Source organism: Dipodomys merriami, unplaced genomic scaffold (genome assembly GCF_024711535.1).
Source record: "Dipodomys merriami isolate MVZ:Mamm:240054 unplaced genomic scaffold, mDipMer1.0.p SCAF_1106, whole genome shotgun sequence".
Lineage (NCBI taxonomy): Eukaryota > Metazoa > Chordata > Mammalia > Rodentia > Heteromyidae > Dipodomys > Dipodomys merriami.
Window position 1 is genome coordinate 180,661 of NW_027202390.1, and position 72,089 is coordinate 252,749.

General features: G+C 43.2%; 1 protein-coding gene across 2 annotated transcripts; it reads right to left on the reverse strand.

Moving 5' to 3' along the window:
* Positions 1 to 29,460: 29,460 nt before the first annotated feature.
* On the reverse strand, positions 29,461 to 42,749 carry LOC138822497 (endogenous retrovirus group K member 6 Env polyprotein-like). Of its 2 annotated transcripts, XM_070015291.1 has the most exons (4): positions 42,668 to 42,749; positions 42,029 to 42,158; positions 35,515 to 35,580; positions 29,461 to 31,123 (listed from the first exon to the last, which is right to left on the reverse strand). In XM_070015291.1, the coding sequence occupies exons 2-4, from the start codon at positions 42,070 to 42,072 to the stop codon at positions 29,989 to 29,991; spliced, it is 1,245 nt and encodes a 414-aa protein (XP_069871392.1). In that variant the 5' UTR covers positions 42,073 to 42,158; positions 42,668 to 42,749; the 3' UTR covers positions 29,461 to 29,988. The 2 variants fall into 2 exon arrangements, with proteins under 2 accessions (XP_069871392.1, XP_069871393.1); XM_070015292.1 differs by lacking the exons at positions 35,515 to 35,580; positions 42,029 to 42,158; positions 42,668 to 42,749 and adding an exon at positions 34,500 to 34,601.
* Positions 42,750 to 72,089: the final 29,340 nt, after the last annotated feature.

The window sequence follows — 72,089 nt, forward strand, 5'->3', positions numbered from 1 at the left end:
TGTTTACTTTCAGCAGCTATTAAAATATCGTCCATATAATGAATAATATAAGCATTAGAAAACTCTTCCCTAGTTTTTTGTAAAGCTTTATCCACAAATTTTTGACACAATGTAGGAGAATTTTTCATGCCTTGTGGCAAGACCTTCCACTGATATCTCTGCTAGGGCCTTTTCAAATTACATGAGGGCACATGAAATGCAAATCTTTGAAAATCATTAGGATCCAATTTAATTGTTTAAAAAATCCTGACAATAAATGATTATTATATAATGTCCTTTAGGAACAGCCACAGGAAATGGAAGTCTTGGCTGAAGAGCCCCCATGTCATACATGGTGTTATTAATGGCTCTGAGGTCTTGTAACAACCTCCATTACCCAGATTTCTTTTTAATTACAGAAATTGGAGTATTCCAAGGGCTATTGGATTCCTCTAAATATCCTTTCTGTATTTGCTCATTTACAAATTATCCTACAGCCTGTATCTTCTCTTGAGTTAGGGACCACTGATCAACCCACACAGGCTGATCATTTTTCCATGATATTGCATCAGCAAACTCTCATCAGCGGCCCCTATGAAAAATTTTGTAGAGTAAAGGAATCTGCAGTAACGAATTTTAGTTCAATGTTTTGCAAAATGTCTCTGCCCCATAATGTAAGGGCAAAGAAGATATAATATAAGGTTGAAAGTTTCCAAATCTATTTTCACACTCCCACTTTAAAATTTTTGAACTTGAGCAACATTGTTAGCCATACCGAATCCCATTAATGTAGATTCTGTCTTCATAATTGGCCAGGATGAGGGCCAGTCTTTTCCTGAAATACATGTTGGGTCTGCCCCTGTGTCCAAGAGATCTTTAATAGGCTTTCTATCCACTTTTATAGTTTTCATGGGTCAATCCTTAGAAATAGATTGTACCCAGGCAACAGTTTCTGTGGAACTGAAACCTCCTGTACCTCGATCTTGTTTTAGGATTTGATTTGGAAGATGGACATAATTTAAAATTAAGATTTGAGCTAATCTTTGATCCATAGGTATTTGCATATTTTTTAAAGACCTTACCCTTACGTTAATTTTCCCTTGGTAATCTGCATAAACTACTCCGGATAATACCTCAAAGTTTTGTTATAATTTGAGCTTCTACCAATTATCAAGCCCACAGTTCCTTCAATTACAGAACCATGAACTTGAGTTTCTATTAGCTGAACAGCATGCATGATAGAGATGATGTAATCTCTTTTTGCTGCCAGATCAAACCCTGCACTTCCTGGAGTAGCTCTTGGTAAATCCCATACTGTAAATGGAGGAGACAAGGGATTTAATGGAACTGATCCCTTAGGGGATTTTTGTGTAATAGTAGGTGTTTCCCCTCTTTCGTTTAAGGGGCAGAGGGAGCACCCCTCTTCTTGTTTTATGTCTCCTTTTCTTCTGCTGTTAGGAGAATTCTATCCTTATAATATTTTGATCTACACTCATTTTTCCAATGATTGCCTTTCTTTCATCGTGGACAAAGTCCAGGAGCTTTACCCTTTTTATTTTTACTAGGTTTATTTTGCTTTTGTTGAAAATCTTTACTCATGTGTTCTGACTGGCCACATGAGAAACAGACCCCATTTCTGGCCTGAGGTCGTGTCTTATGATTTTTGTTCATAAGCACTGAATGATTCTCCTTTCATTGCTGCAGCATATGCCATTCCTTGAGTGACTGCTGGTGAGGAATCTATGCATGCTTTAACATTATCTTGCAATGATCCCGTCAGTAATTGAAAAGTACTTAATACATAACTTTTCATACTTGTTACCTCCTCCCTCATTTTTCTCACAGTTTTCCTTCTCCTCAATACCTCTCACAAGTTGATATGTACATTTCCCATATATTGTCTTGTGAGCATTGCTATTCCATTGGTTTGCCCTTTGTCTTTTTTCTCAGCATTTTGTTTTTCCTCTTTCATTCCCTAATTATTAAATGTATACACAAAATACAGGGTACCAAAATCAGGATGATAAACCATAGGGAGAAAACCCAAAACAAAATAGAAATCATATACTACCTTAAAAACAGCAACCGCAAAAAGAAAAAAAGCCTCTGTTTTCATATCTTGGAGTTCATTTTGCTCTGCTTCAGCTTATATTGTAATATATATGCATAACAAAGCCACTGAAAAAGAATCGTTGCATGGACACTATATCATGAAAACAACGTTAACTGTTTCTGATGGTAAAGGTGGAATTAGGATTGGTGAATTCACGATTCTGATAAAGGAATTTCAAAACAGTTTTACAATTATGACAGGTAAATTTTAATTCTTCAGGATTTTTAACAACTTAGCCTATTAAGAAAATTTAAAATTGCCTAGGAAAAGAGGCTTTCATGCAAAGAAATCCATGGAGACTTAGTGGAGAGAGATCAATGTGGGTGAAGTTGGCTCATTAAACAAACAAACAAACAAACCAATAAACCTCAGAAAACTTGCTGGAAATCCTGTAGGTTCCCTTGAAAATGTCCTTACCCAGGAAATATATTTTCAGTTTGTGAAACAAGGTTGTAGTGGAATTTAAATCCAAAGTTCTTTAAAAAAAAAAAAAGACATCAAAATTTGTGAATTGACCTTTACCAAACTGTAATTCTCTGAAAAATATATTTTGAGTCAAAATATTTAGAGAGAAAGTGTCATGAACAATGAAAGAATGTATTGGGTTTACATTTTTCTGTTTGTAATTCTTTCCACAATGTCTTTGCACATGAAGCACTGAAACACAGAAAAAAAATCTGATAGGATAATTCAAACCAATGATTTCACATTTCTATGTGGCTCACAAAAAATAACATCCTTATTAAGATGAGATAGTGAACACTTCTCTTATTACATAAGCCAAAAAATTTTGGGATCAGAAAAGAATTGAGGAAATGAAAAATGTAAGAAAACTCTTTTTAGAACCCGAGCTAAGCATATTGGCTTCAACAGTGGAGAGAGGCCAAAACTTTTTGATATAGATTCCCTTAATATTTTAGCTACCTAAAGTGATTTTACAGAGCCTATTTGCCTCACTACGATGAAGAACAGATTGAATGAAGACATGAAAATAAATTACACATCCGAATGAGGCAACTTAAAAGAATTTAAATGAGAAACAATGAAGATGGAGCAATGGGGGAGGCCGTATAGTCCTTCAGATTCACTAAACATGAAGTCAAGAAGCTGTGATTCATTGGAAATCAGGAAAGAGCTAAGAGGAGGACATAGAAGTAGGACATAGAAGCATTGTCCTTTGTAACAGACACTGTCATCCAAGGTATGGATGATTTAACTCTATTCTCCTGGATATATCTTGTTGAACAAATGCAAGACCAAGAGAAAAATAATCAATTGAAATAATTTTGCAAAGAATAACTTCACTTTTCCTGATATTATATCTAAGGAGAGACTTAAGAGAAAAGATAACAAGTGGAGTATACTTTGGTTTCCTCTAAGAATCTTGTTCCCAAAATATATCTTTGAGGTTAGAAACGATTGAACCCAAAAGTAGTGGAATACTTATTTTTGTTGGCAATTGAGACACAAAAAGACTTTCAAGGTTAAAAAAAAGAAAAAAAGTATAGTCAAATATTTGTGATCACAGCTTCTTGGACTGGTTTTTGGAGACAAAGACATTAGAGTTTGTCCTCATTAACATAGAAGTTGGGTATTCATGACAACCAAATTCAAGAGGGAAGTTTAATGGACTCGCTAGGAAAGTAAAAAGAAAACCATTAGAAAACCCAAAAGTGGTGCTGTAGCTCAAGAGGTAGAGTGCTTTCCTTGAGCTGAAGAGCACAGGGACAGCACACAGGCCCAGAGTTCCAGCCCCATGACCAACAAAAACAAAAACAAAAAAATAAATCAAATTAGTAACAGAAACTGAGAAAACCTTGATCGTTCATCTTATATAATGGGTGGGAGAAGAAGGGTAACAAGAAATCTAAAGGGTTCTACATCTATGGGAGGCAAATGTGTTAGTCATGTTCTTGGTGATAAGGATTCCAGGTGAAAATGATCGATTTAGGGGAAAAAACTCTCTGATAGTTCTAACGTTTATATTAAACAGATGCAAAGATTGATCTGTTTAGATATCATCAAAATAACCATGACCATGAATATGAAAAAGAATGATAAAATTGGGGGCATTATTAAAGAGAAGAAGAAAAGAAAAGTTATGACATAAGTGTAGCAATGTGAGCACCAGTGTGGACAAGATTAGAAGAAAGAGATAAGGAAACAAAAAAGTAAACGAAACAGATTTACAGAAGAAAAGAAAAGAAAGAATTTGCAGGAAGAAAAGGTCAAAACTGTTACAGAGACATTGAAGGAAATATGCTATTTGGATTTGAAAACTAAAAGGACATAGACAAGCTCAATAAGAACAGTGTTTGGTGAACTGCTAGAGATGTAATTCATATTGATGAAATTTTGAGATATGAATGAGAAGCCATAAAATTCTAGATCCATTAATTCAACAGATCCTTTTTATTTTAAATGTTGGGAACAAATGCTTTTATTCTGATCTTAGAAGAACTAATGAGCTCCAAGAAAATGTCTCTAAGAAGCCTTTCAATTCAAATATCACTGTTTGTCTCAAAATGCCTTAAATTCTACATCTTATAATGTTGGCATAGAGGTAAACTGTGGAACTTTTATCCGCAGAGAGTGAGTACTACCCTATTGGTTAACATGGACAAAGTACCTTCATAAATAGACTGGGTGTTTGGAAACAAGAAGTGGTAGCTGAACAATGTTCTTAGCAGTTTGTACAGATGAAATGGAAATAGAGCAATCAAAAGGAACATGCAAATAAACAAAGGCACAAAATAGAATGTGCCAAGGAAATGCTGATGTACAATTTCAAATAATGTGCTCAGGTGTGAGGGTGTGTTCAAAGTACAGCATCAGAAAATATACTTGTATACCTTGAGAAAAAACTGCATTAAACTATTCTGGGATTATCATACAAGTAGAAACCTGTTACACTGACTCTCTAATCAGTCACAACATCATCAATTTAGGGAGTATTTTCCAAGAGCATACTGAGAAAAAGAGGGCTCATCACAATTAGTGTTCAGGTTGAAGTAACGACAATCACATAACGTTTCATATAAGTTTTCAATTATTTTGGAGCATTAAAGTGGGAAAAAGCAAAGTAAATATTTTGCATGTATCTGAATTAAGTGGGATGAATTATATTGGTCTCTCTTTAACTTGGAAGTTATAGGTTATGTTTTTTTTATACTCTACGTTGGGACAATGATCTGCTTTCAGTTATTTTTTTCTCTTCCCCTTCTTTTGCCCTTCCACTTAAAGAGACATACTTGAGCTTGCATTTCTAAATCCTTCAAAATTATCCATACTTCTGTCAGCCTCCTATATCTTTCTCAAGGGTATATCTTCTTACTACCATTTTTTTATCCCATATGATATTGGATATCTTCCTGCCTAATTCAGTGAAAGATACACATTAGACTCATCCATATATCACAACACTTGTACCACCATAAAATTCTATCCTACTTAGAAATCATGATTTTAGTATGTCTGGGGAGGTGACATCTGTCATTTTTGAATGACCATAATTGATACTTACATGCAAGCATGTTTTAAACCAATATGCCTCTCAGTAGATGAATGAATTGGCATGTCCATTGCGGTGCTGTGGGCTGTGGCGGGGACGAGGAAGAAAAATGGTTGGCTACCCTCAGTTATTAATCCTGGGTCCCAGGGCTGGCCAGATGGAGAGTTTCCCTGCATAGGGTAAGCATTTTTATAGGAATTCTTTATTGTTTATTTTTTATCTATACACTCTTGCCCAGTGCTTTCCTTTTTATATTTAGGGCAAATTCCTGGTCCTCTCTTGTTAACATCAGTAGCCTTTTTACAGTTCTTCTTTATATGTCCCATTTGACCACATCCAAAACATTTTAGATTAGATGGTTTGTAAAGCATTCCAGGTAGTGGGCATAGTTTCAGCAAACAACTGCAAACGCCGGGATTCGGATGTAATGTCTTTACACGCCCTTAAATATGTATTTACAGCCCCAGATTCTTTAATAGGCAATAGGGCTCTTTGACAGTCCTCATTAGCATTCTCATAAGCCAACATGCCTAGTAGTTGTTGCAGTGCAGCCTCTCCCACAACAATATGTTCCAAGGTCAGTGTCAATCGTGATAAAAATTCAACATAGTGTTTATTAGGTTTTTGAATTACTTTAGTCCAGGAGCCATAATGCTCTCCTACCAGCCGAATCCTCCCCCCATGCCTCAATACCTATGTCTCATAACTGCTCATGGATCTCTTCAGGAGAGTTCACTTGCATATGAGCATCTGCATATGGTTCTGTTCCACTCAACATAGGACAGGTTATGATCTGCAGGCGTGGATTATTGCTCTGTGCATTTTGTCTAGTCCTTTCTGTATATAAGTCAGTAAACTACCTTTGCCATTGCAGGTATTCTGGTTCCTTAAGCAAGGCTCTACAAAGCATCTTCCAATCCTTGGGAGCAAAATTATCGGGCAAGCCCATTAAGTAATTCCTTAACATAATGAGACTGAGGACCATAAGTCACTGATTGTTAAGTTTACCAATATCATCGACAGCAACCCCCTCATATCTGGTTGGTTGAGCTATACCATTCATAGGAGGTGGTCAAATTACAGGATAAGAAAAAATAGGCATTTCTTCATCAAACTCACTGAGCCTTCTCTTTTGAGAAGGAGTGATGCGGTAAAAATTGCTTCCGCAAGCTGAGGAGAGGAAGGCTGTTTTACTTTCACCTTCTCAGATTATCCTTTCACTCTGCTAATTTCTAACTCCATATGTAGTAATCTTGATAAAATCAATTCCATTTGCTCAGACATTCTATTTACGCTTTCAGTTTGTTCATTTTCAGCTTTCTTTAACTCTTGTTTTTTCTCCTAATTGTGATGCAGCCTTATCTATTGCATCCTTAACCTCCGAGTCCAATAGTAAACCTACAATAGAAGGCACTGCCTCTTTTTTTAAGTCCGCTATTAATCTTTTCTCATTTAAAGCTTTAAAAAGGGTATGTAAAATAGCCTAAATGGACCAAAATCTAACAGAAATCCTTTCCCCTTCTCGAACATCTCTTTCTACAATACTTTACTCATTTCCAATTATCAACATCTAATTCCCCATCAACGGGGAACCAAGGATTCCATTCCCTAACTACATTAATACACATTTCTATGTCAAAAGAAGAAATAGTTACACCATAAGCAGCAAGTAAATATTTTAGCATATGTAAGTACGGAGTAGACTTAACTTGTTCCATCACCCTGTAATTAAAAGTACTTACCTGAATATCCCTTCCTGTGTTCAACACTGCAGGGTCCCTGTTTGTGTGCCAGTTGTCAACGTCTCAGGCATTGGGGTCCCTGGGTAAGGGTCGCAAAATCACCAGGACACAGGGGTTGCAGAGTGCAAACAGCAATTGCCACTGCATGCTGTGCTTTATTGTTAGTGGGTATTTAAAGACAAGCAAGTATTATCTTTGCCAATATTTATTCAGGAGACATTCACACAAAGAATTTCAACAGATACAATTTTGCTTAAACTATGAGATAAATCTTTGTATATTTTTATCTAAACTATTTTAGAGCAAGCTCAAACCATTTCCCCGTACTCTGGAAAATGCTTGACTAGCTGTTTGTCTATGCGTAAGTAAGCAGAAGAGCTACTTCCTCAGCTTTGAGACATGATAGCTTTGAGATAGGGAGAGAGAACATGTTCCCTCTCTAGGCTGGTATGCCAAGAGCTTTCCACATACACAAACACAGTCCTCAGATAATCCTGAGGCCGGAGCCAGCATCATTCTGCCCCTCCAACACAGACCCTGAGTCTTCACAGAGATTGTCTCACCAAATCTTCTATTACTTTAAGCAAAAACAAAGCAAAGCAAAGCAAACAAAATAGACATTATTGTTAATTAAGCTGCTATTAAAGATTCTAGGCACAATTATACTGTTAAATGATGTTAGTAAATATGTTTTGTAGATACTGATCTCATATGTGTCACAAAAATATCCATGGATTCATAACTAGAAACTCTGAAGTGTAAAGTATATTAATTAGGTGAGTTTCATTAGGTAGCCAATTAAGAGAACACCACAGGGTTTTCAGTCAGGTAAAGAAGTTTATTTACTGAACTGCTGCCCATGCCATACATGGTAGAAATGCATGTAAAAAAAAATGGGGCGATCCAACCTCTGGCAAGGATGAATCTATGTGAAGGACCAGATGAGGTGTGGCTGTTTGGGGGAAACTCTGGCCACACTGGATCTGGTTGTGACTTCAAGTTCTGGGACTCACCTCTGGTCAGATGGAAAGTGGGACCAGAGGCTGACCAGGTTGTGACTTAACAGGATGGGGAAGTGGCTGCCTCCAGGTGTGCCAGATACTAGGCAACATATAAAGGGTTGAAACTTAGCCAAGAATTGGCTGCATAGGGTCTGCATGACCTGGGGCAGACCTAACAACAAATACAGGTAGTATTTCTGACATATGACTCCAAACAATTCATTCTCGGTCATGTTCTTTCTTTCTTTCTTTCTTTCTTTCTTTCTTTCTTTCTTTCTTTCTTTCTTTCTTTCTTTCTTTCTTTCTTTTTCTTTCTTTCTCTTTCTTTCTTTCTTTCTTTCTTTCTCTTTCTTTCTTTCTTTCTCTTTCTTTCTTTCTTCCTTCCTTTCTTCCTTCCTTCCTTCCTTCCTTCCTTCCTTCCTTCCTTCCTTCCTTCCTCTTTTTCTCCCTCCCCTCTCTCTTTTTTGTTTTATTGGTTGGTCGTAGGGTTTGAACTCTGGGCTTGGGCAATGTCCCTCAGCTCTTGAGCTCAAGTTGAGCACTCTACCGCTTGAGCCACAGCGCCACTTCTGGTTTTTGAGTGGTTTATTGGAGATAAGGGTTTCACGGACTTTCCTGCCCAGGCTGGCTTTGAACTGCAATCTTCAGATCTCAGCGTGCTGAGTAGCTAGGATTACAGGTGTGATCCACCAGCGCCCAGCTCTTTCTCTCTCTATTTCTCCTCTCTTTCACTCACCCTCCCTCTCTCCCCTACCTCAACATTCTCAACTCTCAAATAATGAACACTTGCTGAGTTGAACTCACAGGCTGGGAGAGCAGCTCAATTGGCATATGTGAAATGTATTTAATGTTTCCTTCTACTTCTACCACAGGTCACTGGAATCAAATAATGAACACTCAGCAGCATGGCTTCTCAAGCCGATTGGAGGAGGAAAGCAAGCATGCTCACTTCATTCTGTGAGGTTCACCCTGGGAAGGTGGGGCAGACTCCTCGCTCCTCTTGCTAAATCTCAGCCCAGATTCTGCATCCGTAGAGGTGACTGCCTCCAAGAGTCCCAGTTACTCAAGTGAAACAGTTACAAGGCAGAGACTTAGCTTCTTGTGGTGCTGAGATTAATGGCAGCATGATTCAACATGACTCACTAGTTTATTGAGATTGAGACGTCTTAAATTTTTGGTTAGGCTATGTTCAAATTGTGATCTATTTATTTCTGATTTCTAACCATGATTATAGATGTGAATCAGCACATCAGACCATTCAAAGTTCTTTATGCCACATGGAAGACATGAAGTTTATTTTACCAAATGACATACAACTAGACAGACAGCAAAAGTAAGTCCTTAATTCTGGTCAAGATGTGTTGTTAATGTGAAACAAAATTACTTAGCAAAATATCTGACTACTGCGATTATACTTTCAAACTTACCCTACACTTTAATATCAAATCACTTATATTTAGCCAATGATTTACTCAAATTACCTGTAATCATTTATGTCTGGCCTATCTTCTAGAAGTAGGGAGAACAGGAGCTCACACAATTAACTAAAGTGATAGAATTTGAGGGGATCACAGTTCTGAATAGGTCTAGGAAGGAAAGTATCAGCCATATCAACCTACTAGGTAGGGTTATTGGAATGCAATCCTGATCCCTGCTTTTTGGGCTGGGTGCAAAAATTGCTACTCTATGCGTAAAGTAACTTAAACTAGAAAGGAGTGGTGGAGGGACTCCAGTGGTGGAATACTTATCTAGCAAACAACATCAAAACTCAAATCAACTTCCTAAAGATAAAATAAGACAAGGAAAGAAAGAACAACTCATACTGAGCTTGTGTTCATTGTAAAGATTTACACTAAATCATTGTAGTTATAAATGCCATCATTTATTTCTAGGAGCACACACATTTTGTGTGAAGACTAAATGAAAAACTAACACCATATATAAAGCTTTGGTAGAACACAGGTCTAGCTTACAATGGTGAACACTTAAGTTTGCATGTGCAGTGGTGTTGCAGGGTTAAGGTTTATGGAAGTCCATCTTTTTGATGGACTTGACATGATGAAATTACCTAAACATACATAACCATACAGTTCACTGGACAGATACTGCTGATATATATATATATATATATATATATATATATATACATATATATATATATATATATATATATACATATATATATATATATATTGCACACACATGTATGCATTTATATATTAAGTGACAGGTAAATAAAAATTAAAAAAATATAATGAATAAATTTAGTGAACAGATAACTTTTCCAAAGTATTACTTTACCTGAACCAGTTCATTTCATAAAGTCTACAATGCTATATCACACTTTCATGGCTGCTGATCCCCTTCAGCTTTTTTATGAAATTGTTTTTTCTTTGTTTTACAGGTGAAAAGCCTGCCAATAAATATACTTTCATGACATTCCTTTCTTTAGAAAATGTAAAGCACGTTGTGTTATCTGGCTCTTTATGTATCATCAATATAACTTTTTTATAATTTCAAGTACATATTGTCTAAGATCTCCCTCATTCTCTTCCAATAATACCTATGGGAAGGAGAAAATGAAGGATTATTCTGTTACTTTGGGAGTTTCCGTTATTAATAACTGCAATAAATATGAAAATGAAACTCTGAAATTACTTAGAGAGGTAACATGAAAGTTAAATTTCTACACACTTATGTTACTCCCTCAACTAAAACACAGAACTTAAAATAAGTAACATTTTTAGCTGGGTGCCAGTGGCTCATGCCTGGAATCCTAGCTACTCAGGAGCTGAGATCTGAGGATAGTAATTCAAAGCTAGCCCTGGCAGGAAATCCATGACACTCTTACTTCAAATTAACCACCAGAAAACCAGAAGTAGCACTGTGGCTCAAGTGGTAACATGCTAGCCTTGATCTGAAGAGCCAGGGACAGAGCCCAGACCCAGAATTCAAGCCCCTTGACCAAGAAAATTAAAAAGGAAAAAAGGGGGAAAAAGTAATATTTTAATGCTAATGTGCATATATACACAAAATTTGTCTAGAAATAAAACTATAACAGCCCCTGGACTGGAAAAAAAAGAGATTAAAGTGAAATTGCCTTCAATTATTCATTTAGACGATCTAAACTGAGTGCAGGCTACTGGAACTCACATCACTAATTGAAGAGGTAGAATTTGAGAGGATCACAGATCAGAACCAGTGTGCAGAGGATTTGGAGCTTAGGGAAGATGGTGGAGGAGAAGCTGGAATCTGAACAAGCTCTCATATAGAAAGCAGTTTTAGAGTTCCAGTGAACAGTCCTAAGCCAGAGAATCACACCAAGTGTGCCATCACAGGACAGAGAGTTAGACAAGAGAGGGGAAGCCAAGGCAAAAAGACACTACTGAGTGCCTGTCAGCAGCCGCCGCAGCGGCGGCGGCAGGTCACGGTGGAGAATGCAGCCCCGGGGCCATAACTGAGCGCTCACACAGAGAGTCCAGGATGAAGGAGCCAGACTCAGCGGGAGAGCAGATTCTACTCAACACCAGCCAGATCCGACAAGGAGCGGACATCTTGATCCTGGAGTTCGCAGACCAGAGACGACCCAGGATCCAAGACTCGACGTGAGTAGAAGCCCGACATCCTCACTCCTTCTCAGGGAGCAGAGGAGGGACGGCCACCCCTCCCCCCCCAGCACCAGTGATCTCCATCTTGGATACCGACAAAGCTCGGAGGAGCTGCCAGCTCCAACCCAGGCCTTGGAATAAAACGAGACATTTAGCAGGTCACAAGAACTTAACATCGGCGAAGTGACCTGCCAGACTTGGCTAGATCCAGGGAAAAGTCACCCAGCTCAGGCACCAGCCATTGGAGTGGCTTTCCTCACTGGGTAACCAAAGCCAGAGGCTGCCCCTCCCTCTAGCAGCCTCCACAATCAATTGAAGAACAGAAACCCTGAGAATGGCTCCAGGCTGGGCTCTGGGAGTTTTTTTTTTTCTTCTTCACAAAATAGCCCCAGGAAAAAGCTACTGATTGTTGAAAGGCCTCAACTCTACCCAGAACCTAGCCTTACCACTGCATCCCCCTCTTTTGTGATTCTCAAAGCAGATCACCCTCCCAGTAAACTAATCTGGGAGGGGGATCTCAAAATCTTGGGTAAAGCAGAGGATTTTTCTGCCTGTTCCAACAAACTGACTTAAGAAACCAATCAAGCCACAGGACCTCAAGCTGACCAGAGACTCCAACAAGAGGCTGTTTACAGACAAAAGGGAGATACAGGATTCTTCTCACCCCTCCCAAAAAATCAAAAAAAAAAATCAAAGAACTTTTTTTTTCTCTTCCTCTTCTTTTCTTTTTTTTCTCTTTTTTCTTTTTTTTACCTTATATATATATATATAATTTTTTTCCTTTTCTAAAAATTTTATTAATCTTTAATTTTTGCCTTTTTTGAAATAATAATTGTTTTCCAGTAACTTTTTTTCCCCTCTTATAATTTTTATTTTAGGAATACATGAATATGTGTTTTCCTTTCTTTTCTTGTCTTCTTTCTCTTTTTCTTTCTTTCTTAACTATCTTTTTGGTTTTTTGTCTAGCTCTACTGAACTTCTGACCTTTTTCTCTCCCTTTCTAATCCTTTTCACCTTTTCCTGTCTTTTGATCTTCTGTATGTGACTTAACACTTGTCCTGCACAACCTCAGATAAACCCGTAGTTAACTAGTAGACCCTATCCCCCATTGTGTACACAATTAATCCACAAATTTATTACTCAATTCAAAACCTCTGAGACTTAAATTCCTTAATAGCAGTTCTACCTCTTTATACCTATATAATATTTTAAACATTTTCTTAAGTTTTTCACTTCTCCTCTATGTCCCTACCCTTCTATTAATATACACACATTCCTCTCTAAATAAATGGTCTTTAAAGCTCCATAATAATATTAATTTTTACGTTTCTATTTTTTTCTGGTCTCTTTTCATTTACCTTTCCCTTTCTTCCTTTTCTCTCTCTCTCTACTTGCATCCTACACAACCTATTTCCTGCATTGAGATTAGGACATAGTTAACTCTCCCTGTGCCTCCCCACACCAATCTATTCCTATTTTTTACCCACATCTCTCCCTAACCCTAAAAATTTCTGGTTTTCCAAATTCTTCTCTGTGGTTCGAAACCCATTAACATAGAGTTGTTTGATGTTGAATAGATGTATCTGTTGAACTAGAATGTATCTGTAGACTATTGACTGTATAAATGCAAACGTTGGTTGATGGTTGCCTTACGATAGTGTTCTAGCACAAAACTGGTGCTATTTTCATCTCAAATGGGCAGAGTAAGCCGGAAAAACACAAGAAAAATGGCAAATCAATTCCCAATCTTGATATTCAGGGGTCAGATCAGATAATGAACAACCCAGAGGAGAGTTCCCAAAAAGCCCTACAAACACTGGTGGAAAACATGATAAATGAGAAGTTTGACAACTTACAAAAGACTCTGTATGAGCGTGATAGGGAGAGAGAGGAGGCATCCCAAAAGTTTATACAGGAATATCATAAGCATGAGGAAGCTACTCAAAAACTGATACAGGTTTTGTGTGAACAACTTGAGAATACTCAAAGAGAAAGGGAGGAATGGCGTGAGCAGGTTGAGAACACTCAAAAAGAACTGCAAGAATCCCACGAACGGGAAGAGAGAGAGAACTTCAGGAATCCCACAGACGGGAGGAAGCTAATCAAAGAGTAATTCAGGAATTGAGAGACCAGGTAGAGAATACACAAGATCACTATAGGCATTCCTGGAATCCATTAACAAAGAGCTGAAGGAAGTCAGGGAGACCACAAAGGGAATGCTGAATGGAAACCAACAGAAGGAATGGGAGTTCAAAGAAACCATAACCAATCAACTAAGTGATTTGAGAACAAACACTGAACACCAAATTAAGGAAGTAAAGAAATTCATACAAGACCTAAAACAGAGCTTCAACAAAGAACTTGAAGCCATCAAAGCTGACCAATTAGAAGGAAAAGAGATAAAAAACAAAGTAGAGAGTCTTGACAGCAGGTTAGACCATGCAGAATATCGAATCTCAGGGATTGAAGACAGCCTAGATATTATAGAGAAAGAACATACAACCATCCAAGACAAGTCCAAGAAATATGATAGATCTATTCAACACCTGGAAGACACCATCAGAAGTCCTAATCTAAGGATCATGGGTGTAGAGGAGCAACTAGAAACAGAAGTTAATGGTCTAGGAAATTTGTTTAACAGGATCCGAGCAGAGAACTTCCCAAACATACAAAAAGATAGGCCTATTCAGATACAAGAAGCTTTTAGAACCCCAAATAGACCAGACCATAATAGGACATCCCACCATCACATTATAATCCGCACAGGATCAACTCAGACCAAGGAAAAGATCCTTAAAGCTGTCAAGGAGAAAAGGGTAATCACCTATAAAGGGAAATCAATTAGAATCACCTCAGATTTCTCAGCAGAGTCAATCAAAGCAAGAAGAGCCTGGAATGATGTATGCCATGCCCTAAAAACAAACAACTATCAACCAAGAATACTGTACCCAGCTAAACTCTCTTTCATAACTGAAGGCCAAATAAAAACCTTCCATAGCAAATAAAAATTGAAACAATACATCTCCACCAAACCAGCCCTACAAAAGATTCTTAAAGATGTCCTACAGATAGAAAACCAACAAGACCGCAACAAAGGCCAAGAAACTGCACCCAAACTGAGAATCCAAGAACCATAGGAAGAACCCAGTTTTCACAGCCCCCAAGAAGGTGGATAACATGGCAGGAACACCCAAATACCTCTCAGTCCTATCTCTTAACGTTAACGAACTGAACTCTCCAGTTAAGCGAAATAGACTGTCTAGTTGGATTAAAAAACAAGACCCTTCTATCTGCTGCCTGCAGGAGTCACAACTTGCCCGTAAAAACAAACACATTTTCAATGTTAAAGGCTGGAACAAAATCTACCAAGCAAACGGCCCCCATAAACAGGCGGGAGTTGCAATCCTAATATCAGATAAAATAGACTTCAAATTAAAATTCTTGACAAGGGATAAAGAAGGTCGCTACATACTAATTAAAGGATGTCTCCTTCAGGAGGATATTACAATTCTAAATATCTATTCGCCAAACAATGGAGCACCCAAATTTATCAAAGAAACACTACTTTCCCTCAAATCCCATATAGATTCAAAGACATTAATTGTTGGGGATTTTAACACACCACTCTCCCCACTAGATAGATCAACTCGGCAAAAACTAAACAGAGAAAATGCAGATCTAAACAACTGCATAGATCAACTAGACTTAACAGACATCTACCGAACATTTCACCCAGCAGCATCAGAATACACGTTTTTCTCAGCAGCACATGGAACATTTTCTAAAATAGACCACATTTTAGGCCACAAAGCAAACTTGTCTAAATTCAGAAACAGTGAAGTTATACCTTGCATTCTCTCTGACCACAAGGGAATAAAATTAGAACTCAACACCAAAAGCCACTAAAGAAAATCCGGTATCACATGGAGGCTGAACAACACACTACTGAATCAACAGTGGGTCATGGAAGAGATTAGAAAGGAAATTCAAATGTTCATGCTTTTCAACAAAAATGAACACACAAATTACCAGCTCCTCTGGGACACAGCAATGGTAGTACTCAGAGGAAAGTTTATAGCTCTGAGCTCCTACATCAACAAATAGGAGAAATCTGAAACTAGCAATTTAATGTCACATCTAAACCTCCTTGAAAAAGAGCAGCAAGATAAACCCCAATCTATTAGATGGAAAGAAATAATCAAAATTATATCAGAATTAAATGAACTAGAATCCAAAAAAACTATAGAAAGAATCAACAAAACAAAGAGTTGGTTCTTCGAAAAACTTAACAAAATTGACAGACCCTTAGCAAATCTCATCAGAAAAAGAAGAGAACACACGCAAATTAATAAACTCAGAGATGAGAATGGAAACATCACCACGGAAACAACCAAGATTCAGAACATAATAAGGGAATACTTCTCCAAACTTTATGCTAATAAGTTTGAGAATTTGACAGAAATGGACCTTTTCCTAGCAAATATTGACATGCCAAAACTAAACCAAGATGAGTTAAACTATCTTAACATGCCCATATCAAGCATTGAAATAGAAACAGCAATAAGAGTCCTCCCAGCTAACAAAAGTCCAGGACCAGATGGTTTGACAGCGGAATTTTACAAGGCCTTCAAAGCAGAGCTCACACCAATACTCCTCCAACTGTTCAATGAAATGGAAAGAGAAAGCTCACTACTGAACACATTCTATGAAGCCATCATAACCCTCATCCCAAAACCAGGCAGGGACTCATCAAAAAAGAGAACTATAGACCCATTTCTTTGATGAACATTGATGCAAACTTCTCAACAAAATTTTGGCCATTCGACTTCAACAACTCATCCAAAAAATCATATACCACTATCAAACAGGATTCATTTCAGGGATGCAAAGCTGATTCAATATACGCAAATCAATTAATATTATTCATCACATCAACAGGAGCAAGAATAAGAACCACATGGTTATCTCAATAGATGCAGAAAAAGCATTCGACAAGCTCCAACACCCCTTGATGATGAAGGTTTTGGAAAAATTAGGAATCCATGGAATATTCCTCAATACAATAAAGGCTGTATATGACAAACCTACACCCAGCATTATACTCAGTGCTGAAAAACTAAAGCCATTTCCTCTTAACTCAGGAAGAAGACAAGAATGCCCACTCTCTCCAATTCTCTTCAATCTAGTATTAGAATGCCTAGCTACAGCAATAAGACAAGATGCAAACATAAAGCGGATCCAAATTGTCAACATATAGAGATTCCCAACATATAGAGATTCTCTTCACTTAGAACACCAGGCTACCACTGAAAAAATGGGGCCTTACAGGAAATTGGATAGCACCAGTGGGGTATCTCCAGATAAGGGAACTCTTAGCCACATTCCAAAAACTCACACTGCCATCGTCAAGATCAAGAAACACACCAACCCGGCCCAGAGGTTTCTCTACATAGTGAGGCAGCAGTGGGGAGGTGGTAAAAATGGTGGAAAGTGTGGTCTCTTTCACAAACAAAAGGAGGAAAAGATCCTCAGATTCAGTGAGGTTGCTGTCTATGGAGGAATGCCTAGTAACTCCCAGGGCCCAGGTGGAAGAGTCATCCACACTAACCTCCCAGTAATGTTTCCCAGAGCTGAAGACTTGGCGTCCAAAAGCAGTAAAGTGGAAGGACTCTTCAGAATTTAAAACTGCATAGGGATTGTCGTGTCCAACACAGCACCCAAGATCTTGATTCCTCGTAGCTTCATTGAAAGCAATCTCCACCCGGTACTGGCTGAGCCTCTCTATCAGTCCAGGAATGGGAGGGGCACTGAGCTCTGGCCTCAGAGGAAGAGGCAGGAAGAACAAGACTGACTCACAGCTTTCTAGGGTCAACTCTACATCCTGAAGCAGGTCCACATCTGGCTTCTGGTATGTTTCGATCAGCTTCTGATACATATTCCTGAGCTGATGCTTCTTCTGAAGCATTTGGGTTTCCCTTTCTCTGAGTTGCAGTAACATGGCTCTTCCTTCATTGATCAGTAGCTGGGAATGGTGTCTTTCCTCCTCCTGGACGCCCAGCTCTAAAAACAGCATGCTAAAAACATCCTCAGTCATGCCTCGGAATAGCTTCACATACCAAATCCATCGGTTGATGAGTCTCCTCTTCTCCTGTAAATTGTGCTGGTTTTCTTGAGTCTTTTCCCATACAGCATGCATCTGCTTTGAAATCATCTCCCTCTGCTCCTCAGCAGCCCTTTCTATGGGATGGTGTTTGTGAGCCCTGTGCTCCTGAGACTGGGAGCAGCTCCTACAGAGCAGGGCCTTGTCTACCTCACAGAACATCTGCTTTGTCTCCCTGTGTGTCCCACACATGTATTCTTCAGAGCTCAGAAAATGCCTGAGGCTGGCTCTTCTGGCAGTGGCCACCAGGCTCCTCAGAACCACGTTGGTTTTGAGGTCTCTCTGCTGGCAGGGTCCCCTGCACACAGGGCATGTGGCTGGAGTCTGGGTCTCTTCCCAGCAGAGGCAGAGACAAGGTCGACAAAAACTGTGCCCGCACTCTAGGGTGACTGGCTCTATGAAAGTATTTATACAGATGGCACATCTCAGTTCTTTCTGGAAGGCCTGGGCAGTGTCAGGGTCCATCATTCCTAGAATCTAATGAGGTACTGGTGGCTCACGCGTAGAAGCCTAGCTACTCAAGAGATTGAGAGCTAAGGATCAAGCTTTGAAACTGCCTCGGCCACAAAAGTCCCCCTGACACAGATTCTTATCTCCAATTAACCACTCCAAAATAACAAGTGGGCTGTGGCTCCAGTAGTAAAGCACTAGCTTTGACCACAAAGTGGCCCAGGGACAATGCCCAGTCTTGAGCACAAAGTGACCCAGCAACACTGCCCTACCACTGGGTGCAATCCCAGCAACTGACAAAACAATACCACCACCACCACCACCATACCAAGGAGAGAAGAATTAAAAGAGGAGTAGATTCTCCCACTCTAATCCTCACCTGGAGTATCTAAGCTCCAAATGGCCTCGGTCCTGCTGATGTAGGATCTTCAGCAATGCCTGAGTCTCAGACTTCCACTCTATTTATACTGAAACAGGGTGGGTCCAGGAAAGGAAGTCTCTGATTGGTTGCTTAGGGAAGCTGATTTACATATCAATAGGAACTGGAATTTACATCCTGGCAAGCACACCTTTCACTTCCTCTTTCAAGGACCTACTTCTTACAATTTGGTTAGGTTATTTGAGTTAGGTGCAATGTAGGTTTGTCCAGGATTGGAAAAGTTTATTGTGTTTGTTTTATTTTGTTTTGTTTTGTTTTTTACTTCTCTGTATGTTTTATAATGGAACTATGCATTTATTACTTTTCCACAGGACTGTAGGCCATATTACTGACATTATCCACTGTATCTTGTGGGTCTTCAAAAGTAGCTGAGTTCGTATTTCTTAACAGGTGATCATCCTATACTTTTTTTATTTGTAATTTCTCAGGCCTGATGTTGGGCTGGTACTTTACCAGTTAGGCCTTGTCCTCTCTGTGTTTGCTTTTGTTTTTGGAATAGAAACTTGTGTTTATTCTTAGGATCTCCTTGACTGAGTTCTTCCAATTCACACTTTGCACAAAGCTGAGATGCCAAGAATTATCTCTTGCTTGAGTTGTGATCAGGATTAAATCTGCCAACAGACCAGCCCCTCCCAGCTTTCCCATCACCTGCCTGAATCATACCAGTAATCACGTGACTATCGTTGATCACCTGACTATGAGGGAACAAAGATCCTAGGCTCAGAGATCACTTCCTCTTGTCTAATGTCTATACTTTCTCATCCTTGTGATGTTGTTTTTCTTGTTGTTTGTCTGTCAGTGCTGGACTTGAACTCAGGGTAGAGGATCTGTCCCTGAGCGCTTCTTCCACTCTATTTCTCTTATCTTTCTTTCAAATATCATTTTTGCCTTTTTATTATAAAATGATGTGGTATTCTAATATATAATTTAATAACTCAATGCCGTTATTGAGAATGATCTAAAAATTATCACAAACATAAATATACATATATATACATATATCTATATACATTGGATTAAAAGAGCACATTATCAATATTCAATTCGCTATAAATTTTATCCTATCAGAATATTCTCTTTAGGGTTATAGGTTCTGTAGTTTCCCTGGCATAACCGTTCCCATTTATGGTTTTGTTACTATAATCAATTTTGTATCTTTCTTGCTGTTGATCCACTAGCTTTGAAAGCATAATCCCCTATCTGAATTGTCAGCAGAGAAATAGTAGCCTAACACTATGTTTGCATCTTTGACTCTCAGGCATTGACTCTCAATCTTTTTTTAAATTTTTCTTTTTAAAAAAATTTTGTCATTAATCAATGGCTTTTCTATATGCCAACAATGAGAAAAGTGTGGCTGAAATTAGGAAAGCAACTCCATTTGTAATAGCCCCACAAAAAATAAAATACCTAGGAATTAACTTAACCAAAGAAGTGAAGGACCTCTATGATGAAAACTTTAAAATCTTGAAAAAGGAAATCAACACAGAACTTAAAAAATGGCAAAACCTCCCATGCTCCTGGATTGGCAAGATTAACATCGTGAAAATGGCAATACTTCCCAAGGCTATCTACAAATTCAACGCAATACCTATCAAAATTCCACCCTCATTCTTCAAGGAAATAGAGGAGGCAATCCAAAAATTCATATGGAACAATAAAAGACCCCGAATAGCAAAAACGCTCCTCAACGGAAATAACACTGCTGGAGGAATATCAATACCAAATTTCAAACTCTACTATAAAGCCATAGTAATCAAAACAGCTTGGTATTGGCATAAGAACAGACCTCAGGACCAATGGAATAGAATTAAAAACCCAGAAATGAACCTACAGACCTATAGCCATTTAATCTTCGATAAGGAAGCTAAAACAATAGAATGGAAGAAAGACAGCCTCTTCAGTAAATGGTGCTGGCAAAATTGGTTAACTACATGTAGAAAACTAAAGCTAGATCCTTATATATCACCCTGCACCAGAATCAACTCCAAATGGATCAAAGACCTTGAACTCAAAGCAGACACTCTGAAAACATTACAGGATGGAATAGGAGAAACCCTAGGTCTCCTTGGCTCAGGTCGAAATTTTCTGAATAGAGACCCGGAAGCACAACAAATCAAAGAAAGGTTGGACAAATGGGATTGCATAAGATTGCAGAGCTTCTGCAGGGCAAATGACATAGCTGGCAAGATCAATAGAAAGCCCACCGATTGGGAGAAGATCTTTACTAGCCATACAACGGACAAGGGTCTCATATCTAAAATATACTTGGAACTCAAAAAATTAAACCCCCCAACAACAAATCCTCAAAGAAACAACTGCCCAATAAATAAGTGGGCGAAAGACTTAAAGAGAAGCTTCTCTGAAGAAGAAAGAAGGATGGCCAATAGACACATGAAGAAATGTTCAACATCCCTAGCCATAAAAGAAATGCAAATCAAAACAACATTGAGATATCACCTCACTCCAGTTAGAACAGCAAAAATCAAGAACTCTAACAACAACAGATGCTGGAGGGGATGGGGACAGAAAGGAACCTTACTTCATTGTTGGTGGGAATGTAAACTTGTTCAACCACTTTGGAAAGCAGTATGGAGGTTCCTCAAAAGACTTCACATAGATCTCCCCTATGATCCAGCAATCCCACTTTTGGGCATTTACCCAAATGTTTACAAACAAGACCACACTAAAGCTACCAGCATAACTATGTTTATTGCAGCATTATTTACCATAGCTAAGATATGGAACCAACCCAGATGCCCCTCAGTAGATGAATGGATCAAGAAAATGTGGTATATATACACAATGGAATTCTATGCCTCCATCAGAAAGAATGACATTTCCCCATTTGTTAGGAAATGGAAAGGTTTGGAAAAAATTATATTAAGTGAAGTAAGCCAGGCCCAAAGAAGCCTAGGTCCCATGGTTTCCCTTATTTGCAATATCTATTATAGGTATGAGTCAAGCGGAAAAGGTCAGATAATGTGATGTTAGGAAAATGAACCCTTAAATATGTATTTTAATGTTTTCGTTTCTTTCATGCATGTGTTTCTAACGCATTTATAAGATTATTTCTTTGTTGCTTTGTATGTCCCTCCCCCACAGTGTAACCCCCGCTTTCACTATATTTGATGTCAGTATAACATGTGGAGGAGATGGGGACAAACAAGTCGTTTAAGGATTCAGGTGGACCTGTTGCAACAATGAGAAGTACAAAATGTCATGTCAAAACCAGCTTTACAATGTCGGTGTGGGGGGGGAGGGGGGTTATAATTGGGTGGGGGAGGGGGGTATAATTGGGTGGGGGGAGGGGGGAGGCGGGGAAGGGAAGTGAAGGGTAAACAAAGGAGGAGGCTGCAATGCTTGGTAAGAAATATATGCATTATCCTGCCCATGTAATTGTAGCCCCTCTGTACAGTATGTTCTCAAATAAAATAAAATACAATTAAAAAAAAATTTTGTCATTAGTGCTGCGGAACTCTGGGTCTCAGGGAAACCTCAGCTCTTCAGCTCAAGGTGAGCCCTCTACCACTTAAGCCACAGCACCACTTCCAGCTTTCTAGTGGTTTATTGGAGATGAGTGTCAACGACTTTCCTGCCCGGGCCAGATTTGAACTGAGATCTCAGATCTGTTTCCTGAGTAGCTAGGATTACAGGGGTGCACCACTGGTGCTGGCTAAGCATTATTTTTTACCTTCATATGATAATGACAGCGGGGATGAATGCACAATAATTGGGTACATAGAGTGAAAGACAGACACCAATAAAGAACCATCACAACTGGACAGCAAACAGTTGTATTGTTACAATTGTTGGCTATTGTTAACCACTCAGTATGCCTAATGGGTAAATTGAGCTTTGCCATTGTTATTATTAATCTCTTAGCCTGAGTTAATATTCTCTTCATTTTTACCCCAAAAATTATGACTTATTTTTTCTGAAGCCATTCTTTCATCTTTAGTGTTCAACCCTGCATTTTCTTTCTTCTCCATTATTACCAGCTATTTCTCTAAGTATTCCAATTGATTTTATTTTATTTTAGTTTTAGAAATTAGTACTGAAACTTAAAGAATCCAATCTAATAGAAAGTTTAACACCCCAATGGTCTAGTATAGAGGTGTTTCTATTTTTTTTCTTCCCAGGTAACAGGATCTAGTAATCAGAAGTCTGCTATAGAGCTTTGTGTCACTGAAACCAGTACTGCTTTTTTGTTCTCGAATGTACCTGGGGCTTGAACTTAGGGCATGAGCACTATTCGTGAGGGTTTGTTGTTGTTGTTGTTGTAGTTGTTGTTTGCTTTTTTTTTTCTCCTACTACTTGGACCACAGCTCCACTTTGGTGGTTAATTGAAGATGAGTCTTTTGGACTTTCCTATATGAACTGGCTATGAACTGCCATCCTCAGAGCTCAGCCTACTGAGTAGCAAGGATTACTGGGAAAACAACAATGCTCACTGAATTAAATGTTTTTTTTTTGTTTTGTTTTTTTGCTGTTATTCTGAGATACACCTTCTTTCATGGTGAAAAGCAGTCACTGGGGACTCATTTTTGCATGGGTTTATTTTTATAGCATTTTTTAAATATTTTCTTGCTCTCTTGTTGCATTGTTGCTACTTTATCTTATCTTCATTTTTTACATGCAATGTTTTATTATATGTTACCTCCATGTTTCATAACAAAATGGGATTACTGTGCATAAAATTCAAATTAGTACAGTATTAATGGTTTGCTTCATTTGAGAAAGGTTCTCTCCGATAGAGTTCCCAATGTATAGAATCTTCACTAGTAGTGGTTTACCATTGGAGAAAAGGGTCTGACAGGAAGTTGGAAATAGCCAATAGCGAATCTCCAGAGAAGGGAACTCTTAACCACATTCCAAAAACTCACACTGCCATTGTCAAGATAAAGAAACACCACAACCGCAAGAGACTTCTCTATATAATGTGACAGCAATGGGGAGGTGGTAAAAAAAAAGTGTAAAGAAAGTTCCCTTTCACAAAAAGAGGAGGAATAGGTCCTCTGATTCAGGGCGGTGGGCCAAGAAAAGGGTTTGTACCTGAGTTCTCATTTAGGGAAGTTGATTTACATATCATCTGGAGTTGGAATTTCCATCCTGGAAACCACAACTTTAACTTCCTCTTTCATGGAAATGCCTCTTACAATTTCCTTAGACAGTGACAAGTGTTGTTTATTTTGGCTAGGCGAAAGTTAAATTTGAACAGGATTGGAAATTTTTTTTTCTTACCTTTTTGTATCTTTTATTTTTGTACTATGAATTAATTACTTTTCCACCATACTATAGGTGACTTTTTATCTTGTGATTTTGAAAATTAGCTGAGCTTTCATTGTGGAGTTATTAGATGACCATCCAAGTCTTTTTATTTGTAAATTGTCATGCCTCCTACTTGTCTGGTGCTTCACCACTTGAGTCATTTCAATCTTTATATTTTCATCGGATTTCTAATCTCATAAAAATACTGTATTAATTTTCTATTGGTAATGTAGTTCCCCAATTTTAATTTGTGCAAGAATTCTGAACTGATTTCAAAAATGAAGGACATTTTAAAGTAATTCATTAAAAAGCTATGAATATGGAGCTGTATATAATTCATTACTTTTGTTTAATTTTTCACACTTCAGTTGTAGAGTATGCTCAAAGGTGATTTTTACACTAATCTTTTTCTTTGAGGAATTTTTTTAATTAAGAAAATATTTTAGAGATATTAATGTTAGTTCAGCTATTTTTCTCCTTCATAAGGAATGTGATTTTAAGTTAATAAACAGAAAATCTAAGACAGATGATACATTTGGTATTTAGATCAATTTGTGTAATTACTTTTTTATTTAAATACTGAAGAGTTGTTTCTGAATTTTCAATTTATTACCTGAGCCAAAGGTATATCATTACACTTGCAGAATCTAATCCACTTTACAAAAACTAAGTAACATATTAGTTTGAATTTTATTTTTTAATTCAACAATAATATTCAAGTGGTATCATTTCAGTAAGTTTCACTGAAAAATTATTAAGATATGCCATATCTATAGATATTTCATAATTCTATATTCTTATTTTTGGATTACGTTTCTGTAATCCATGAGTCTGTACTCCAATTGTGTTAGACTTCCAATTGTTGATCTCACATCTTTGCTTTGTTCCAGGATTTCAGCAGTAATGTTTTCTTGTTTTCCGTGGTTTTTATTATTTTTTCATCTCACTATCACCGTTGTAACTTTTTAACAAACAAAAAAGAAAATTCACTATTGCCCAGCTCAGCATTCTTTACATTTTCAAAAAGCCAAGTGATGCTAGTGACATACAACATACATCATGAAATGATTGATATAATGTATACAATACAGTAATATCAAAATATTGCATAAAATGTAAAAAATGTAATGTTATGAAATTAAAATACACTATTATTAAACTGTGACATCAAACATTTTCTATTATTATCATAATATAATAATATAAAACCGTGCCATCACTCTCCAACTTCCTTTGTAAAGAATTTACACTTTGTGGAAACCTACACCTGAGCCCCTTTCCTGGTAATGAATGGACTCTTAAATGTCTATAAAATTTGGGCCAGCTCCCAGAAGCCTCTGGTATGTTTGGCTCCTCCCCTCTCTCACTCATTATACTTAGGCTTAAGAGTATGCCACCTAGTACTATGGCGACAAAGTAAGTTAGAGGACAAGAGCCCTGTTCCCCAGCTGGAAGCCTCCAGGTCTTCATGCAAAAATGATCTCCAAGTTGTCATTTGTCTCAGTCCTGCAGCCATTATTGCCCATACATGTAAGCTCAGGTAGGTGCTTGAATAGCAAGCTGTTGTAGCACAATCTGCTCTGTAGTAGGGGTCCTTGAGATGCCAAGGTACACCAGCCTCTCCTTGGGAAGGATCCACATAGTCTTCAAGCTTTAAATTCTTAAAATCTTGTTTCTTCTTCATAACTTCCCTATTCCTGAAGCCTGAGAGGTCTGAGGGGCCCTCATCCGCAGGGGTCTGGATGGCTGCCAGGATCTTGTCCTGAAACTCAGGTGCCTTCATCTGTAAGAAGCAATAGCAGCTCGTTCTTCTTCTCCTTCTCCTGGAAGAGCTGGTTGACACACTCATCTTTCTTCTGATATAGCTCATCCAGTACTTCCATCTGTTCTTTAAAGAAATGTAGGGACTCTTCAATGGTGCTGATAGGTTTTGACAGCTGGCTGCACCCATGTTGGAGTTTATCCATTTGCCTCTAGTAGCCCACTTTTTCCAGGCAGCTTGTGGATGAAGCAGAATTTCAGGGTCTTCTTGGGCACTTGTGTGTCCTGCTTCCATTCCCGTGGTTTCAACTTCTGGAGAAGAAACCCTACTGCTTCAGATTTCTCTGTCTCTTGACTACCATATTGGCCAGGAACCCATAGTAGGTCTGTTGCTCCTGTAGCTGCTGGCTAAGCTTCACCTTCTTTAATTCATCAATGGATAAAGATAAAAATCCCACCTAGTCTTTGGGTTGTCTGTCCTCTAGGACAGTCACAGCAAGTAGAATCACCCCCTTTACTTTTTACTCACTCCTCCTTCTCTAGTGAAAGCCAGAAAGCTCAGCTGGGGCCCATAGCTGCTCCTGCTTCTGTCTGTTGGTTTTAAGGCACATCACAAGTGTTGTGTAATATTTGATGGTCCTTCTTGGTCCTCCAACTTTGTTCAGCAACTGTGTCTGCTTCTGCAGGTGCTGCGGCAAGGCCTCATTCTTTAAGGTCAGCTGCAAATTGTAGGCCCTGTGCTGTTCACAGGTAGCTCTGATCTCCTGCAGCTGTTCATGAAGCTCCTGAGATTCTGAGCCACTTGGATCCTTAACTCAGCCGTCTCTTTCTATTCTTCTAACTTCTCCTTTTGCTGGTCCAGCTTCTTCCTTCACTTGGAGCTTAGAGTGCAGCACACGAGAGAGCTCCTCCTTCTGTTTCTTAGCCTGTGGAAGGCATCCTGCAGCTGGCCCAGCTGCTCTTTTATCTCTAGGTTATGCAAAATTGTGCATCTCATGGCATCATTAATGTGTAATCTGCCCAATGTCTTGAAGAGCTTATGCAGATCCCAGGCCTTTTCCTGCTGCTCCAGTTACCACAGCCGTTCCTGCTGCTTCAAATTTTGGAGACTGAGGCTCTAGTTTTCCTGCCTTTGAATGTAACACTGCTTCTCACATTTCTGTTGCTACTTCTGCAACTAATAGGTCTTGGATGGCAGCTGTAGCTTGGTCTGAGTTGGTCCTGCAGGCTGCTGCTGGAGGGTAGCTCTGCCAAATGCCATTGAAGTTCCACCATGTTTATCTCTAGGTCAAACACTTATCACGCCCATTGCTCTTTCTCATCTCTCAGTTCGTTCATCTGTTGAACCTTGTCTTTCCTCATGGACCTCTCCAACTTCAAGTCCTCTGCAACATGGTCTCTCTCCAGGCTTAATTTGGTCATTAATTCTTTCATGTTCTCTAGCTTTCTCCAGCCATGCCTTCTCTCTTATTATCTTTGTTTATCTTTTGGTTACTCTCTTGGGGTAACGTAGGACTTCTGACATATTGTTAGTTATTCCAGTGTCAGAGGAAAGGACACTAGCAGGAAAGGAACCAGAGGAAGATTCCAGGTCTGCATGGTCTTTGGTCTCACCCTTGGTTGATTTACAGTCCACAGTAATTATTGTTATGAGGTTACCTGTTTTCAGTTTTCTTTTTGTTGGTGTTAGTGGGTCCACCAGGTCAATTCCTCTCCAGATACTCTTGCTGTTGTTTCTTGCCTAAAGAAAATTTTATTTTGCATGCGTTTCTGGTTTGGTTAGATATCCCAGCAATGGGATAGGGAAGATGGAGGGGCCATATTCCCAAGCTTTCTGAAATCACTTCTATTCTTGCAATCACCCACTTCCTACAGGATCTCTGAAATTCACTCAGTCACCACATAGCACCTTTACTTCCTTCACCTGCTGGTAGTGATATGATCCAATAGAGGAAAATGCCAATGGTACTAGGCAGCACAGAATGTGGATGTGGCCTCGATTCTTGTATCTTATTGTTCAGCTAGAAACAGGTATGCATTGTGGGATCATTGTGATCCAGACACAGTGGGTGGAGTCACCCCATACCTGCTCTTACAGTCCTCCCCCATTTACATATCTACTTGGGGAGCAGGGCAGCACCAGCTCCTGTTTGCCCTGCCCATCAAACCTGCCCACTTGGGCTGATAACTAGGATTAGCTCTAGTTGGGTGCCTCCACAGTTGTACTGGAGACTGCTCAAAACAATGTCGTCCATCCCACAATTACAATCACCAAGTGATCCTGAGTGGTTGTTCTCAGGAATAACCACTCAGGATCACTGTCATAGTCCCTCTTATGCTGGGACTATGGAGGGATCAGACCCAGAGCTTAGGGGATGAGTGAGTGACAGAGAGTAGGGATACTGGATACTGCATCATTTTGCAGTCTATTTCCTCATATTACAACTTGGTCCACATATTTTTACATCACAGAAATACCGTCCAAATAATTTCCATCCACTCCTCCAGACTGCAAGACTGTGCTAGTCCCATAATTCGCTCACTCCTTACTGCAAGTTTCTAATCTGGGTCTGAATCTGTTCCCCTGCCCGCCAGGTCTCTATTCCACACCTAGCATACTATGTTCCCATAAGAGAGAACAATGGATTGAACCAGCCTTTGTCTTTTTAAAAAAAAATTATGTGAAAATACCATACATCGGGGTTACAATTACATGGGCAAGGTAATGAGTACATTTCTTATCAAGAATTCTTGGCTCCTCCTCTGTTTCCTCTTCCCACCCTTTCCCATCCTCCCCCCGATCAAAGTTGTAAAGTTCGTTTTTCAACATAACGACTTGTACATCTCATTGTTGCAATGGGTCCACCTGTATCCCTATTTAAACGCTTTGTTTTTGCCCTTCCCCTCCACAAATTATACCAACATCAAATACAATGAAAGCAGCGGTTATGCTGTGGGGGAGGGGCATATGAAACAACAAAGAAATCATCTTATAAATATGTTACAATCACAAGAAAAAAAACAATTCAATACTTATAGTGGGGTTCATTTCACCTAAAATCAACTTATCTGATCTTTTCTGCTTGTCTCAGACATATACTAATTATTGCAAATAAGGGAAACCATGGGACTTGTGTTTCTTTAGGCCTGGCTTACTTCACTTAATATAATTTTTTCCAAGTCTTTCCATTTCCTAACAAATGGGGCTATGTCATTTTTTCTGATGGAAGCCTAGAATTCCATTGTGCCGGAACCTGCCGGCAACAAAAGGGAATCCTGAATTAGGGGGCGAGGATGCAGAAAAATAAAGACATAAGACATAGGATGGGGTCGGGAGGTCTGCACCTCAAGATTACAGTCCCGTTTATTTTTAATTTTTCCTATTATATACTATTAGAAGTCAAGAGGTAACATAAGGTTACCATATTGCAGAAAAACAAGGAAAGTTTTATTAAAAACAAAGTGCAGTAAAAACAAGACAAGATCAACTGATAGAAAGTAAAACAAATTCTGTAGACATAGCAAAGCAATCCCGGGCACCTAGTGTTTTTCATGAAAGCCAGTTCCTTATGCGTGCCTTTAAGTGAGCACAGGGGTCAAGATGACCATAGAGCTTTACTGTGGACTCCCAACATCTCCCCCATCTTTGTTTGAAGAAGCGAACCCACCTGTCTTAGGCTGGGTGGATCACCTTGTCTGCCTTACCCGTCATCGGGAACTTTTTCAGAGCAAAGCTGAAGGCCCTGTCTTAGGTTGGTCAGACTGGCACCCCCTCTTACCCGACTCTGGCTACAGTTTCTCTCTGGGAATTCATTTATATAGAGCTTGATCTTATGTAGCTGTATGGCTAAACTCATAAGAGAGTTTTGCAGTGCACGTATAAGGAAGGCATAGAAAAACTATCAGCAAAAGCATTCCCACGCCAAGCAATGACATTAGCAATCCTTTAACATAAGTCAGGGAAGTGATATAGAGTTGAAATTGTTTAAACAGTTTTTTTTAGCAGTTTTTGCCACTTTAGCGTCCAGAGGTAGGGCTTGTGTAGTACTATGAGCAAGCTGATTAAGATAATGGACAGTTTGTGCATTTTGTGTTAGTGCCACAGCAGCTGCCGCTGAAGAGGCAGCTAACAAAATAAAAGCCAAAACATCAGCTACAAGTAGCCCAACAAATCGATGAGGGCGCATTAGTTTTTTCAATTGTCTTAACACCTGAATGCCAGAATCTTTATACCAAGTTTTAGAAATATTTACAGGAAGCATAACAACAGATGGTTGTCTAACAATAAGTATGGATTCAGTTATGCCGCTATACAAGCAATTAGTAAAAGAACAATTAGAACAGGTGACATTAAAATAATTAGCTCCTATAGAGATATTGAATGGTCTATACATAATGACATGGGGTGGTGATACACAACTCATAATATTTTTTGAAAGGGATGAATTGGGCCAGGTTATGTTGTTGAGTGCAGCCACTAGCATCCAAACATGATGTTGAGGATGCCCATTCATCCACCACAGTCCAAAATTGTACTTATTAGTAAGATTAGCTCCAAACCAGTCCATTAATTGAAATTTAGTTCCAGAAATATTGGTAACAAATGGCTTCACATGCCTGCACCTTATTGGATGAGGCTTTCCTGTAGATACTATTATTTGTGAAGAATTAATGCAATGGGGTATCATATAGGATGGAGTAAAATTTGCATGAACTGGGTAACCAGTTGGTAAAGATGTCATCTGTATATTGTACATTTGATTTTTGTCTGGGATCCAAATTTTATGAGTCATGGATAGCATTATAATACAGCCTGGAATGGAGCCTTTAGAGCTGGTGGTAAAGTAGAATGGAGTTCCAATGTCTGAAGCTGAGGTATCTGCCATCTTGGTGTGCTGGATGAAGTGATCAAGTGCTGTACTGTATACTGATCTATTGACGTGAATGAGAACTTCAATTCCCTCCCAAGTTGTAGGGCGCACAATCGGGGGATCTGGCACGTAAGCCCAATGTGTCAGGGTTTGTGTCATCAGAATGAGCCTCCACAATCCTAACGCAATGCTCAGGCAACCAGAGGGATTCATTTTCTTCCTGCGAAAAAACACAAACATGTCCTCAACCCCATGTTAAAACTGGATCGAGCCCATGCCAATCACCTGTTAAAGGATCCTTCCACTTAACTCGGCCAAAAGCTCTTTGCTCTCTTTTTTTCCCAAAGTCACTGTACTGTGGAAAGTCCATTACAATCTAAACTTAAAAATTTAGTACAAATAAAGCATGAAAAGAATATTAACAGGAGAGAAGGGGTATAATTCCCCCCTTTTAATTCAAAAATTTGGTGTTTTAACAGCCCATTGGCTTGTTTAACAATTTCTTGCTCTTGAGGAATATAGGGAATATCTGTAGAGTGAAAAATCTGGTAAGATTTACAAAAAGTTTGAAAAGCTTGTCCGACATATCTCGGACCATTATCAGTTTTAATATGTTTAGGAAGTCCCATAAAGGCAAAGCAGTGTAGGGAATGAGCAATACCATGTTTGTTAGTCTCCCGGCAAGAGGAGTAGCCATAATAAAATTAGAGTAGTTATATGGTAACATGGACAAAATGAAGCCATCCAAAAGATGGAATCAGGCAGGAGTTTAGTCTACTTTTTCCATGGTGGAGGAGGTCAGGGTAACTATGTCGATTTCCTCCCCGTGACTGTAAGGCTGTAGCAACCGCAGCAACAGCAGGGTCTTTCAGTGTCTCCAAGGGACTGTCACACCTCGTGCTAGGCTGTATATTTCTACACAGACTGGTTAAGGATACAAGTAATACCTAGGCTTGGCAGGCTGTGGCCCCACTAGTTTTTAAGACTATTTAGACAATAGCCCAGGACAAATTATCAAAATGACAAGCTTTTTAACTAGATAGTTCTTTTAATAAGGCTGATTTTCTAGGCAGATGTAGAGGGCTCAGGCCTGTACTACTATTTTCCATGCGTTTTTCTTCTGTCTATTTTGCCACATTTTTTTATGACTCTGGTCCCTTATTCTAAAAAGGGGATGATGGGTGAAGATTCATCTTCTGTAACTTCTTCAAGCAGACTCAGGGGTGTTGATCCTACTTAGCCAGGATCCTATAACCTTAGTCTATTTTAGAAAGAGGTTACAAGGGTTAGATATCATTAAGAACAATATTTTAACTTTTGACAAATGCACAGACTTTTTCTCCAGCTACAGCAATGTAGCTTGTTTAGCACTCTGGTTTGTAAAAGCATCTTTTTTTTTTTTTTTTTTTTGTCGGTCGTGGGGCCTGAACTCTGGGCCTGGGCACTGTCCCTCAGCTCTTCAGCTCAAGGCTAGTGCTCTACCACTTGAGCCACAGCGCCACTTCCGGCTTTTTTCTTTTTGCTTATGTGGTGCTGAGGAATCGAACCCAGGGCCTTGAGCATGCAAGGCAAGCGCTCTACCACTGAGCCACCTTCCCAGCCCTGTAAAAGCATCTTTAGGAATGTGACCCCTAGTGACCCTAACAATGCCTAAGTCACCCGTGCAGATGTAAATAGACAGATGTTAATAGAAACACACTCTCAAGTTTACAAACGATTTTCTTGAACAGATAAATTTCTTGTAGCTGGTGTTAGCTCAAAAGTTACTGTCAATTAGGGCTTTTGAAACATACAGGGGCTGGGATTTAAACCATCTCACACATTTTATAACTTCACTTTTTAGTACTATCACAGATCACTAATGTTTCTGTCCCTACAAGGTAGACAGTCATGGACATTAGGCATGCTTACAAACTATCTTCCCATGACATTCTGGCTCTGACCAATTTTTGAAGGGCCACACACAAATGACTCTAGGATCTGACATTTTTGCCATCCGAGCAGTGGCTTACTGCCTCTGGATACTCCTCCATAGCTCTTGTCTCACGAATGTCTTCTCTACACTGGGATAAATGCCTCATCTGCATTTCCCTTAGCTGGTTGCTGGACTTGAACTCGGGGCATGAGTGCTATCCCTCAGCTTTACAGCTCAAGGCTCGTGCTCTGTCACTTTGAATCCCAAAGCAATTATTTTGGTAATCCTAATTTTTCCACTTTGAGGCAAATGTTAACAACAATTTTACTTTTAAACTTTATATCCAGAAATCCATTCCTAATTTTTAAGCCTCCTATTAATCTCTTTTATTATTTTATATTTTAGTTTTTAGTTACATTTTTAAAAAATCCTTTAAAATCTTGAGGCCAATTGTCACTCATTGTCTCTTGGATGTTTGTTTTAAAACAGATACACATTAAAACTTTTAAACTCACATGACAATTTTTCCTTAATGCAAGAATTACAATCACCATTACTGTACCAAGAAGGTAAACTTAACACCTTTATGACATTTAAAAACATATCCTAATTGTAGAACATCATTGAAAGCAAGTCACATTATACAAATACATTTTAACCCTCTTTTTAAGTCCAAGGGGCAGTTTTAGCAATAGTAATCAGATCATCGCATCACTAATTTTTTTTTACCATCATGTTTCTAGTATTTACCTGTAGAGAAAAAGGACAGAACAAAGTGGGCCACTTGGCCCCTCCTGTGGAATGGGCACACACCTAATCTCACTCTTTAGGGTATGATGAACTGCGTTTGTGCCAACTTGTCCCCTTTCACCATGCGTGGACTCCTCCCATGGCCTGTCCCACCATGTATGACCAGCTGAACTGAACTATGGCCTGTTTACCCCTTACTCCTAAAGCTAGGTCTTTTGTTGGCTTTTACATTTTTTCCTTTTCTTATCTCTTGGTTTTTTGAATGAAAATACATACTTTTAGACAGACAGGACAGTAATGTCTTTGACAGTGTTAAACAAACTTTTACATTTAAACTTTTAATATTTATTCCCAAATTTTAGCCAAGAGAACTAAATTCCAAACAGCCAATGCATTTTGTTAAGCCAGATAACTTGATTACAGTGTAAACAGCCTTATGCATTTTAAAATACCAGATTTTTTAATTTTTTAAGTTAAAGAATCCTTAAAAGGTCATTTAAAACAATGTGAAAATTCTTTAAAATTTTTGGTAATGTCCAAACCTCATAACCTTTTGAATTTTAAACTTAAACTCACCCAATTGTTACAGCATGCTGATAATTCTTATCTTAAACATGTTCACAAACACACACAAAACACACACAGATCTTAAAGCGCACAAAAATCAATCAGTTGTATGAACATTTAAAACTGGTACCAATTCTAAAACAGAACTAGACAAGACAACAACAAAAGGCTGAGTTGGGGACTAATGGGCCCCCAGTTCATCCCTACCTCAGAAAACATAGAACAGAAAACACACCGAAGTAAACAAGACAAACAGTGGCCACAAAGACAAAATCAGGTCTCAGTGAATGGGGCGACATCTCACCACCACTCACAAGTGGGACTCAAATCCACTTACCAGGGGATTCCAACCCCCTCTACTCACCTCCGGAGGATTTTTCTTTTAGATTCCTGCAAACATTGACCCAGGGGCCTTCCAAGGTAGAGGAAAATTGCCAGTCATGTTGCAGAAAGGGAAAGAAGTCCCTAGTGGCCGTCCCCTCAGACTGACAGGTTCTCCCCCATATTCAGACCCACTGGGTCAAGGCTGGAGGCTAAAGTCTTGCTGGTGTCACTTGTAGGTGGTCAGTGGCATTTTCATCCGGCTGTGAATTCTCCCTGCTGGCCCTTTTAAGTTATTGTTAGATCCTCCAGGTTTTTCACCCCCACCAACCCCCGACTTCTTGATCCAGAGAGGGTGAAGGAGGTGGCTGTGAAGCATAGAAAAGGGGGTCAGTTTAAAGTATAAGTAAAAAAGAAGGAGCTAGAGAGAAACAGATATTGAGCGAGTGTTAGCCAGTCTCCTCTAGGCTCTCACATCAGGATGAATCTGAGAGAAGAAACATTCCAAGAATTCCAGAATACATACACACAAACATTGAGACAAAACACATTTACAGCGTGTGCATTGTAGACTGTCAGACAGAAAGTGTTGGACTACAGATGGGCCCAAATGTCCGCACTAGTGGATAGTTTACCATGATGGGGATCTGGGGGATGGCTCCCATTGGCCCAGTTGCCTGTCTTATAGTGCGTCCGCCAATACCTCTTGCCAACCCCAATACAGAACCTGCAGGCTACACAGATACCAGACAATTACAAAGCAGCAATGTTTTAACTTACAGGGCATTTGCATCATAGTGTCCCTGAATGTTTTTTGTTTTTTGTTTTTTGTTTTTTGCTAAGTTTCTAAACTAATGGTTCCTTCCTCCAGGAACCAGGGGTATACTTCCTCAACAAAGTAAAAGAAACATTCTAACTGACTGTCTAACTTTCACTGCTTGAGCATGAAACATACCCTTGAGAGCCTGCACATATAACATGTGGCTGTTACCTTGCCCCATAATTTCTTACTCCCGACTATACTCTCTCCCGCTCTCTATTTCTGGATGTCCTCTTACCTTAGCTGGGTCCTCTGCCATGATCCCAGGTTTTCAGTTCCCTGTTCAGGTGCCACTTGCTGGAGCCTGCCGGCAACAAAAGGGAATCCTGAATTAGTTGGCGAGGATGCAGAAAAATAAAGACATAAGACAAAGGATGGGGTCGGGAGGTCTGCAGCTCAAGACTGCGCACCATTTATTTTTAACTTTTCTTAATATATACTATCAGAAGTCAAGAGGTAACATAAGGTTACAATAGTCCAGAAAAACAAGGAAAATTTCAGTAAAAATAGAGTGCAGTAAAAACAAGACAAGGTCAACTGGTAGAAAGTAAAACAAACTCTGCAGACATAGCAAAGCAATCCTGGGCACCTGGTGTTTTTTAAGTAAACCAGTTCCTTGTACTTGCCTTCAAGTGAGCACCAGGGTCAAGATGAACTTTAAACTTTACTGTTGGCTCCCAACACCTCTCTACTACTTTTTCTCTTTCTTTCTCTACTTTTCTCATCTTCGTCTTCATCCTCCTTCTTCTTCAACCCCCTCTTTCTCCTCATTCCCACCCCAGCCACCATGATAACCAGCCCTGTGTGCAAGATGTGATCCATAGACTCACCCCAACCCCAGAGATCAGCAGACACAGTCAGACCTGGATCCAGGCCTCTGAGACCAGAGCTAGAAGTGTTCCTTTGCCCTCATTCCTACACGGAGACCAGAGATGTGGGCTTGGAGCTGGGGAGAAGATACTGTTGAAACTGAATTCCCCATGAGGTGCTCAGAGACTCAGAGTCTGTACCGCTTCCTGAGAGATGGAAGGAGGCTCAGGTCTTTGAAGAAAAAGTTATCTCAGAAGTGCCGCGTTCAGGCAGAAAAGCCTGGGCCTGTGTTATATAATTTGAGAAATAAAGGACACGCAAGCCTGGTTCCTGATGGACATACCTGTCATCCTAGCTGCTCGAGGGGCTGGTTCAAAGCCAGCCCAGACAGAAAAGTCTTTGAGAATCTGTCTCTCAAATTACCAGCAACAATTCAGACTGGAGGTATGGCTCAGATGATAGATCGCCAGCTGTGAGCAAGAAAGCCAAGCAAGATTCTTTGTATGCTTCTTTTCATCTCTAGAGTGAATACAAGGCCCTGAGTTCGAGGGAGGGAGGGATGAAGAGGAGGGCGAGAAAAAGGGAGGCCTTGGGTTCAAACAAAAAATGCAATTTGAATTTCTGTTTAATTCAGTTTTTCCCTTTCCACAGCCACCCCTTCATCCTCTCCCTTCCCCTGCCCGCCCTTGCTGCCCACTCTCTTGTTGGTGAAGAGAGGGAGTTCTATCCTCATGTCTTTATTTCTTTGTTCCAAAGCCTGGTAGTGATGTGGAGACTCCACATACCCAGGGAGCCCTCCCCCATCTCCTACCTACCCTTTAGCCCTCAGACCTCCCCTCCCTTAATCAAAGTAGCTTCAGGAGTCACACCCAACTCACATCTCCCCAAAGCCAGCCCAGTGAGCCTGCCACCCCACTCCCACCCCAACTCACACCTGAACTCAGACTACCTTTGGGGTCCACGGGCATCTGGGCATCAGAAAATTAGCTGTAATTGCTCTGTACTTAGCAACTTCATCTTCCCGGCGCTCAGCTGGGGCATCGTGTCTGCGATTTCACTCTTAATCAAGAGGCCTTACAGTCTGACTTCAGAGACTAACTTTTAAAGCTCCTCCTGTGTATGAAAATGAAGGATGTCTTACTTGCTCCACCATGCAGTAAATCACAGAGGCCTGGCAGAGAACTGAGACTGTATTTCACAAAATGTGAAGGGAAGAGCCTGGCACAGGGAAGGTAGAAAGGGTGGCAGAGTTGAAGGCGAGACTCAAAGCTCCGGTGAATCCTGGGCTGCTGGGGAGGTCAAAGTAAAGAAGATCATAGATCACAGCCAGCAAAGCAAAAAAGCTCCATCTGGTTGAGCAAGCAGGGCATGGCGGCTCACACCTGTCATCCCAGCTCTGCAGACAGCATCAGTAGGACTACAGTCGAGGCTGACCAGGACAAGAATGTGAGGCTCTATCTAAAAAGTAACTAAAGCAAAATGAGCTGAGGGCTCTGGTTTGCATCTGCCTTCCAAAAGTGCATGTGTTGCAGGCTGACTCCCATGGGCCTGTGTCCATGGCCCTTCAAGGTGGGGACGTTGAGAAGTGACAAGTGTCCCATGGTGTCATGAGGGTAGGCTATCGATGGTGGCATTTGTGGCTTTATCACAACAGGAAGAAACTGGCACCATGGCACGAGCCTGTATCCCTAGCTACTTCAGAAGAGGAGTTCAGAAGGTTGTAGTACGAGGTCAGCCCAGACATGTTAGTTTGTGAGACCCCATTTCAACCAGTAGCTTGGAGTGGTGGCCTGCCCCTGACATGCGGACACAGTGGAAGCACAATGGCTAGGAGTAGTGGCACGCTTGTGCCATCCCCAGAGGTATGAGACAGAGCAAATAGTAGGACCACAGACCACTCCAGTGCAGGCATGAACAAGACCCCACCTCGAAAATAACCAACCAGCGAGGGGCAGTAATTAAACAACACAGTATATCTAATATGTCTACTAGTTTTCCTTCCTCTTCTTTCAGAGTCTTTTTGATGGTGCTGAAGTTTGAACCGAGGCTTTTTGCTTGCTTCTTGCTGACTGACCAGTGCTCTACCATTTGAGCCATGCCTCCAGCCCAGATGTTTCTTGATTACATTGGAGATGGAGCCTCATGTGCCTGGTCTGGCTTTGAGCCGAAATCTTCCAGATCTCAGCCTCCTGTGTACCTAGAATTATAGTTACGAGCTTCTTGCCCCTGGCTTTTTCTAGATTTTTGAGTAAAGCTCTGTTCTCTTGACCCTAAGGTCATATTCTTCCCCATCTTTTATTCTTCTGTCTCTTCCATCTTTTCCCAAAGCATCAGGAAAAAAGTAGAAGAAAAAGAACAAAGCTTTGGGGCTGGGAATGTGGCTTAATGATAGAGTGCTTTCCTAGCATGCATGAAGTCCTGGGTTTGATTCTTCAGTACCACATAAACAGAAAAAGCCAAAAGTGGTGCTGTGGCTCAAGTGGTATAAAGTTAACCTTAAGCAAAAGAAGCTCAGGGATAGTGTCCAGACCATGAGTTCAAGCCCCAAGACTGGCAAAAAGTAAAGAAAAGAAATTTCCTGCCCAGGCTGGCTTCACACTGCGATCTTCAGATCGCAGCCTTCTGAGTCACTTGGTTTACAGGTGTAAGCCACCAGCACTCAGTAAAAACACTTTAAATATAAACTAACAGACAAGTCGAGTTGTAGATTTACAGCAATGATATTACTAAGCAGCCACAGGTCCCTTGCAGGAACACCAGATGGGCAGGAACCACAGAGCCCAGCACAGCTCTCTCCCACATGGCCTGTGTGGGAGCAGTTCCACTGGTACAAGAGGATGCCCTCCACTCTCACTTGCCAGGGGAACCTGAGCCTGAGGCCCTGGGGGTAGCCAGGGACTCCACATGGAGAGAGAATGAAAAGGGCAGGTCTGTGCTAATCAAGTGTCCCATCACATCGTGTAAGACCATGTCAAACATGTAACCAGTTATTTTCTCTTGGTTTACCATCAAGTGACCACAAACTCATGCCTCATCTCATGGGGGGGGGTGCTCAGGAGCAACTGGACAGGTGGTCTGCCTTGTTCCCGTCCAATGCCACTCTGTGATTCCCCAAATGACCCCCTTGGCAAGGTGCAAGGTGTGTCTGATGAGTTCTTGTGTTCCAGTTCATAACCACAACTCTGTCATCGCCAAGAGTTCCCACTACAGAAAGGACCAGCAGCCCTGGGCCTGGGTCATGAGGCTGCAAGGTCCTCCACACTAAAACTCCCCAAACAATCACATGTCTGCTTTCTTGTAAATTCCCTCTTGTCCAGTCCTGAGAGCCTCAACGACAAGCACGCATCCCAAGCTTCTATTTCCAAAGGGGAGCTGGGAGTGGAAGTCAGTCCACAGTGAGCAACAAGCACCCGGCATAAACCAGCCCTCAGCCGGTGAATATGCCAACAGCCCAGTGGGCTTCTCTACCCAGGCCCAGGTGTGCCACGGTGACTCTGGCCCCATGCCTCTTGTCCCCAGAAGGTGGTGCTCAGATCATCCATAAAGGCAGTGCCTACCTGAACCTCCAAGATCTGAGCTAGTCAGCTGGGAGTCCAGGACAAACTTGCTCTCAAAAGATTCAGTTGGAAGTAATCACATAAGCCAAGTAGTGAAAGAACAAGGCCTGGGATGAGGAAGGTAAGGAAAAGAAAAGGAGGAAGAAAGGGAGGAGAAGTAGGAAGAAAGAGGAAGGGTAGTTGAAGAAAGAAAGGGAAGAAGAGAAGAAGGAGGAGAAAGCAGGAGGAAGAAAAGAGATGTGAAGAGGGGAGAGGAGAAGAGGAGAAGGAGGAGGAGGAGGTGGAGGAAGAGGAGGAGGAGGAGGAGCAGGAGGAGGAAGAGGAGGAGGAGGAGGAGGAGGAACCTTAACAAGCACACTATAAGATAGAGGACAAATGTAGATCTGAGCCAATCTTCCCATGTCTTGATGTTTCAGCCAGTGACCAGAATTTTTGTGAATGTCCCCCAAGCCTCTAAGTGTGAGGAGAGCCACAATTATGCCATGTCCCCTCATCCAGCCATGTAGCCCTGGGTGCTCTCTTTCTCAGAAACCTTGTGACACACTACACACATTGGCAGATCTGTAGAGCACACTGTAGAGCACACCATCTCCACCCTGTCCCCAACCGTCACAGCCTAGAGATCATAGCAAGTCCAATGTGACGCTTCTGCTAGCTCCAGAGTGCCCCCCTCTCGGGCCTGCTCTGAGCCCCCTCCTCTCCTCCACCTCGCCCCTCCCCATACAGCCTCAGGTCCTTGAGCTTGCTCTCACAGACAGTGTGGGTCTGCTTTCCAATGCTGTGACAAGATCTAAGGAATTGAACTCGAAGGAAGAAAGGTTTCTTTGGGCTTGTCTCCATCTGTGGTTGGCTGGAGCTATAGCTTTGAGCTGAGGTAGGCAGCACATGTGGCAGCAGAAACACAAGGTGGAGAAAGGAGAGGGGAATGGGCTGGGAAAAGTTACTCCATTCAAGGTCACATCCCCCACCCTGTGGAGGCATTAATCCATAGATGAAGGTAGCAACCTTGGAATCCAATCCCCTCTCAAGGCCCCACCTCCTGATAGCTCACTCAGCTATGAGGTCATCAGTGGATGAGCCCGTTGCTAGAGCCAGAACCCCATGATCCAATCACCACTCAAGGTCCCGCCTCCTGACAGCCCATTCAGCTATGATATCATCAATGGATGCCCAATGGTGGAGCCAGATACTTCCTGAGGAGATCCAATCACCTCTCAAGGCCCCGCCTCCTGACAGCCCACTCAGCTATGAGGTCATCAGTGGATGAGCCCATTGGTAGAGGCAGAGCCCTCAGGATCCAGTCACTTCTCACTATGGCCACCAGCTGGGGAGCAAGCCTTCAACTCAGGAGCTTTTGGGGATATTTCAAGTACAAACCATACCAGAGGGCATCATTGTTCAAGTACCCCAAAATCCTCCACCCCACCTGGGACCCTCCTACAGTGGGGCACCCTAAATGGAACACAGTGTGCCACTGTGGATAGCTGAACACAGGATCCAGGACTCCCTTACTGGAATGTTACATTTGCATAAAAACAGTCTGAGGCCTTATTATGGTTGTTGACAATCATTGTGTTTGTCTAATTGAGCTTGTAAGAACCAAGAGGTTCCCCCAAATCCTGACCAGCTGCTCTGATGGATTTTAAAGCAGGAGCTCTTCTTGATATTCAATATAAAGAGACCATATTTTCTCTCCAGGGAGACACTAATGACAGAGAAATGTGATTTCCTGCTGCAAACTTACCAATCCTACTCCACCTCCACCAAGCCATGTGTTAAACCCTTGGTCCCAACAGTGCTCTTTCCCCTTCACCACAGTAACTACTTGCAGAAAACATCGTCCTCCATCCAGCTGTTTATATTTTTGCAATATCAATTTGTGATACTGATTGATATTCAGCTTTGGGTAAGGAGAAAGCACAGAGAACCCCTAGGATAGGAGTGTGGCTCTGTCACAAGTCAGCTCTGTGTTTTCTGCCAGTCACTTGACCTTGACTTGGACCTTCCCTCTCAATGAGAGAGGTTCCTCATCTGTAGACTAGAGATAACAAAAGCACACATTGTGGCTGTGAAATTCAAGGGCAAAGTGCATATAAACTATTTGGCATGGGTGTCATACATCTGGTGGGTGCTCAGCTGACCATTTGGTCCAATTACTTGGTGGTAATTGAAAAGGTGGTCCAATTACTTGGTGGTAATTGAAAAGGGGAAAGGGGACATTATTTCAAAGTATTGAGATCCGTGGCCTGAACCAGGCCCCTCTATCTTGCTTCTCCTCTGACCCTCATTTCCCACTCCGCTAATGCAAGGTAACAGCAACAATATTCTGGAAGTATTGAGTGACTTCTATGAAAACCAAATAAAATGTCCAACCATAAAACATACCTTCTTCGGTGGGTTACTTTTATGGCTCCCCACTCAGAGTTCATCTCCTCTGTGTCCTGTACCTTCTATCATAGGTAATGGTGAAATAATTCTTCTCTCGGCTTCATCTCCATGTCCCACCAGTCTGTAACTGAGGAAAAAAGAGTTGCCACATGATGAGAATCAATCTGACTCCATTTTCGGTTCTAGATGATGAATATAAATGATTGGAAAATTAAAAAACCATTAGGCTATTAAAAATAACTTCCAAGAACCATCTCTCAATAAATTATTTTCAGTCTTAAAAAACACACCTGCAAAGAATATAAATGGTAATGCCAAACATCTGAGAAGTCAGTAATCAGATATAATGGTCAATTTCTCTGATATTATTGTCTAATTAAGCAATTTGGCTTTCGTGGAGATTGTATGGAATTGAGTCAGTATAGTCTAAAAGGGATGTAGAACCGATTTCTTTTGAGCTAAAGACAAAAAAAAGTATATTAAAACTTTAGTACAAGGAAGAATAGGTTACAATTTATGTTTTCTGCTCAATTGGCTGCTTTTCCAAAGCATAATTCAAGAGTTAAAAAGAAACCTGACAGATGAACTGTGAGGGGAGCGGGACTCCATGTAGAGACCCCGACCCTGGGTAGGTACCAGTGCTCTGCATGGAGGACAGGTCTTGAAGCCAATCTCAAGCAGATACCAAAGGGGCCTGACATTCATTCAGAAGTATGGCTGTAACCAGGAGAGGAAAATTGAGACAGACTTCAGTCAGCACCGTGAGCCTCAGAGTGATATAACAGAAATGATTTTAAATAACAGCACTTCGTTGTCACTTTTCTTTCTTGGATACTTCTCCTTTTGCACCAATGGATTTGTTGCTGCTTCTGCTGCTGCTGTGGAGACAAATACAGGAGACAGAAGTTATTTAAAAGGTACAGAATTTCATCTTAGCTCATGGTTTTGATCCAAGGTTTACCAGTTCGACAACTCTGGGCCTGCACTGAGGCAGAGCATCATGGCAGCACATGAGAACCTGTGCAGGGGGAAGCTGCTCACCTTATGGCCTGGGAGCAGAGAAAGAAAAGGAGGAGGAGCAGGAGGAGGAAGGGGAAAGGGCAGGGAAACAATGAGAGCAATGAAAGCTTTCTCCATCGGCTGGTGGCCCAGGGAGGAGGAGGGAAGAGAAGAAAGGAAACATGTGGTTTAATCCCATTTTGGGTCAGCCATGCTGCTGGCCCCAGGCCAATGAGTTTTACGTCTGACCACATTGAGACAGGTAGAAAGAGGGAGATGAAGAGCTCCAATGGAGACACCACTTGGTGGCTCTCATTTGTGTCAGCTTACAGCAAAATGACTGGGTCCCCCACATGCATAGCCAGAAACTGCAACACTCCCTCTGGCTGGAAAGGACAGTGGGACCACTGGGCCAAGTACAGTTCCCTGCATCCAGGACCTTTAAGGCAGCCTGGAGTGTCCTTCCATGAGGTGTTGGAATGTCTGAGCTAGCTAGCTAGCTGTGTGAGCCTGCAGGAAGGTTACAGCCAGCACCGACAGGTGCTCACTGCTCACTGGCCATTCTGGGGCACCAGCTACACTGGCTTATCCTTGGCCCCATGAAACAAAGACACATGCACTCACCTATTTACACATGAGCAAAGACAGGTACAGAAAGATTCCATATCTGCCTAAGGCTGCAACAACTGGATTTGAACCTGGCTGGATGCCACAAGGAGTGCCTCCTGATAAAGCCACACCTGCTGAAGTTATACCACTGAGGCCCTACCCCTTGCTGAAGCCACACCCCAGCTGAAGCCACACCTCCTGCTGAAGCCACACTCCTAGCTGAAGCCACCTCCTGCCGAAGCCATACCTACAGCTGAGACCACACCCCCTGCTGAAGCCACACCCCCAGGTGAATCCATACCTCCTGCTGAGGCTATACCTACAGCTGAGGCCACACCTCCTGTTGAAGCCACACCTTCTGCTGAAGCCACACTTCTACTAATGCCACATTATCCACTGAAGCCACGCCTCTAACAAAGGCCATGCCTTTAGCTCATCTTCAAGCCACCCTAGAACTATGTTGCACAACAGTAAGGTTTGTAGAGGAAAGTACAGCAGTTTCTAAAAGTCTTCCACTTTTTATCCAAACTCACAGTGATCTGCGAAAATGAATTACATGATAATTGGGCAGTATGGGTTTTCTGACTGGTAATTGTTGTAATTAATTCAGCCTCGGTGAAATGCAAGGAGTTAAAAAAATGCCTGTATGAGGGAAACACTCATCTTAATACAAAGTACTTAACCAAATATGACGTCTTCTAATAAATCCTCCTTATGCGTTGCCAGCTGCATACGCAGCTGTCAGCAGAGCAAGAGCACTGCAAAATTGCTCTACATCTCTCTCTAATTTCCTCTTGGTATGGACAGCTCATTTGGCGATAACCCTTCCCTCTGGGCTTGGAGGCAGTATTTCCCAAGAGGGCTCCATGCAAGGCCCAGGGCCACATGCTGCCTCATCGAAGGTTCTAGAAACATCCACTCTGACAGTAGTTTGGGGAGATCTGCCAGGAGAAACACTGTGCTGGTGTTGGGCAGCCACTGGGTTCAAACCTCTGCTCAGTCGCCCAGGACTGATACTCATTCTGCCAAGGAGGCTCCTGACTTTCAGACATAACCACACAGCCCTCTCCCAGGACCACTGCTGGGATTTAGATTTGCTGTTCCAATGCTATTATCAGGGTCTGAACCAAAGACACCCCCAGAGGCTCATGGGACAAAGGCCTGGTTCTGTACGATAGGATTTTGAGAGCTGACTTAGTCATAAGCTCTCATATTTATCCCTGGGTAACACTCATGATTGGACACTGGAACTGAAGCCCTGTTGGAGGAGGGCACAGTCACTGTGGAGTATCCTCCCAGCGTGGGTCTTTTTCCCAGAAACAACTTGTCTGCCTCTACTTCTTGGCAGCCAGGCAGTGCGCAGCTCAGCTTGGCCCCAACGTAGCCCTCATCACAGGCCCAGAAATGAGATAGTAGAGCTTGCCACCAGCGTCCAATTACAGCCACCCCCTGCTTAGCTGCTTTTTGTCCAAAATTTGATCACAATTGGTGAAAACCCAAAGCCACGATAATCTGCTCAGATATACGGCTAAAACAAAAGGCAAAAAACTTTGTGTATTATTATTATTTTTTTAGCATTTCCTTTCCTCCTGAAGACCACTGTTGGCATTTGAATGGGTGAATGAACTGGTCTTGTTGGCCACACAATCATTGACAAGATGGAAACTTCACCCTATAGAAAAAGTCATGAAAGCAGACAGCACTGGGCATTTGGCACAAGTAGCCTAGCGAGCTCAAAGACCTGAGTTCAAATCCCAGGCCAAAGAAGAAAGGAAGGAGTGAAAGGGAGAGATAGAAAATTTGGTTTTATCACCTCTTTTGCCTTTTCTGTCCATAAATCCGCATTTAGATGACAAAGGTGTCTAGAAACCTTGAATCCAGAAAATCCACCTTTCTGAGAAGAAATCCCCCTGGATTTGGGAGGAGTGCATGAGGCAGTGGTGAGGTACAGGAGTACCGGGTGCTGAGCTCCTGGGCAGGTCAGCGTTCCTGGTCACAACAGGAGATACACCTGCTCTGTCCACCCCAGTGCTAAGGTTGGTGTCTGCAACCTCACTGACTCTTGACAGAGACTCTGGAGGGTGGGGACAAAGGCCGGTCTTCCATGGCAGGGGAGAGGCTAGGACAAGGGAGAGACCTCTCCAGAGGACCCAGCCCAGTACCAGTGAAAAGTGTACATGGCCAGCAAAGGGCCCATCAAAAGGGAGCCGGGATTCCTGAGGCTACACGGCCTGGTCCCTAGTCCCCTTGGCCAGAGTTACCTGAAGAAGCAGAGCCCCTCACCAGTGTGGGATAGGATGGTGAACTGCAGTGACCCCTAGGCCCCAGTGCAAACACAGGACAGTGACCTACAGTGACCCCTAGGCCTCTTGGTGCCCGGAAGCCTTGGCAGGAGGCCAGTCTAGCTCTACTAACTGCACATGAGCAGTCACAGCAAACTTGGGCATGCGCAGTTGCACACCAGGGACGTAAGTTTCTACCTGTCGATCAAGCTTCCTATCAGTTCACACTCAGTGAGGGACGGTTCACCTGATCCCTACCTGAAAAATCTCAGCCAGGCCCGCGTTCCCTGCAGCCGACTCACTGTCTCTATAATAACCTCTTGAATGTGTTTTTCTCCATCATTTTCCTCACTGCACATAGCAAAGCAGAGCAAGTATGCTAGCCCAAGTCTGTTCTCTCTTTAGAAAGCCAGGAATTCCTTCCTGGGAGCCTCAGGAAGGACCCATCCTCACAACAGCTGCCTCTCATCTCCAGACAAACTAGGAGCACACCACAAACCTCACCCTCCTGCCACCAAGTCAGCAGCTGAGGACTCACCAGATCTGAGCTGGGAGCTCCCTGGCAAGCAGGGAGAGTGGATCAGCGTATTCTTCCCCAGCTGTCTAACTTCCAGCTGACTACAGTTCCCCCACACACACTGGAGTTGTGCGAACACAGCCTGCCTCTGCAGTTGTGGCACACAACAGCACCCAGTGGGCACCAGCTGTCTCCACGGCTTGTGCCAGCCTGGCTGGGGCAGAGAGAATGTGTTTGCCTTCTCTGCCTCCTCCCCCCACCCCGTACCTGGCTACAAGTCACCTCTGTTTCTGATCAAAGATGTTCCAAATTACAGCCTGTCATATCTACAGCACATTAAAAACAAGCTCCTCTCTCTTCCGTATCTATACATTCTCATTCCAATTGTTCGAGAGAGAATGTGCTGGAGTTGCTTCTGCTTCTCTGCATTTGAACATCATCTCTTTTCTCCACATTCCCAAAGGCAGGGTCCTTGGTTAGCATGCTGGTTACCTCTCTCTCCCTGTCTGCACCTACATGATCTAATCTGCCTGGGGCAGGCCGGTTGTTTGGCAATCAAACTTGGTGATCTAACAATTGGAAAGACAGATTAATTAAAGAAGAAAGGATTTTTCTTTCCTCCTTTCTCGCCTTTCAAAGGCTTTTTGAATAAGAATCAACAGAAATCAAAATAAAGGAGTGAGAATACCTCCCCGCCCCTGTCCACCCCCAAGTCCATCCCAGCCCCCCCACAAGAGTGTGCTCTTGACATTCATCTGCTTAGCTTCCATCTGACATCAAAAGTCAGCCCTCAGCCCTGGGGAATCAGAGGGACAGGAAGAACTTTGAATGGGATATTTATAAATTCCTCTGATAACAGCACAAAAGAGAAGCCGGACAGCTTTATTGATTTAAACATTAAAATTACATGTGCTTTTTTCTTCATTTTCCCAGAGGTGATAATGTTTCTTATTTTTAATGTAGATTGAAATCTCAGAGACTTTCCACAAGCTCCTTGTGGTGATTACGAAAGATTAGTGATAACACGTCTAATTAGTGTAGAGAGACATAAAAATCAATGGCAGCAGTGTGGAGAGTTAAATTGATGGACTCAGAGTGTCCAAGCCAAGATGGGCCTGCAGGCTGGGCTTTGCCAGGCCCCAGGCATGCTCCTATCCCCAGGCATTGTGGAGGCCTTCCAGGCTCCCAACAGTCCTTCTACTGCTTGCTGGAAATGCAAGGAAGAACAGAGCCCCGTTCATTGCCAGAAAAACACAAGCCATGCCAGCAAGTGTCCCATGCTCAGAACCACGTGCTAGAGAGACCCAGGTGGTCACCAAGGTCCTCCAGGGGCTGATCCCCCCCACCTTGACCCAGAGGTCAGGAGAGCTAGGGGGATAGAAGAGGCCCAGGGCCTTCTCTGAGAGTGGGGATAGATGTGGACTTGAAAGGCTTGCTCCAAGACAGCTGTGCTCCAACTGTGCCACTTGTGGAAATGGCTGAACCACAAGGGCTATGACACCACTCATGGGGACAGAGCTCTGGCTGGTCCTCAGATGCTCCCCATGGTATCCCTGGGACTTTGGGCCTGCCCAGCCTGAGAGGTGGACGTAAGGTCAACAGCGCCACCGTGTGTCTGTAAAGAGCAACATCAGATTCTGACCAGATCAACATGGTGGTTTTTCAGTGTAAGAGAGATAGGAACTTCAAAGGGATCCTAACTTCCTGAAGGAAAATGTGTTTTAATCAATTGCTTAGGGGAAATGAGAAATAAACTCAAGAATCTGGGTGGTGGTATTTCACACCTGTAATCCTAGCCACTCAGAAGGCTCACATCTGAGGATCGAGGTTCAAATCCAGCCAGGGCAAGAAAGTCCTTGAGACACTTATCTCAAGTGAATCTCCAGAAAACTGCAAGTGGTGCTATGGCACAAGTGGTAGAGTACTCATCTTGAGCTGAAGAGCTAAGGGGCAGTCAAGGCCCATAACTGACAAGAGAGAAAGAGAGAAGAAGGAAGGAAGGAAGGAAGGAAGGAAGGAAGGAAGGAAGGAAGGAAGGAAGGAAGGAAGAAAGGAAGGAAGGAAGGAAGAGAGGAAGGAAGGAAGGAAGGAAGGAAGGGAGGGAGGGAGGGAGGGAAGGAGGGAGGAAGGAAGGAATTCAACAGAGCTATACCAATAAAACAAATAACTCATAACTGCCATGTGTGCCATTTACCCCTGCTGGCCTCACACTGAAGATCCTCCTGTCTCTACCTTCTGAGTAGCTGAGACTACAGCTATATGTCACCACACCTAGCCCAGAACCTGCGTGTTTGTAAGAGCTTTAAGAAGATAACAAGGAAGAAGTGCGATTTGTACTGTGAGCTCTTCACTACATCGTCCTGTATAATCTGTGCCTAAAGAACAGAGCAATGCAGTGAAGATGGCTGCTGGGTGCTTGTACCTCACACCTGGCATCCCAGCTACTCAGGAGGCTAAGATCTGAGGACCTTGGTTCAAAGCCAGCCCAGGCACTTATCTCCAATTAGCTGTGGCTCAAGTGGTAGAGCACTTGCCTCGGGCAGAGACAGGACCTAGGCTCTGAGTTCACTTTTCTTATTTCCAACCAAAAAGTTTAAAATGTCTGAAGAAAGCTGAGTGAGAAAGAAAGCGTTTGACTCTGCAGCCAATCCGACTGAAGTGCATCCTGTGTCTCTGCTGACAGGGAGAGAACGATGGCAAACCCAGTCAGTCCTCTGCCTTCTATCTTCTGTTCCCTTCTTTAAGTGGGGGCGCTTCCTAACCTCCGGCACTTCTCCTGAACAAGGATGTGTACTTTTCAGGCTCTGAAGCTTGCCTGCCTGCCTGAATGTGTCCCTGGGAACTGAGCCACAAAAGACACTAGAGGAGCAAATGTTCCTGCCTGTGGCAGGTGGGAACACAGGGACAGGGAGCGCTCTTCTCTGTTGTGTTTTAAAACACAAGAAGTTTGCCATCTTTCAGGACCAGATGCTAATGTGGTTCATGGCCGAGGTTGGCCTGAGCAACCAAGATCTTGGCCGGTTTCAGGATGAGGCTACAAACCAGCATCAGGAGAAAACAGGGCATGGTGTCAGTTTTTAAACAGGCCAGAGGATAAATCTCTTGTGTGTTGTTTTTTTTTTTTTTTTTATGAAATTGAATATCTTTTAAAAGCATACGCAGGGCTTACCATGGTGACTGACTCAACTGTTATTCCAGCTACTTGGGAAGTGGGAACAAGACGATCAAATTTCAAGACAAACCAGGACAGAAGAGTCTGAGTCCCCCATCTTGACCAGTGGCTGACTGTGGTGGTGCAAATATGTGTAATCCCAGCCAAAGATGAAGCACAATGGCTAGGCATGGTGGTACACACTAGGCATCCCGAGCAACACAGGCAATACGTGCAGGAGGACAACTCAGGCCAGGCCAAGCCAGGCATAAAGTGAGACCCTACCCGGAAAATAACCAGTGCACAAAGGAGCTGGAGGCCACTGGCTTAAGTGGAAGAACACCACGTGTAGCAAGTGTGAGGCACTGTGAGACACTGAGTTCAAACCCCAGTGCTGGCACACACACACACACACACACACACACACACACACACACACACACACACACACACACACACACACACACACACACACACACACACACCCCTACACCTCAAGAATAAGTTCTGGTGTAATTTTGGAATGGAAAGAAAAATAAAAAGGGGGGAAATTCCTAGCCGTTGACTTCAATTTTTCTACAAATTGGTCAAAAAGAATTGCAATTACTGCATATATAGGAACAAATCTTTCCTTTTAATACAGACCCGACCCCCACTGCAGATGCACAATAAAATCTATGTGGAGGCAAAAAAAGCCATCCATTTACATCGCTGTAAATCTCCTGTTTGAGTATTTTTTCCTAAAGGAGACAGGAAGGGAAGGCTCAAGAAAATAAAATTTATTTAGAGATTAATGTGGGTCCAGAGATTTGACATTGTTCATGCTCCACAACATTTGTTCCAGCTAACATCAGTGAACTCAAGTTTCCCCATGCATTTTAGGCTGGCCTTTGCTTGAAGTGTTTGCCCTGCCTCTTTGGGAACACCAAATGTATAGTAAATGCATCTTGTTTCCATTTTTATTTCCTTAGTTGGAAACATATTTTCCCACATCTTGGAAACTGCAAATTACCATTTGTGTCTTTTACCCACTATTTTGACAAAGGTAATCAGCCTTCATCTTATTGATTTGTAAATGCTCTTGATATATTATGATCACACTTGCTTTCTATGATGGATGCTACAAACGGATGACAGCCCAGATCTTGCTAAGCTATTTTTTTGTTTAGTCTATGGTGGTGATTTTCCAAACTAAAAGTTTTTAAACATATTAAGTTGTCAAACTTACCTATCAGGGGTTGAAGGTGTGGCTCCATCGGTAGAATGCCAGTCAATGAGGAAAGTGCCAGATTCTAGTCTCAGTCTCAGACTTAAAAGAGAAAAAGAAAGTTACCCATCCATATTTAAATTTCATGTTGGACTAGAACATAAAAGTAAGCACATATACTGTTCCAAGGTTTGTATGCTTACTCACATATATATATATATATATATATATATATGTGTGTGTGTGTGTGTGTGTGTGTGTGTGTGTGTGTATGTGTGTGTGTGTATATATATATGTGAAGTATATGTACATATATATGAATATATACAAATTAAATATATTAAATATATACAATATAATTAAATTAAGAATTATATTATGTCTTTCTCAGGGAAACAAGTAGCCTGTGGAGTGAGTCAAGCTCAGAGGACAGATGTGGAAGTTAGATCTAAAATGTGACCATCCCTGAAGGCACACACTGCACTACAAACGCACTTCCACAACCTCACTGCTTACGCAGGGAGGATTTCCATGCTGTGACTCCTCTGAACAATGACCTGACAGTCTTCCAGATGAAAGCTGCAGAGGTGAAATATGTCCTGTCTGAGGGGCTGGGACGAGGGGAGGTGGGCAGACAACGTGAGAGGGAGGGTGAGCCCTGATCATTTTGGAACCCCACTTGCTCCTTAGCCCCAGTCAGCATGTAGAGCCTCTGAGGCCATCCATGCCTCAGTGGATCCTTGAGAGTAAAGGTGGCTGTGGCTGTGGTTGTGGCCATGGAAGTGGCTGTAAGTCCATCAGTCAGGTAGGCAGCTGTACCCACAGGGTTCAGCTCCATCTCCTCCCCAAGCACCAGACAAGGCTGTGGAAAGCCAACCAAGCCTCCCAGTCATTCACCCCTACCTCAAAGCGATGGGAAGTGAAGAGGCCAGAATTACATCCCCATTCTGTTTCCAGGGAGATGAGGAATTCTGCAGGAAGGGTTTCTGTCTGTCTGAAGGAATTGGGGGTGTCCCATCCCAGCATCCCAGAAGCAACATTGCTCACTGCTGTGGAAGATCTGGGGGTCACAGCCTCTTAGACATAAAAGCAAAGAATCTTGGAGCCCCATTCACTTGGGCCTCCCAACCTAGAAGCCAGCCTTGTGGAAGCAGTGGCCAGGACAGGCCAGGACAGGCCAAGCATGGACACGGACTTGGAGGGTCCTTGCACCCCACCATGCCATCGTCCTTCTTGCATGGAGGGTGAAGGTAGTCAGGAAAGCAACGTGGAAGTGCACCTTGTCCCTGTCTCTGTGTCTCATGGCTACAGGACTGGAAAGCTGTATAAACTCAGTGTCAGGCCCTGGCTCAGATTACACTCCTGCCATCCCAACTGCTCAGGAGGCTGAGGTCAGAGGATTGCAGTTCAAAATCTGCCTCACCAGAAAAGTCTGAAAAACCGCATCTCCAGGATAACCAGCAAAAAGTGGGGCCAGAGACATGGCTCATGTAGTAGTGTGCCAGCCAAGCAAAAGTAAAATACTGAGTTCCAAGTCCAGCAGCCCCAAAGAAGAAAAAAGAAAAGAAAAAACACCAGGACCATTCAGAGAGTGGTGAAGTACTTTCCCAGAAAGTGAGAGGCCATGAATTCAAACCCAAGGCCTGTCAGGAAGGAAGGAGGGCTGAGTCACATTGGACAGCAGGGATTTCCACTCTCCTGATTGCCTCAAGGTGAACACAGGTGTGGGGGGACGAGGCCACACTTGTCCTGATAATCCCACATCTCATTTTCTGCCCCATTTCCAATGCAAGTTTGCAGGTGTGTGAGTGAGCGGGATGCCTATACTCAGATTTCTGGTCCTATTATGTAGAATGCATGATTCCAAGCCAGAAACAAGGCTTAGAGAAGATGAATGCAGACTTGGGGTTCTCTGAGTCATAAACCTGCTTGGGGGAGTCATGTCCTATGGTTCTGTGCACATTTCCACCTCTCCTCATTTCTCTCCCAATTTCATTATGATTTCCTTTCGGGCCCTGTCCCGTACTGGGCCTTAAACGTCATGCCCAGCTCTCATATTTGTTACTGTGAGTCAACAGCAGAAGGGAGGTGTTGAGTCCCGGCCTTGAACTCATTGGATACAGTCCCCAGAAAAATATCCCTCACTGAGAACGAAGCCTCAAAAGTGTGGGGGGTGTCTCTCTGTCCCCAGGGTGACACTGGCCATTTCCCAGGTCTCTCAGCATCATGTCATCAGGGAACCCAATGGAGAATGTCAGCAAGGCTGCGCTAGGAGGGTGGAGGACCCCAGCCGACAGAGCCATCACCTCAGGCCAACTCACTGACTGATCCACAATCCCGGCTCCTGGGCTGGCTTCTGTCTTTCTGAGCACATGAATCCCAGCTGAGATTTCTTCCTGCAGCATCTCTGTGCTGAGGCTGGGGGGGGGAGGGGCGGTCTTCATGCTTGCCAATTCACTTGTTAGATTCACACCAAACACCTCACAATTCAAATTTCCCGCAGATCTCTCCTTCTGGTTGACCCGTGGCCTTGAGAGAAGGAGTTTGGTGTTGGCCAGACACAGTTGGATGAGGCTTCCCTGCATGATAGAGAACAGTATTTTGCTTCTTGTTTTGAGCAGGCTGATCTACCCCAAAATGAAAGACGAGGTGGACCCCTGGGAAGCAAACCCTATTAGTGGTGACAACTTCACTTGTTCCATCTGACCTTGCCTAATACACCCCAAAACACACAGTAGGTCTACTGACCCACCCTTGACTAGCATACCCAGGAGCACACAGTAGGTCTATTGGCCGACATGAACTGAACTTCCCAAGAGCACACAGTGAATATAAAACATTCAAAGACACACAAGGGCATAGTATGCCCAAGCACACACTAGGTCTATTGGCTTATCCCTGACTAATATACCCAAGAGCACACAGTGTGCCTACTTCAACCAAAAACACACCGTAGATGTTCTAACCTGCCATTCACACCCAAAAGCACACACTGGGCCTAGTGACCAAGCCTTTCTTAACACAATCAGGAGCACACAATGGGTCTCAAATGCATAAGAAAGAGTACACAGTGTGTCCAGACTGGAGACCAGCCTTCAAGAATGAAGAACCTACTCCATTCCTGGGCCATGTGTGGATGGGTGTTCGAGGTTTTGAAAACTCAATGTAAGTGCTACTCCAGGGGTGAAAAGAGCCAGGAAATCTCACTTCCTCCAATGCTCAGTGGAGCCACTTCCCTGCTCTGTGTCCAAGGGGAACTCTTCCTCCCGGGGGTCCGGCAAGGAGCAAGCACCACCACCCCACAACCTAACACATACGTTCCCAACCCATAACACCCCAGCCTCCCTAACCATCTCCCCATTTTCCAGCCAACTCCATCCTTGCTCTGATAGCACCACCACACTCCTAAACCATTGCAGGATCCCCAAAACAGAGTTTCCGTTGCCAAAGGATTCCCTAACACCTAGCCATGAATATCCACCCATGAGCCCATTAGAGATTACGAGAAGCCCAGCCATATCCAACTCCACACTGCCCGCTGCACTTGGCAGCATACTTTCCTTTGTCTGTCTGGTTTCACCAGCTGACCCCGGCCACCCCTGTTTGCTGGGACACATGGGTGGAGAGGAGGCCCCCCTAGATTTACAAAGCCAAGATCTGAGGCTCCTGGAGGGCCCTGGGCACATTTGTCATTTATTTCATCCCTGCCCCTCCCCTCCGGGAGCCCAGTTTGGCAGTCCTGGCTGCTGGATGGAGGGTCCCGTTGCCTTGACAACCAGCACCGAGCTGCTATTTCGGGACTTTTTCTCTCCATCCTTGGAGCCCCAGGAAAGCAGGAAATGCCATAAGGCATTTGTCTGAGTGTGTGAAATTTTCAGCAAAGCGACATTAATAATGTCATGGGGTACCTCAACATCTAGAGCTCTCCCAAGATGGGCAAGCAGAGACAGGATGCCAATGGCGACCTTTCACCCAGCCTGTCACCTCAAAAGCCACTACTAATGGCGACAGCCAGGCAGTGTAGTGGGAGTTTGTTCCTGAGGGAACCCCCGGCCCCCATCATGCCATGTTCTGTCATAATCAACAGCTGCTATGTGCCTGCTGAGCACTGTACAGCAGCACCATCTAAGCCTGGGGGGGCAGGGGGTTCTTCAGGACCCTCATTATAAGAACATAATTTCCACACAGTCCTTGGGAAGAGAGGCAACTGTGCCTTCCTCCACACACTCAGCCATCACCTGCCAGTCTGGAAGGAGCCCCAGGGCCCCACCAGGAACAACGAGATGCACAAAGCTTTGTCCTGATGACACCCATAGCACTAAAATGGCCCATAGCACTAAAATGGTAAGCTCATGCAGGCGGCAGGGGAGTGGGGGCTTGGGAGGGGGGGGTTGGGCTCACAGGGATCTGTGGGCCAGATGAATAGCAATGGTGACAGATAAGCCATGTTGGTGTTAGAATCGATTTTCATAACGGCTTTTGCATGATCCTGTGATCCTTCTACAATCACTCTGGAGTCCAGCATGCTGTTCTCACCATGTGACGTGTGTTTTCCAGCTAGCTGTGGCTCTGCAACAGACTACCCCAAGATGGAGGGTTGCTATGGCTTGAACAGGTGGGGAGGAGAGGGTGGAGAATGTTGCCTTTTATAGGTGGAGCCTCCTGGATGGTAATTAGCTTATGAGGACCGTCCCTCATGGATGCATTAAGGCTGGCCTTGGAGTAGTGTGGGTCCCAGAAATGGATTTGTTTGCAGCCACCGCTGCCCACTTACTTTGCCCTCAAGTAGTGGATATGGACAAGGCCAGGTCAAAAGGGTGTTCCATTGTGGACACATGGAATGCCTGATGGGCAGCATCTCCTGGACTCCAAGTTGGCACATGCTTTCAACATCACAGAGGTGCTAGCTGTCCTCTGGTGGCTCTGGGTAGAGTGAGGGCCCCAGCTCCTTCCCAACGGGTCCCACAGGCCGCCTGGGCATCCTCATAACATGCAGCCAAGGACATTTGGATGATTTTGATAGCAAGATATAAAAGCTGCCATTGTCTTCAGATTTGGGCCCAGAGGTAGGTCCGGCACTCCATGCACATCGTCTATTCTTCATAAGTTGCCAAGGCTCAGACACATGGGAGCTACCAGAGACCCCCCTCTTTCCATGGGGTTCATCTTTAGTCAGTGTGATCACTTTTAATCTAGGAATCCCCTGGGAGCGCTATCACCCACAAGGAACCTTCTCTGACCTTCTTGCCAGGGTGACATCCATCAACTCATTGTGCCCTGCTCCTCTCACCATGCCAACTGAAGAGCTGAGCTGAGAGTAGTTTTTTAAAAATCCCCAGGGTCACACAGCTAGGAATGGGTGGAGTCGGGATTGGGCTTCCCTGCAAGTGTCCAGGCGAATCCCCTCCTCTCCGTTCCCCATACAAGTCTGTCATGGAGATTATAGCACAGGCTGGTTGCCTGGGCTGACATTTGCTGCCCCCATTTCCCTGCTGACCTCCTGCCCTTCAGTACGCCTTCCCCCGCTCTATCTGTGCCTCTTGAATCTGCCCCAAAGCCTCCCCTTTGCCCTTGATTCTCAGGCCAAACTTCCTCCCAAGTACTCCCAGCATCCTCCCAGCAGGGCCCCTACAAAAACACCCATGGTCCGCCCAGCCATGTGGAGGCCTGGCATACCACCTGCCATGTGGTGGCTCACCATCAATGTCAGCCTGACACCAACACATCTGCCCCAAGCCCTCACCAAAAGCCAACTGTGCTGGCCTTGAATTCAGACTTCTAACCTCCGCCTCATGAAGATCTTTTCTATTGCCCAAGTCAAACTGCCTAGCTGGGCACTTTTCTGTCATGACAGACTGCCCAGGTCCCAGGGTCCCAAGAGATGCCCTCCCCTAGGGAGAGTCAGATATCTTTGCCCTGCAGCCACCACCACACAAAGCTAGCATGAGTTGAACCAAAGGATTTCAAAAATCAATGCCTTTCCTTGATTCTCACTGCATCCCTCTTACAGGAATGTAAAAGCTATAAATGACTTATGAATGCATTTATGAGAGGTACAAGATGCAGATAAGGAAAGCTATCATATTTACTAAAATCCATAAAGCAAATTCAGGATGTAATATGAGGTCCCCAAATTGTAACAGATAATTTGACACAGTTCTGCTCTCTGTTGATCTGTTTCAACTCTGAAATTGCATGCATATTTTAAACAGTCATTTACTGGGTGCCAGTGGCCCATGCCCATAATCCTAGCTGAGATCATGGCAGCCCAGGTGGAAAAGTCTTTGAGAAGCTACCTCCAAAACAGTCAGCCAAAACCCAGGCTGGAAACATAGCTCCATTAGTAGAGCACCAGCCTAACAAGCAAGCTGAGCAAGTGCAAGTTCTTGTGTTCGAGCCACTTGATAAGGAGAGAAATCAGAATGTGATGCCCTTTGTGTATAAATACTAAATTATGAAAAGATTAGTCACTTAGTTGTAAAATAAATACTGGATTCTTTATAAACTGTTGGGAGACAGTGCATTATCAATCAGAAAATTTTGAAAGAGGAACCTCATCCACTTGTAGGATAAAATCAACATTACATATAGATGAAGACATACATGTAAAGTGAAAAACCACAGGCCTAGTGTAGCAGCACATGCCTACAATCCCAGCTATATGGATGGCAGAGATAAGAGTATCACAGTCCAAGGCTGGTCTCAGACACAAGCATAAGACCCTAGGTGGAAATCAACTAAATCACAAAATGCTGGGGACCTGCCTGGCAAGCACAAAACCCCAAGTTCCAACCCCAGAAAGCCTTTCCAATAAAAATGTAAAAACCAAAAACTGCAAGAAGATCACAGGTGCCATTAGGGAATTAAACAAACTTTCTAAACAATACTGGAATTCCTCACACCCTAAAATTAAAGATATACATATATGAATGATTAAAGGAGTGAAGTTGATTGACTTGTCTGCATGAATAACCCCTTGGCATAACTATTTTAAGATAATTTTAATAATTAAATATGTATGCCTACTTAATTATGTAAAAATGTAGAACTTCACCATGTAAGAAGGACCTAAAGGAAGGTGATTTGGGTCTAGGAAGAGCTTTTGTATACAGATGCGGGACACAAGGTGAATAACTAACTTGCAAAGAGCTCTGGGGAATTCACAGGAACTGCTATACTTCAGAGGGTAAACATGGAGTTGGGCAGGAAATGGGCTGGCACATGCCACTAGTGAAAGAGATGTGAATTCCAGTGGAACTCTGTGTCATCAGCACCTGGAATACACTGACACCCACGGGGGAAGAAAGTGCTGCCCCACCTACAAGGTGCTTTTATCTCTGAGAAATGCCACCAAGTGGCATTCATCACAACATTAAAATTAAGTATCTTGAACCCAGGATTTCCACTTTGAGAAGCCATGACACAGAACTGAAAATAGTAATGGATTTCCAGCCACCTTCTTTCTGTGGTGACTTATGCACACACAACAGATTGTGAAATGAGGAAGCAGAACACATAATAGTCCATTCAGAGTGTGAAGTAGTATGCAGTCTCTAAAAAGGTAACATCAGACTCTGTCCAAATGGTTAAAATGTAATGTCTCACACATTTTGTCTAGGTTATACCCACCATGAGATTTTTATCTCAACAGATAATCAAATAGAGCTGATCTTGGAAAGGTCACTGATCATTGAAGACCCAAATAAGGTTTCTTTCCCTTCCCAAAAATATCCTCTCTGTTAAAAAGGGATCTCAATCCAGTCAGAATGACCATCTTCAAGAACACAACAACAAAAAAGGCAATAATGGGACATAAAAGAGATTCATAGAGGGAAAGAAGAAATCAAACTATCCCATTTGCAGATGATATGAACTTATACCTAAAGGACCAAAAACTCCATCCCCAAGCTCCTAGAGCTGATCAACCACTTTGGTAAAGTAGCAGTAAACAAAATTAACCCACAAAACATCAGTAGCTTTTCTGTATGCCAAAACAAGGTACAATCTGAAAGGGAAATCATGAAAACAACTTCATTTGTAATAGCCTCAAAGACAAGTACCTAGCAATCAAAGACCTATAAGATCTTTACAATGGAAACTATAAAAATCTGAAGAAAGAGCCAGGTGCAGTTGGCTCACTCCTGTAGTCCTTGATACTCAGGAGGCTAAGCTATAAGAATCATGGTTCAAAGCCAGCCTGAGCAGAAAAGTCTTTGTTGAGACTCTTATCTCTGATAAACCACTCAAAAAAGCCAGAAGTAGTATTGGGGCTCAAGTGGTAGAGAACTACCTTGAGTAAAAAGAGGCTCAGGGACAGTACCCAGTTCCTGAGTTCAAGCCTCAGGACCAGCAAAAAAATTCTGAACAAAGAAATCAAAGAGGACACAAGGAAATGGAAAGATAGTCTATGTTCATGGATAGGTAGAATAAATATTGTGAAAATGGCCATACTGCTAAATTCAAAACAATACCCATCAAAATCCCAATGATGTTCTTTACTGAGATAGAGAAAATTATCCAAAAATTCATATGGAACAACAAAAGACCTAAAATAGCCGTAGCAATTTGGGGGGAGATGGAGCAATGTGGTGGTATCACAAAACCAGATTTCAAACTCTACTACAAAGCCAAAAAAACCCAGCTTGGTATTGGCACAAAAATAGATCCAAAGATCAATTGAACAGATTAGAAGACCCAGAAATAAAATCACTATAAAGTCATCTGATATTCAACAAGGGAGCCAAAGACATACAGTGGAAAATACATCACCTCTTCAACAATTGGTATTGGGAAAACTGGGCAGCTATATGAAGAAAACTAAAGTGGATCCCTGCCTTTCACCATGCACTAACATCAGTTCAAAGTGGATCAAAGACCTCAACATCAGACTCAAAAACTGAAACTACTACAAGACAGAGTAGGAGAGACATTAGACTTTCAGGTATAGTCAGGAACTTCCTGAATAGAGTCCTAGGGGCCCAACAGATAGGAGAGAGACTGGACTACATGAAAATAAAAAAAGTTCTGCACAGTTAAGGACAGAATCACCTAGAAATACAGCCAAACAATTGGGAAAAGATCCTTACCAGCAATACATCAGGCAAATGCCTAATATCCAATATATACAAGGAGCTCAAGAAACTAACCCCTCCCCAATCTAGTACACTAATCACTAAATGGGCAAGGGAGCTAAGGACAGATTTCTCAGAAGAGGTGAGAAGCGGGGCACCGGTGGCTCACACCTGTAATCCTAGCTACTCAGGAGGCTGAGATTGGAGGATCATGGTTCAAAGCCAGCCCAGGTAGGAAAGCCCATGAGACTTTTACCTCCAATTTACCACAAGGAAACTGGAAGTGGTGCTATGGCTTAAGTTGTAGAGTACTTGCCTTGAGCTGAAGGGCAGTGCCCAGGCCCAGAGTTCAAGCCCCATGACAGACAGAAGAATAAGGAGAGGAGGTGGGAGGAAGAGGAGAAGGAGGAGGAGAAGGAGGAGGAGGAGGAAGGAGGAGGAGGAGGAGGAGAGGGGGGAGGGAAGAGGAGGAAGAGGAGGAGGAAGAAACGAAGAAGAAGAAGAAGAAGAAGAAGAAGAAGAAGAAGAAGAAGAAGAAGAAGAAGAAGAAGAAGAAGAAGAAGAAGAAGAAGAAGAAGAAGAAGAAGAAGAAGAAATGGTAAGCAAAGAAACATAGAGGAAATATTCATCATCCCTGGTCATAAAGTAAATTCAAATAAAAACAACCCTGAGATACTATCTCACCACAGGTAGACTGGCCAACATTTTGCATTCCAACAAGAAATGTTGGGAACAGAACCCTACTGTACTGCTGGTGTGAATGTAAACTAGTACAACCATACTCTGGAAAGCAGTCCCAAGGTTCCTCAAAAAACTAAACACAGATTTCCCTTATGACCCAGCCATCCCCCTCCTGGGCATCTACCCTGAATATCATGAGCCAGGATATGATAAGGACACCTGCACATCCATGTTCATTGCTGCACTATTCACATTAGCCAAAATATGAAACGACTCAGATGCCCACAATAGATGATGGCATCCAAAAAATATGGTACCTTTTCACAATTGAAATTTACACATCATTAGAAAGAATAAAATAATGTCAGTTGCAGGAAAATGGCTGGAACTAGAACAAATCATGTTAAGTGAGGTAAGCCAAGATCAGAGACAAATGGCCTATGTTCTCCCTAGTATGTGTTTTTAGTTTTTGATGATTCAGTCGTCTTTTCCTTATGTATGGTATATTCACGTGTATGTCTTTGGAAGAGTGTGGGAAGGGCACAGAACTGGAGGGGAAGAAGGTGACAAGTGCAATAGTGGAGGGCACTAGACACTGGTGAACGTGAACTACGCAACTCTTGGGTGGAGACAGAAGAGAGGGACCGGGAGAGAGCAAGGGAATGGAAGACACTGTAGGAAAGGAAATGTACTTGTTACCTGACTCATGTAATCAGAATCCCACTGTAGATCATCTCTAGAAGAACAGTGAAGTAAATTAATGTAAAATAAATAAATGAATTTTAAAAGATGTAGGATTTAGAGGCACTTCCACTGGTCCCAGTGGAATCGGCAAGGCACCGTGACCTGTGAGGAAGGGCGAGGCCAGAAGTTCTTCTGTGTGGGGCTGCGTGGGGCCATAGATGTGGGCCCAGGCCACTCAAACCAAATCTCAGAAAAGTCTCATCTCTATTTTATTTCATTTCTTGTGTGTATGTGGTGTGTGTTCATACTTGCATGCATGTGCATGCACATGTGAACAAGTCCTGGTATTTGCTGTCCCTGAGATTTTTTCACTCAAGGCTGGTGCTCTGTTATTTGAGCCACAGCAGTACTTTGGCTTTTTGGTGGATAATTGGAGAGAGGAGTCTCACAGACTTTCCTGCCCAGGCCAGCTTCAAACCGAGTCCCCAGATATCATCCTCCTGAGTAGTTTGGATTACAGGCATGAGCTTCAGTGCTTGGCTTCATCTTTCTTCTTTGCAGTTTTTCTTCTCACAAGTATTTGTCACAGAAATGGTAACACTCTAACTCGGCTCCATTGTCCCAAGCCCAGTCCAGCACCGAGTCCAAAGCCAAGACCTCAAGAATATTTGTTAACTGACTGGGGGGAGGGTGAGGAGGAGGTCCCAAAGCAAAGCTTTCAAGGGTATCCCTAAAACCAGGCAGGCTGCAGAGCAAGCAGGAGGCACTGTGGACAGTAACTCTTCTGTCTCAGCAGGGCTCTTCCATTCTTCCAAATCAACTTAATAATGAAAATGTCTTTAATGGGGGCAAGATGGTGAAAAGTAATGAAATCTCTAATTGAGATCTAGAACTTTAAAAGTAATTAGTGACAGGGCTAAATTGTCCTTAACAGGAGTGCTGGAATAGACCAGGCAGCGGCTGGGAGGGCAGAGACCAGCTAGGAGGGGATATGTATCATTAGCTTCCCTTAACCTGTGCACAGGTGCCTCCCACCAGGCTGGCACCCTCTTAGAAGGAGCTTTAACAGAAGACCAACACAAAGAAAGAGAGAAGGATGGATTAGCTAGACAAACAGATAAGACAGACAGATAGATGGATTAGAAAGAGAAGATAGATAGATCAGACAGACAGATAAAATAGACTCATTAGATAGGTAGCTAGGTAGCTAGGTAGGTAGGTAGCTAGCTAGGTAGGTAGATAGATAGATAGATAGATAGATAGATAGATAGATAGATAGATAGATAGATAGATAGATAGATAGATAGATAGATAGATAGATAGATAGATAGATAGATAGATAGATAGATAGATAGATAGATAGATAGAGATAGATAGACAAGTGAGCTAGTCAGGCAGACATTTCCTCCACAAGGAGGCCCTGGTTCAGCCCTTGGGTGAAGCCTGCAGGTCTAGGCCTCCGGTCCTCCAGGCCTGTGTTTTGCCCTGGCCCCACAGACACCCCCCGCCCAGCAGCCGCAGGAAGTGGTTGTTAAGTGGGCGATCAGTGATTACAAGTTAGCTGGCGTCAGATGGCTTCTATATTTAGAGGAGGAATTAATGTGATTGAGAACACATCACAGGCCAAGAAAATGAGTGCAGTGAGGGCTCCAAATGGCTCCCAAAGGGGAAACAAGGGGCAAAGAGAGCCTTCGCTTGTCCTCTATTGTGGCCTGCCATGTCTCCCCAGACCTCTCCTTGTCTCGGTCCTGGCATCCAGGGTGGGTCGGGCTGTGTGTGCACCCCAGGATGAAGATGAGGTCTGGCTTTGCTGGCCAGGGACAGGGAGGGAGACGTGTGTATAGGATCCCAAAGACCAGGAACCTGAGCACCTTCTGTCTCTCCCTCCTGATCCCAGACATCCAATCTCCAGGAGATTCACCACCTTCTCCCTCTCTACCATAGCTGGCAACGGTACCCCTTGCTAACCAGCCCCCACCCACCCCTCCAACCCTCTGCCTCCTGTGCTCCCACTGTTCTAATCACTTCTAAATACCCAGGGCTGGCCCCGAATGCAATCCTCCCACCTACCGCTCCTATATAGCTGGGTGATAGGCATATGCTACACACCTGGCTTGTTTCATTGAAATGAGGTCTCACAAACTTTTTTTTTTGCCTGAGCTAGTCTTGACCCATAATGTTCAAACTAAGAAGCATCTGGGAGGCCAAAAGAAAATGTCCAAAGATGGGGGCTGCATCCTGAGGTTGATGCAGGAATCAGATAGCAAGGTGGGGTGCAGGCTCACCCACAACTGCTCAATTCCAAGAACCCAGGATACACTCAGTCTCTGTGTTTGTGTGAAATCATGGCACAGTGGGCCCAGTCAACTCCAGATGCTTCTATTGTGTTCCAGATCCCTAGGAGAAATGAAAAAGCTCTAAGGTCAGTCATTAGTTGAGATGCATCTGTTCTGATTGGTGGAAACTTCTCCCTCACATAAGTGTGCACACACTCACCCAGGCACATATTTGCACACACCCCTGTCTTTTCTTGGGAGAGCTATGTGTCCCATTATTTAGCTTAGGGAAGAGCTATGAGGCTTCGAGTGGAGGATATGAAATTGAGGGGCAAAGGGCCAACACTGGGACGCTGTCAGCTGTCAGCTGCTGCCGATGCAGATTTTACCCCGCCATTGCCAAAAACAAAAGACCACAGCCTGCCACATCTCCATTTGTCAACCTGAACCTCTGATAGAGCCAGAAGGCACCGTCTCTGAATTCTTCATTCTCCAAGAAGCCCAGGCCTGCTCCATCCCAGCGAATGGAGTCATGATCATAGGCTGTGTGGCTCTCCCACTGCCATCTGAAAATGTCCACAGCAGGGAGCAGCAGGCAAGGATTGCTCAGGACGACACATAGAAAATTCCACAAGTCTGGGAGATGACGCTCCTCTACCTGAAAGAGAAAGGAGAGCCTGCAAGTCTAGGAAAGTGCTGGATCCAGGTGGAAGCAGCTCCTATGTGCCCTCTGGAGGCAGTCCCACCACACCCTGAGCAGCCTGGCCTGTGCCCATGGCAGCAGAGCATGGAGATGCACAGTGCCCACCTGTCTCACAGGACCCCGATTTCACTTAAAAGCAGGAGGAGACAGCATTTCCCACAAGGTGTCACTGATAACACAGTCCTCTGTGCAATGGGAATTTTGTTTGTTTGCCTTTGTGCCGGTCCTGGGGCTTGAACTCAGGGCTGGGCGCTGTCCCAAAGCATTTTCATTCACGTTCACAGCTCCACTTCTGGCTTTTGGTTGGCTCCATGGAGATAAATGTCTTGAGGAGTTTCCTACTCATACTGGCTTTGAACCATTATCTCAGCCTTCTGTAGTAGCCGGGATTACATGTGTGAGGCACCAATGCTGAGCCAACATGAATTTCAGATCTCCTCTATCTGACAGACAAAGTGGAAGGGTGGGGTCTCCAATACAACAAACACTTCTGTACCATGGTGCCCTGCCCAGGAGGGGTTCCCAACCCTGAGGTGTGGAAATGGGGGTGCTGACATCGACAACCCCGCTCCCCTCTCCCCTCCCCCGAGCTGTTTTGATCATGAAGACCCTTCAACTGGTTGCTGCATACAGAGCCAGACCCCATAAAGGTTCAATGAATCACAGCTATTACTGCCATGGCTCTCTTCCCTCATCAAATATGGAAAAGAGCAAGAAAAATAAACAACTCACTGGGAATCTCTCTACAAAAATAAAAACTTTAAATTAAAAGAAGAAGAAGAAGCCTGTGACCTCAGTGCATTGGTAGCGTGCGGCTCGGATGGGGCTTGGGCTCACTGATCGCTGGAGGTCCCTGTCAGGTGCTCGGCAGATGCCACGTGGAGCCCGGTCGCTCAGATTCCCCCCACTAACCCATTGATGTTTTCGCTGCCAGCACAGACACGTGGGAGTGATGGACCCTGAGCCAGTCCACAGACAGGGGGTGGACCCAGGATTAGGAATGGTCTGCCCTCAAACAACATCCCTCATACTACTCCAGCTCCCCATCTATACCAGAGGCAGACTGGACAAATGGAAATCAGTCCTGTATTCTGGCTATGGCTAACAGGAGTCACTAGCTTTCAGGCTAAACCACTCTAATTTCCTGAAGATGAATTAAAAACTTTATAAGAAATCAGGAAGTAAGCCAGAGAAAATACTCACATCCTTCCATAAAGCAAAACAGACCACAGAACACCTGTAACACCTTCAACAATTGGAATTCACAGCTCATCTTCAGGTAGAGCTTGTTTAATTTCCAACATCTTAGTCAGTTTCTAAAAGCTTGGCAGAATGTCAGAGGGTTCCGAATTACATTAGAACAACCCATAAAACAAGCTCTCAATGGAGGTAGGGATCAGGAGGATTTAAATTCAAGGCCAGCGTAGCAAACAAGAAGATTCCCCATCTCAACCAATAAGCCAAAGGTAACTGCATTCCAGCTCCTCAGCAATCAAAGGAGGGAAGATCTTGCTCTGAGTCCAGCTGTAAGCAAAAGCAAGAGATGCAATCTAGAAAAGAAAGCAAAAAAAGCATGGAGGGAGTGGCTCAACTGGTAAAACACTGCCTAGAAGGGAAAGGCCCCGAGTTCAAAACCCCAGCAATAGGCAAAAAAAAAAAGTCACATCTTGACCTGCTGCCCTTCATAGAATGAGTCGTGACATACAACGAGGTCTTGCCATTCCCACAGTTTTGGAAGGGGACAGTCCTAGTCTGACCATCAAGTCCTGCCCAACATGCCGGTGTTGGTGCTGCACAGCCCTGAAGTTATGGACATGGGTTACCAGACATGACCACCTCTAAGTTCCCGGAAAAGATCGAGGGTCCTTGGACCCTCAAGGCCATTAGTCCTTCATTATTCTGCCGCCTTCGCCCTTTGCCTTCACTTTGTATTAGTAAGCCTGCTCCCACTAGTGTCTCCTCTCCATCTATCCTTAAATTCTTTCTAGAAGCTTCCAGCCCCTCTGACCTGGCAACAGCTACAGCTGCCATACAACAGATCTCTAAAACATTTCCTTAGTCCTCCATCCTCTGCTTTTCCCAGTGTTGTACAGAGCAGTGGAGAATTCCTGGGGCCCATTGTTCCAGAAAGTGTGGACACTGATAAAAGGCCATGGGCTTTGAAGTTCTTAGCCCATGGCAGAGCAACTGAATAAGAGAATTCCTGCTGAGTTTCCTCAGCTTGGAATTGTGTTAGGCAAGAAATAATCCTCAAGCCGGGTGCCAGTAGCTCATGCCTGTAATCCCAGTTACTCCGGAGGCTGAGATCTAACGATCTCAAACCCAACCTAAGCAGGAAAGTACATGAGACTTATATCCAATGAACCACCTAAAAATTGGAAGTAGAGCTGTGGCTTACCATGGTAGAGCATTCGCTCTGAGCAAAAAAATCTCAGAGGAAGTGTTTAGGCCCTGAGTTCAAGCCCCATGACTGACAAAAATAAGAAGAGTCCTTAGTTGGAGGAAGCCACTCAGATTTTTGGAGATGTTTCAACAACTTGTTTAATGATTCCTTTCACATCTGGCTAGGGAATCTCACTTCCTGAATTCACTCCCTGCACACCCTCCCACACGCACTCTGCCCTTTGCACATGCACTTTGCTCTGGCTATTGGGCCATCAGCAAATATAAACAGAAGCTTGAAAGGTATTTATGCATTGCAGTTTACCCCCCTCTTCCTGGTGAGAAGTCTTCCACCAAGTGAAGACACTTAGATTAGCCAGCCAGCAATCAGGACTAGTGTCAGATCAATGCAAAAAGTCGTATTGGAAAGCTGAGCCTCAAACCAGCTGCCAAGTGAAGTTAGCTTTACACCCACCTTTGGTCCTCAGCTCCACCCAGCCCTGAGCTACTGTCTGCCCTGGAGTTCCCGCCCTACAGCTGGCCACTCCCTCTCTCCACCCAGACCCACCTGAGCAAACACCCACCTCACTTCCTGCTCCCAGACCCTCCTGCTACCTGAATAGGGACGGATGCCATGTGCTCCCTCTTTGGGGAAATATGGCTTCTCTAATACACCTTGTAGTAATCTTTCTCTTGTGCCTGTTTGCCTTTGGGTGGTCCACTGGGATGGGCATGAAGGATCCTTTCAAGCAGGACACCTGTAGCTCCCCAAACACCCAAAACTTCTGTCCACACAGTACATGAGTCAATAAAAGGGATACAAAACCAGCAAAAATAAATAAATAAATAATTTAAAAAAATAAATAAACAAAGAAGAAGAAGAAGAAGAAGAAGAAGAAAGAAAGAAAGAAAGAAAGAAAGAAAGAAAGAAAGAAAGAAAGAAAGAGCTGGAGATTGTTGGGAGCCAATAGCAAAGTTTAAAGGTTATCTTGACCCAAATGCTCAATGTGGGGCATGTACAAGAAATTGGCTTACTTAAAGAACACTAGGTGCCTGGGATTTCTTTTTTATGTCTGCAGAGTTTGTTTTACTTTCTACCAGTTGACCTTGTCTTTTTTTTAGTGCACTCTGTTTTTACTGAAATTTTCCTTGTTTTTCTAGACTTTGGTAACCTTATGTTACCTCTTGACTTATATTAGTATATAATAGAGAAAGTTAAAAATAAATGGGGCTGCAGTCTTAAGCTGCAGACCTCCCAACCCCATCCTTTGTCTTATGTCTTTATTTTTCCACATCCTCACCCCCTAATTCAGGATTCCCTTTTGTTGCTGGCAGGCTCTGGCAGGATATAGCTGCCACTTCTCAGTGTTGAGCATTTAAAAATAATTTTTAAAGCAAGGGAGGCAGGCAGGCTGGTGGGAGGGGGAGGGGAAGGAGGGGAAGGAGGGAGGGACGGGTTTTTGGAAGGGCAGACAGCATAGATGGGCCATCATGAGCTTCTCACCGTGCATCCAGGGTGGCTGCCAGTGCCACCAGGGACCCATCTTCCACTAGAACTAGATGTTGCTACTTGGCGAGGAATCCATGCCTACAGCCTAAAGAGCAGAACAAATTCTTTGTCACCACATGTTTGGTTTTTTTTTTTTATTCCTTCCAAGGGAAAGACATTAACTCTCAAATAACAGCACCACACTGGGCCTCCCCAAACCCACAAGCACAACAAGATACACCTTCATGGAGATGCAGGGGATGGGGAGGGAACACTGGGGTGGCAGGGGCTCTGACCCTTTGCTCCATCCTAGTCCATCCTTGGTTTCTGACCCCTGGGGCTCTGAGCCAGTAGGGACCCTGGAGAAACGCTGGGGCTGGATGTCCAGTGTAGGGCTGCATGCACCGGCTTCCCAGCACTGTGACCAGATCCCGGTGTGGGATCACTCACCACAAGAGAAGGTTTAGTTTGGTTCACTGCCGCATAGGTTTCCATTTAAGGGCAGCAGTCCCATTGCTGTGGGTTTACCTGTAGCAGAGAAGACTTCTTACCTTCTTACCTCATGGCAGCTAGGAGAGAGAGAGAGAGAGAGAGAGAGAGAGAGAGAGAGAGAGAGAGAGAGAGAGAGAGAGAGAGAGAGAGAGAGAGAGAGAGAGAGAGAGAGAGAGAGAGAGAGAGAGAGAGAGAGAGAGAGAACAGGGTCCCAAACCTCACTCCTCCTGGAGATGCTTAAATATTAAATCATGTTCTTCTGGCAGCTCCCAGACAGAGGACCAATCTTTCCATGTGTGGGCCTTTGGAGCATCTTCTAGACCCAGACCATAGCTGAGAGTCAGCTCACTTGGCCCCATTCCCTTAGAGAGTTCCCCCAGGCCCCTCTCCCACCCTCAGGTAAGAGGGTTGATCACCATCACCTCTGTCCATGATCACGGGGTTTAGTCGAGTTCTGGTCACTGCCTGTGTCCTCAGCATCCACACTCAAACAACCACCATCTGCTGCCTGGCAGAATGGCTCCCCATCTGCATGTCTCTTTTTGTCTAGGGACCAGGACAAGAATGGACCAGGTAGACCCAGGGACAGACATGGCAGAGCAGGGCATCTGGACTTAGCCTGTCAGTGCGGTGCTCTGCCCACCCTCACAGTTAAGGCCTTTTTATCTGCCCTTGCATTCTGTGGTGCTGTCTACTGCAGTGTCCATGGCCATGTTCCGGGGCTGAGCAGTGTCTCCAGCCATGGCAGAGCCCGCCAGGCCCAAAATCATCACATTCCAGTCTTGGCAGAGAAAAACTGCCCACCTTCCTCCCAGACAGAAGGGAAGCAGACACAAAGGAACCCTGGGGTGCCTGGGTCATGGAAGGCCATAGGGGGAGGTCTTCTTCACCTCCTTGTACCAGGAATACAACACCCCCCCAGACTAGCTGGGCACCAGTGGCTCACACCTTTAACTCCAGCTACTCAAGAGGCTAAGATCTCAGTATCTTAGTCCAAAGCCAGCCTGGGCAGGGAAGTCCATGAGACTCCAGAGAACCAAGAGGACAGAGGCTGAGCTCTGGTTTAGGGGTTCAAAACACATGGGCAGCCAGGTGCCAGTGGCTCATGCCTGTAAGACTAGCTACTGAGGAGGCTGAGCTCTGAGTATCATGGTTCAAAGCCAGCCTGAGTACGAAAGTCTGTGAGACTCTTATCTCCAATTTTCTGTTGAGAAAACCGGAAGTGATGCTGTGGCTCAAGTAGTATAGTGCTAACCTTTTGTCGGTCATGGGGTTAGAACTGTGGGCCTGGGTTCTGCCCAAAGCTCTTCCGCTCAAAGTTAGCCTCTACTACTTGAGCTGCCCTCAATCAAATTGAAGATCCTCCCATCTTTCCTCCCAAGTACTGGGATTGCAGGCATGTATCCCTGCACCTGACTGCTTTTTTTCTTCTTAGTGAACATACAATATTTGTACTTATTTATGGGGTACTGTACATAAGCCAATACACACACATGATGTGTAATTACCAAACTGTCATTAATCCACATCTCCATCTCCTTAATCCCCTCCATGTTGTGACCCTCCAAACTTTCCCCTCCACTCATTCTGAAAGAGGTGAGAAACTGTCATAGACAACAGATACCAAAATCGACTCCCAAGGATGGAATTGTCAGAAAGTTCTAGAAGAAGTCCATATCCAAGGTAGGAATCTTGAGAATGTTCTGGAAGAAGTCCACATTTACTGATTTGGGGTAGAAGATAAACTCAGGACTGTCAAAGAAGCCATACCCATGAGTGAAAGAAACAAATTAGCCAGAGCCCATTCATAACCAGTCATGCAGAACCTTGAACCCAGTTCCATCCAACAAGATCTGGGTCCCAAGCAGGCACGAGGAGGATGAGCATGAAACCCTGTCCTGTTCACTTGCAGAATACTGTGAGGGCCACAGCAGTGCATCACCAGGAACTCAGCAAATTAATTCCCTCATATTCTAACACACACCTCCAAGCTGGCTTCCTAAATCACGGTGGTGTCCCCTTGCATTACCTCTTCTCAGATAATTCTATTTTATTTCTTGGATTAGCGCGGTCTAAACAAGTTTCATAAGTATTTAAGACAAGAATGGGGAAAGGGAAAACACTGCATAATGCATGAAGAGAGCCAGCTGGCCAAAGCAGAGCTGCCCCTGAAAACTAGCTCTGGAAGCTTCCGAGGCTTTAGTACCCACATTCTGCACATCACAACAGGGAAGATGGGATCATGCCATCCTCTTTTGATTTGTTTTCCATTTTATTGCTAGATTTTTTTTTAAGCCACTGCTTGAAATACACTAAGTCCTTTCTGAATTCAGTCTTTATGGTCAGGAGGTTTTTTGTTTTGTTTGTTAAGTAATTTTGTAACTTGGCAATCTGTGGTTTCTTTAGAGAATGTGTGTAATTGTGTGACTAGCTGGTTACCTGCCCAAACCCCATGTCACCCTCATTTTGGTTTCAAGATAAACCTAAGGGGGAAACATGGGAAGCATTTGTCACTGCTCATACAGAGTTATACCCAGCTGGAATGGGAGCTCACACCTGTAATACCAGCTGCTTTGGGGGCTAGGGTAGGAGGATCACAGTTTGATGGAAGCCAAAAAATCTCTTGAGACCCCCCCATATCAGTCAATAAGCCAGTCATGGAGGCTCCTGTCTGTCATTCCAGCTACACAGAAAGTATAAACAGGAGGATCACAGTTCAGAAAGGAAAGAGCAAGGCCATGAAATCCAGTTAAAAAAGAAGAAGGCAAACAGAACCAGGGTTGTGACTCAAGTGGTAGAGCACCTACATAGCAAGCTTGAGCACCTGAGTTCAAACCCCAGGACCCCCACAACAATTTAAATACACAGAATCACCAAGGCAGTGGGGCAGGAGGTGGAGTGAATTTTGAGGAGACATACACATCCTGCAGAGCGTGTTACCAGTGCACTTGCCAGGCTCCAGGCATTTCTACTCTCAGCAGAGTCCATCTGTGGCTCCTTCTAAAGAATCGCTGTGGGGGAAGCACCCCCTCCCTCCCTGTAAACACCTGGCTGGTGAAACCAGCCCTCACCCTCACCTTCCAATCCATTACTCATTTATCAGCTCACTCATGCAGTTCCCAAAACACCCTCAGACCACAAGAAAATGCAATTTCACTTGCAAAGCTGATTGCAAATTATCTTCTGATTACAGATTGATTTTGTTTGTGACAAAATGTTTCCTTCTTGCTGCTAAAATAATCTTGGAGGGGCTCACCGTGGAATACCTCAGTTATTAACCCACTGTAGCTTTCCCTAATCCCTGTTTTCACCTTTTTTATTTATTTTAAACACCTATTTACAACATCATTAATCCTCATTAATATTGTCTAAGTGCTGGTAAGCACCCCAAAGAAAACTACAGTCAGCCAGGCACGGAAGTGCAGCCCTATAATCACAGCGATGAAGAGGCTGAAGCAGGAAGTCAGTAAGTTTGAGACCAGCCTGGGCTATGTACCAGGAAAAGGAAGAAGAAA

Excerpts from the sequence above, each read along its gene's own strand:
- LOC138822497 (XM_070015291.1), bottom strand. The coding sequence starts at position 42,072 with ATGAACTCTGAGTGGGGAGCCATAAAAGTAACCCACCGAAGAAG. Across the intron at positions 35,581-42,028 it reads AAAGTAACCCACCGAAGAAG|GCTCCAGCAAGTGGCACCTG; the intron begins GTATGTTTTATG and ends TGTTGCCGGCAG. Across the intron at positions 31,124-35,514 it reads TGGCAGAGGACCCAGCTAAG|GAAGAAAATGAATCCCTCTG; the intron begins GTAAGAGGACAT and ends GTTTTTTCGCAG.